This window comes from Mesocricetus auratus, unplaced genomic scaffold (assembly GCF_017639785.1).
Source record: "Mesocricetus auratus isolate SY011 unplaced genomic scaffold, BCM_Maur_2.0 Super-Scaffold_100066, whole genome shotgun sequence".
Taxonomy (NCBI): Eukaryota; Metazoa; Chordata; class Mammalia; order Rodentia; family Cricetidae; genus Mesocricetus; species Mesocricetus auratus.
In genome coordinates, this window is record NW_024429235.1 from 747628 (window position 1) to 819716 (window position 72089).

A 72089-nucleotide genomic window follows, 5' to 3' on the forward strand; every position below is an offset into this window, starting at 1 on the left:
CTAATATATGCGAGTGGTGTGTTTCATTACAAAAGAAAACCAAACCAAAACAATAAAAAACATAGTACCATGGTATTCAGATCATAAAAACAGTATGCCAGACTGACTTTCATAGCAAAAGAAAGGCTCTGGGGGAAGTTTGTTAAATTATTCAGAATGTGGCCATTAACAGAGATATCCAAGATGCATATAAAGAATTGCAATAGAATTATTTCATGAAATAGAAATGAAACATCAACTAGAACTGGCTTGGGGGTGTATACAGAGACTTTTAACTAAGAAGGGAGAGTCACCTTAAAAATGGGTGACAGCATCCTCTGTTCTGGGGTTACTGGTTGAATAAAAAAGAGAAAGCTACCTGAATACCATATCTCTCCCTCTGCTTGCTGACTGTAGATAAACTGTAGCCAGGCCTCATACTTTCCCTCCATGCCCTTCCCACCATAGTATCTTGTACATTCAAACTGTGAAACAAAGTAAACCCCTTTCCTTGAAAAGGGGGGAGTTTTTAAACTTTGCTTGTGGAATTAAATATGTATTGTGTGACTCATCACTACTCAGACTTGCTGGTTCCACAGTCCCTTTCAAGCCTTACAAGGACATCCCAGGAAGGCTTTGGGAGGTAGGGAGCAGGTGGAGTCATGTGAAGTGAGTACAGAGAATTGAAGCATCCCAAGCATCCTGTGTGCTCTGGAACCATACTTAAACACCTCTGGATATACGGAGGAGAAAAGGAGACATCCCAGTTTCATGTTAGTATACAAAACCTATCCCTTTGAAAGTGTCTTCCACATTTCTCTAGCCCTATCAGGTTTTCAAAAACCTTAATAATTCTTCTTTTCTCTTTCTTTCTTGTGTTTCTTTGGTTGGTTGCTTGATTTGTTGGTAGGTTCTATGGTAGTTGCGTGGGTGGTTGTGTGGGTGCGTGGGTTGGTTTTCTGTTTGGTGATGGTGGGTTAGGGTTGAGTTTGTTTGTTTGTTTGCATGGATTTTCTTAAGGTAAGATCTGATACTGTAGCCAAGGCTGACTTGGAACTCACTTTATGTGACACAGGCAAATCTCTGGTATATGATAGTCCTGTTTTGTCTTTACAGTTCTGGTACTCAACCAGCATGACTGGCTGAGTAGCTTTAATATTTAACACCCATGGAAGAGGTAGACCTTGCTATATAATCCTTGACATGTTCACTTATCATTTTTGTCATGTTCATATCATTTCAATTCTGCATTTTCTTTTGGAAACTTGATTATAGGTATTAAATGTTATTAGCCAGGTCTCTTTGTTCTAGAGCATCTATGAGGTATTTGGTTTGGTGCCTATTCATTTGCTGGAAATTTCAGTAATCTTGATTAAATATATTGTTGCTGGATCAGCATTTGTTGATTGTTGCTCTGTTTTTGTGGAAGCTCCTGGTACCAGTGGTACAACTGAAAGTTCTTTTTACCCATTAGGTAATTTCTCAGAGTTGGTGATTAAGTGGCAGTACATCCCAAAGGAAGGAAGAAGAAGCAGTCATTAATTATAATGGCAAGGGATTCTTTTATAAAAGATCACTTTCTTTTTATTTTACTTCTTATTCGTGTTTTTCCTGAAAACATAATTGTGCATCATGTGCATGCAATGTCTGCAAAGACCAGAAGTGGTCACTGAATCCCCTAAGACAGGACATACAGAATGTTGTGAGCTGACACAGGGATGCTAGGGACTGAATTGTTTTTTCCAATGCAGTGCATGATCTTAACCACTGAATTGTCTCTCCAACCCTGACCAGGGATTCTTCATTTGGCAAATTATTAAGATGCTTTCTGGAGAAGGAATAGGACAGACTAAAGCATTCAGACTGTGTCAGCAAGGGGAACAGAGGGATACAGGCCGAGCTGGTCATACTACAGTGTGTTTCCTAACCTCTTTGTTGACAAAGACTTAATCTGAGGAAGCACAGAGGTCAATACAAATAGTAGAGGCCTTGAGAGCCATACCAAAAGATTTATTATCAGTTTGCACAGGCAACACAGACACTGAAGGGTGTCATGCATAGCACAGATTTGTTGATGTTATGCTTCATATGGTGGTGCATTATTCTTAGAGGTATGGCACATATTATGGGGAAGAGTCCCTCGAAGTAGAGAAACCCCTAAGTCAGTGAAGCTGAAAACCAGGTGTGAGTCACTGAAAGTCTGATCCGGAGGTGGTACTCATCACACTGGGTGGTGAAATTCAAGCATGGAGCTCAGAATACAGCATTCACATAAAAACATATAAAAGTAACTGTTCCTTAGAAAGTTAGACTTTGGTAACACTCCTAAATAAGAGCAGCTGAAGGTTGACTGAATATTATTTATGTATGTTCTGAGCATGGACTTGAGGGGGCAGGTATGTTTTTTTCTGAAACAGGGTTTCTCTGTGGTTTTGGAGGCTGTTCTCAAACTAGCTCTTGTAGACCAGGCTGGTCTCGAACTCACAGAGATCTGCCTGCCTCTGCCTCCCTACTGCTGGGATTAAAATTGTGTGCCACCACTGCCTGGCTGAGGTAAGTTATTCTTAAGTGTTATTTTTTCTTGTGTAATAGGGATATATCCCACAAGTACATTGCCTTGTTACTTTCAACAACAGCACATCAAAACAGTAGCAAAATCAGCAACAGTAATAAAATCCATTTCAGGCTTTGCTAGGGCCTAGTGGGTTTGGGTGCAGGCTGCAGGTGCCTGGAGAGCACTGTGTGCTCACTGCACATAGGTAGACAGTTGAGTCACTGGGCTGGGAGTCTCCAATATGCAGGGAAACGTGCAGGCTGGCTGTATTGAGATGAACTGTGAATCTGCCTTCTTTCTTTTCATCACTGGAGAAGATGGACACAAGCAACTCAAGGCCTTTCCCAGAATACTGTCTGTACCACCTGAAGTTATCAGAAGCACTGTCACTAAAAGTGCAGTTGAGAGAGGCCATGGCTCCCTCTTGGACACTGAGGGATTCTGGGTTCTGCTGTACCTTCTGCTGGCTGCTCACCCATGTGCAGAAAGACAAAGGCCAGACAAATAGGACTAGATACATATGGAGTCTAACACTCTAAAATCACTTTTCCATGGGCTTCCCACCCTTAACTAGAGAAGAAAAACATCTGTGTTTCTAACACTATCCTAGAGTAGACAACAATTTCACATATGACACCTTATATCCAGAAGAGATGCCCAAACTCACAATTAAACTGAAGCCACATAACCACTAGTGAAACAATCCAGGATTTCTTCATTCTCTCTTCACTGAGGATCCAGAGTTTAAGCCCAGAAAAAATTAGTTTCACATTTCTAATGTTTCACCTTCAGGAAACTTCAAGATACTGTGCCTCCAAGTAGGAAAATAGAGCTCTTTTCAACACCCTTGTTTTACCAGCAAAACCCTCCCCTCAAACTCTCTCACTCAAAACCACTTCAGAGGTCACCCATGTCTCTGGGAAGAGACTGCCAACTTGTGGATACTGACAGTGACAAAAGATGTTCTAAAAATATGCACCTGTCTTTTTTATTTTTAAACAATCCTATTTTACATGCCAATTCCAGTTCCCTCTCCCTGCTCTCCTCCCACTCTCTCTACCTTCCCCCACCTCATCCCCCATCCATTATTGGAGAGCATGAAGCCTCCCATGGGGAATTAATAAATCTGCCACATATCTTGAGCCAGGACCAAGGTTCTTCGTTCTGTATCTTGTCAAAGCAAGGTATCCATAAGTGATAGGTTCCAAAAAGCCTGTACATGCACTAGGGATAAATACTAGTTCCACTGCTAGTTGCCCCACAAACTGTACAAGCCACCCAGCTGTCACCCACATTCAGAGAGCCTAGTTTGGTCTCATGCAGGTGCCCCAGCTGTTAGTCCAGAGTCAGTGAGCACCCTCTTGCTCTGGTCAGCTGTTTCTGTGAATTTCCCCAACAAGGTCTTAACCCTTTGCTCATATTATCGCTCTTCCCTCTCTACAACTGGGCTCTAGCAGTTAATCCCAGTGCTAAATTGTGGAACTCTGCAATTGCTTCCATCAGTTATTGGATGAAGTCTCTATGATGGCGCTTAAGGTAGTCATCAATCTGATTACAAGGGAAGGACAGTTAAGAGACCTCTCCACTATTGCTTAGATTCTTAGCTGGGGTCATCCTTATGCATTCCTGGGAATTTTCTTAGTGCAAGGTTTCTCGATAATCCCATAATGGCTCCCTCTATTAAGGTATTCTTGTGCCTTGCTCTCCCTCTCTGTCCTTCACCCAACTAAATCCTACTGGTACCTCATGTTCTTCTCCTCCATTCCCCTCCTCCTCTCCCCACTCTCCTATCACCCTCCGACTTCCTGTATGCTCCCAGTTTACTCAGGAGATCTTTCTTTTTTCCCTTTCTGAGGTGGGGGATCTATGAATGTCTCTCTTAGGGACTTCCTAGTTCCCTGGTTTATCTGAAGTTGTATACTGAAGGCTGGTCATCCTTTGTTTTATTTCTATGAGTGAGTACATATCATGTTTGTCTTTCTGTGTCTGGGTTACCTAACTCAGCATGTTTTTTTTTAGTTCCAGTCATTTGCCTGCAAATTTCAAGAGGTCATTTATTTTTATCACTGAGTAGTACTCCATTATGTAAATGTACATTTTCTTTATCCATTCTTCAGGTGAGGAGCATCTAGGTTGCTTCTAGGTTCTTGCTATTACAAATAATGTTGCTATGTACATATTTGAACAAATGTCCTTGTGGTATGAGTGGTATTGCTCTATGGCACTTTTAGGAGATGTAGCCTTGTTGGAAGAAGTAATCACCAAAGAAACATTGTCCTGCAGCAGATAGAAACAAATGCAGAGACCTACAGGCAAACATTATGCACAGAATGAGATACCTTGCAACACTCAGCCAAAAGTGAGATGTGTCCATCACATCTTTCTACTCAGGGATTAGGCAGTAGGATGCAGCAAGACTATTAGAGCCAGAAGGGATGGAGGACACCAAGAAAGCAAGGCCCTCTAAATCAACATGATTAAAGAATATATGAACTCAGAGATACTGAGACAGTATGTACTGGACACTCATGGATGTCCAACAGTTCCTTAGGGTATATATTATGGTTTCCAGTTTATACTTTTTATGGGATTCCTGTATGTACAAACAAGTGGTTCTCTGTTTCTTGTGCCTTGTTTGGGCTTTTTCCTTTGTTTGGTTTGTCTTGTCCAACTCTAACATGTTAGTATAGTTGAATGTTTTTCTGTGCTTTGCCCAGTCCTTCTGGACCAGTTTCTCTGGAACAGACTGAAAGCTTACATTGATGAACATGGATGAAGCAGACATCAAAAAGTTAACTAGGAATGGCATGCGTCTTTTAAAACTTCAAAATGTACCTCCAGTGGCTTCCTGCAGTAAACACTCACCTCCTGATTTTTCCCAAATAACTCCACCAACTGGTAACCAAGCATTCAAATATGTGAGCCTCTCCCATTCAAACCATCATACTTACAAAACAAGGTTCAACTATGACTAAGAAATTACAAGAAAACAAAATAAAGAAAAAGAAAGAAGGAACTTTATGATTTTATTCTGGTAGAGAAAGAGAAACAAACTTGTTAAATGGCAAGGGAAGTTCCTTGTCCCTTAATGCTGTGGAAGGGTGTGCAATAATTGTCTTTTGTTCTTGATCAATTATTATAGTGCAGAAAAATAAAAATAGTCAGCTCTTTTGAATCTTTTGTACAGTACACATTTTATTGTGTTTGCCAATAACGACTACTCTACCACTTCTGAGTTAAGGCATCAGAATACAACCTAGAAGTATAAGGTATTGTCTTAGATAGGGATACAATTGCTAAGATGAAACACCATGATCAAAGGAACTTGGAAAGGAAAGGATATATTTGAATTTTATAGGATTTTCACCACCAGAGAAGAATAAGGACACACAACACAGTGTGAATTGAAACCAGACTGGTTTCAGAGGCACGAACTCAGTGGCCAGAGAACCTGCAGCCTCTTAGCTTGTGTTCAGTCCCCCTGCAGTTTCTGTCACTGGGTCACCCACAGCACAGTAGTACTCAGGCGAGACTGACACTTGAACTGAGGCTTTTTGCAAGTGAAAGGAGTTGGATCCTCTATCATATGTTGCTTCAAAACCTCTGCTGCTTCCCTTCTTGCCAGCTGTAAGGACTTTCATGAGGAGCTGTAGTCTTTCTCCAGGTATTGAACATAACAGAAAAGAGCTGGTACCCTATGCTTGTGATTGAATACGTGCAAATTATTGTCAGGAACTTGCCTTCTGAGATGGTCACTTGGGCTCCTGCTTGAGTCACAGACTCTCCATGTGTCCTTCCTAGAAAGCAAGGAGAGTAAGAATGGGAGATTCAGTTCTGTGTCACCTTGCGGATAACTCTCGCTCTTAGATATAAGGTTAAACTTTCCAGTTTAAATCACTTTCCTTACCGAGTATGAGGAGTATAGCAGTCATGAAGCCTTGGGAAGAGTTCATCTTTAGTGTCATCTAGAAAATGGTCTTGAAGCTTAACATGAAGTGTTAAGTGTCATCCCAGTTATGAAACATTTACAAGACTACAATCACTTTCTGATTTGTGTATTTATGGAACATTGGTTACACTTACAGAAGGAGAAATAATACTTCATTGATCACACATGATTCTTTGCCTCAGTTGTACAAGCAGAATTCCTGTGAGGTCACAGCTCTTCTTGCTCCAGCCATTCTCAGTGAGCTCCAGAAAGGAAATGCTTTGGTGACACAGCCTGCTTCCCATGATAGTCTGTCTCAAATTAGCAGAAAACATGAGGAATGAGAGGCTGCAGACTTGTTTTCTCTCTTCATTTTTTAATTTAAGTTTGATTCACATGTAAATCCCAGATCCCTACCCCTCTTCTCCTCCCCATTGCTCTGCAACAGGTCCCCCAGTCCTCCACCCAATCTCCACTCTGATCCCCAGGGAGGTGAGAAACTCCATGGTGGATATCCAGTAACTGTCATTTCATCCAGGGTAGGGTCTAGGTCCTCCTTCAAGAGCCCAGACTAATAGAGCATCCCTCATTGTGTGATGGGCACTCAAAATCTGTTTGTATGCCAGAGATAAATACTACCCAAGGCCCTGTAGATTACCTAGGCCTCCTCACTGGCCCCCACATTCAGGGGGTCTGGGCCAATCCAATGCTTTCCACACAGCCATGAATCCGGGGTCCAAGAGATCCCCCCTGTTCAGGTCACCTGTTTCTGTGGGTCAGACCAGCCCAGTCTCAACTCCTTTTCCCATCAGTTCTCCCTTTCTGACACTGGATTCCAGGAGATCATTTTGAGGCTGCAGACTTTTATGCAGCCCTTGCAACTGCATAAGATTCCTCATCCAAATTCCCTCTATAAACTTCAAGTGTTCCTCTCCTTACTTGCAGACCCCCATGAAGGAGTGCCTGTCTTTCACTGTTTGAAGTGGTCTCATCTGTTAAGGTCAGACTCTTGTCCCTATCCTGCCTTCTGTCTCTTTACTCTGTGCTCCAAATGTAACAAAGTGGCCAAGAGCTGGAGTATGTATGGCATCCTACTTACCCTTCCGGTTTCTATGGCAACACATTCTGATCATGATCACTTAATAGGAAGAGGATTCATTTGACCTAACACTGCCAGGTTACAGACCATCATAGCATGGAAGTAACAGCAACAGAAGCCTTAGTTAAGTTGTCATATCACATCCACCATCAGGAAGAAAGAGCACAGAATGCTTCCATGCCATGCTGTACTCACTGTCTCCATTTCACTCAGTGGGCAGGACGGCTCTGGAAAAAGTGTCCATGGTCAGGCTGTTTCCCCTTACAGTGATTATCTAAAACTGCCACAGAGGCTCACAGGCCAGCCTAATCCAAATGAGTCCTTATTGAGATTCTCTTCACGGTGATTCTGCCCTGATCAAGTTGACTGACATCACAGGTGGAGAGTGCATCTGAGGCTCTTGAGGAGGTGAGTGCAGCAGTTACACTTCCTAACACAACCTGCAGTCTGAAGCAGGAAGAAGCCCACACGTCTCCCCAGAGTGCACACTACATAGGCATACACTGCAGTCATTGTTTATGTGGAACTGAGATGTATCTTCAAGTCTCCTGGAGACAACCAGTCATTAGAAAACATCAGGGAAGTCTACAAAACAACCATTAGGGAAGCAAGCATTTCTCAGGAATCATTGCATGATTTTAGCCTGCTATGTTACTTTTCCTGGAAGCTGTGAGCAAATGCCTATATACTATAGATAGAGGACCAATGACAGACCAAAGTAGTGATTGCAGAGAAGTCCATCTAGGAGAACTAATAATTTTATTTAGGTTTCTTACAGGAGCATGGATGATCAAAAGTCACTCAGCTATAGTCCTCCCCAGCATCTTACAGGTTTGTGTTCAGCTCCCCCTGCAGCCCCAGACACTGTGCACCCAGAGCACAAAAGTACACAGCCGAGTCACTCAGGTTCACAGAGGCTTTCTTCAGGTGGAAGGAAGAGTCACTCTTCCTAAACTCAGCCTCAAAGCCATTCAAGCCATGAACCATGGGTTCTCCGGAATAATACTTGAGGAGCAACTGGAGGCTGTGACCATGGCGCTGCATGTACCAGAAGAGGTAAGTAGTTCCACCATAGGAATAGTTGCATCTGAGCTCCACTGAGTCTCCTTCGAAGACGGTGACATGGGCATCACCCTGGGACACTGACTGTGCTTGGATGTGTCCTGCAAAATCAATGATAAATCAATAAATGTGATGCAAACTTGATGGAAAAAGAATGTTATTGCTAAAATTCAAGTGAGAAAAACACTTTTTTTGGGTGCATCTACAAATAATAAGGATGTTTTATCACCAAGGAAAAAATGCATCCCCAGAAACAAGATGAGGACAGGAAGCATGGCTGAGCGCTGCGAAGAATACTTCTGCTGCTTTTCTGGAAAATATTGGCACATGAAGTTCTAAGTTCTTGAAGACAAAGGCACTAAGTTGACTATACACCTTCCTTGTTTAGATAAAATTCTAATATAAAATAACACTGCAGAAGTGGTCCTGGTCCTGGGAAGTTTCTAACCTCTTGCTGTCTTTACTTCTTCACTTAACAGATGTTCTAAGAACTCAGACAGATGCATGTAACACCTACAGACACAGAAGTGGCTACTATGTGCAACATTGCCCTCTTGCGGCCAGTGCAGGATAAAGACTGTGAAGCAAATCAATGTGTTCTTTTTGTCTAGAGCAGACCTCATGTTTCTAAGCTAATCTGAACTGTGTTGACTCCTAACCTAATGGAAAATAGGCCATGCAAAGTGGAAGAGTAATTTTCTTTCAAAAAAGAGTTCACATAATAAAACTAGCAAATTTGGAGGCCATTACCATTTGAATATAAAAGCATAAGTTGCAAGCAGCCCTGCTCTCTGAAATAGGCAAAACTAGGAAACTGAATCTTTTTTTTTAATTTATTTTTCAGTTTAAATTTAGATAAGAAACAAGGTTGCTTCACAAGTCAGTTCCAGGTCCCTCTCCCTTTCCCTCCCCTCCCCCCGTGCCCTTCCCCTAATCCCCCCATCATCCCCTCATTTCCCCAGGGAGGGTGAGGCCCTCCATGGGGGTGTCCATAGTTTGTCATTTCATATAGGGCAGGGCCTAGACCCTTCCCCAAGAGTTCAATGTGAGAGTGCACCTCACATTGTTCGGATGGGAGTCCAAAGTCCGTGTGTATACTTGGGATGGGTACTGATCTGCTGCCCAAGGCTCAATAGATTACCTAGGCCTCCTCACTGACACTCACATTCAGGGGGTCTTGATCAGTCCCATGCTGGATTCCCAGGCTGATGCCTGGGATTCAAGAGTTAACCTTTGTCAGGTCAACTGTTTCTGGGGGTTAAACCAGACCAGTCTTAATCCCTTTGATCATCAGTCCTCCCTCTCTGTTATTGGCTTTCTTGAGTTCAGATCTGTGCTTAATCGAGGGAGTCTGCCTCTTCTTCTATCGCGTGGGAGGCCGGGCCTGGCCGCCACGGGGACTGCAGCTCCCCAAACTTTGGCAAGTTGCAGGCTTTGGCAATGCGCGGCGCGGCTGCGGAAGGAGCCGCCCCTCGACGCCGCTGTCCCCTCCAGGTCCCGGCCTGGCCCAGCATCGGCTGGGCTCAAAGTTTGCGGCTGCCCCTGCGCCCCGCGCCCGATGTATGGGTGATATACTGCGGAGGAGGCAGGGTGAGGGACGGCCATATTTGCCAGCGCTGCCCAAGCCGGCGACAACAAAAAGTGCGCGGGCGCCCAGTGGGCGCTCGGACGGGGGGCGGGAACGTGGGGCCGCCCGGCCCGGGCCTCGGCCTTGCCGCTGCTGCCGCTGAGCTCCCGGCCTGGCCCGGCTCTGCCCTTCGCGCCCACCGCCCGCGGGGATGTAGTACAAGCCGAACTTGACCGCGCACATGCCCGCCGCCGCCCTCAACGCCAGAAGTGTCCACTCACCATCACCATCTACTAGCATGGCGACATCCTCCCAATATCGCCAGCTGCTGAGTGACTACGGGCCACCGTCACTAGGCTACACTCAGGGAAACTTAATCTTTAAAGTGTGTTTTATTGAATACAGGAAGCCAGGGGGAAAATCTGCCTTCCAACCATTTTCTCATTAGTATTTTTGTAGAGATCTAGAAGAGCAGAAATCAATTTGAAGTTCAGTTTAATCTTCTGGCCAGATGGTTCTTGAATCTGAGATGTCCTTTCCATTTTCCTCTTTCCCCAGTCTCTCTCTCCCTCTCCCCCATTGCTCCATCACCTCTCTGCCCGCACCCTTGCTTAACTGAGAACAAACAAATCTTTAGCAGCACGAATGCTGGAGATTCCTTCTTACAGAAGAAGTTTACAATGCTCTTGCAACTCATATGTAGAGCCCTCTCACTGTGCCCCAACCACAGCCATTACTTTTGCAGACACACTGAGGTCAAATGCCCTTGCCTGGACTTTATAAGCCTTTGCTGGCAGTGAACATTCAATCAAGGAACATTCCGCTAGCATATAAAGATAATGACTTTGGTGAAATGAAAGAAAAGAAAAAGACACGTGGAAATTAGTAGTCTAAATGTGATTCCTTGCCTTTAAAAATGAAACCAATTCATCAATTTCAAGTAGAATTGTGAAGATTCGGTAACTTTAGATAAGCAGTAATCATAGCAATATGGAGAAAAGACAGAAAAATCCCATCATCACTCAGGTTTGATAATCCTGGAATGACACACCATCAAAAAAAATAGCCTGGAATTTCTGCAGATGGAACTAGGGTGACTAATGGAGGTGCTTATCACACACACACACACACACACACACACACACACACACACACACACACACCTTGAAAGAATAAAAGAAAATTTACATGAAACATGGACTCCTAAGGGGGAGCAGCAATGAAGCACAGCACAGAGAAACAGAAACCACGAGAACTTCTTGACGTAGACACATTTGTTTTAAGTTTTAAGTGGGTGGATGTTGGGTAGGCTAATAAAGGTAGTGTTGGCTGTGATCAATAGCCATGCCATTCTGAAAGAGAAGTTTTTCTTCCCCCTTAAACTTTAAGACACTTGGGGCGAAAAGAAGATTAGATGTTAAGTCAAAACCAGTGGAGCTGTGAGATAGAGGAGTCATTTTACAATGAATAAAGTGTCCCTGGTCCAGAGGAGATGATATTCTCTGTGTATGCACTTAATAAGAGAGTCATAAAATTCATGGAGCAGAAGCTGAGAACATTAAAATAAGGTAAATCTATAATCAGAGTTGTAAAGTACAATGGTCACTTCCTAGTAGCTAATATGACAAGAAAAAAAGTGGCCTAGATTAGAGCAACTGATTCGACCAAATTGACTCCTGTACTGCCATTACACTCGCCAATGCAGTGGATGTTTTATCGGTGGACAAGCAGTGTTCTCTTAGACAGTTCATACAGTCAGAGAGTTCAAAATACAGCAGTGAACCTGTAGGGATTAAAACTACATGATTTATTTGCTGGCCAAAAAATAATGTAGAAGTTACATAGCAAATGGCGATTATTGAAATAAATATGTGAAATGAATTTCTTGAAACAGAAAATTATCTATTATTAATGCAAATTTATTCTTTCCTTATGCTCAGTATTAGCATGGTCTTTAGATATTTCCTACTTTCAGTCTGTATTTGTCAGTAAAAGGTCATTTTTTTAAAGAATGATGTGAGTTTCATGGTGGGGTTATAGAATCACTTTATGGTTCTTCCCTTTTGATTGAAATTCTTTGAGGCTTATATTTCATGTAATTACTTAGGATCTCACTTGATACTTGATTTGCTTTTGAAGGAATTTGTTGTTGCTTTTCCACTTACTCATTATTCTAGTATTCCTTTTTTTCTGATTTTTTGGATTTGTATGATATTCTAATTAAGACAATATTAGTATCAGCAATTTTCATTGTCATTTAAAAAACCAATGCTTTATATATGTATATATATGTATACACACACACACACTTTTCTGTAAGTTGTTGGTCAAGAAGGTCACAAAGGACACTAAAAATTGAAACCCACCCCAATTCTATAGTGTTGAGCTCCATCCACATCACATTGCATTCCTGGGAAGAGGTGAGACAATCTTGAAGAACTCCTCTGAGAATGCATATACAAATGTTCAAGAAAATAACTCATCTTCGACACTCACACAGATACACTTGATATATCAGACACATCTGAAATTGAAATGAAGTTGATTCATAAAATAAAGATCATAGAATTCTTCAGTGTCTTACATTTCAATTTACATAGCATAATTCATGGAGATCCATGACATGTTAGGTCCTGGCCTAGCAAGTTTCTTACTTGGGAAATCACCATATTGCAATGTTACATTGGAACATTGGGAGGTACTGAAAATAGAATATAAACACTAGAATACACTGAAAAAATAGAAGTTAAAACCACTCTACTGCGCAATTGCCCTGATGGCACATTTTCTCAGTCCACTCCTCATAATATTTCTACAGTGCAGTGAGGGACACATGTAGACACAATTTGACTTAGCAGGAAGAAATGTCCTCCCACATGTGTATCAATGCCAAGCTGGGTTCCCAAAGTATATCACAAATTCTCCAGGCCTGAGCATGCAACTTTTTTTTCATTTTGGTTTTACGAGACAGGGTCTTTCTGTATTGTTTGGGAGGCTGTCGATTGATCCAGCCCAACCTCGAACTCCCAGAGGTCCACCTGCCTCTGCCTCCCAAGTGCAGGGATTAAAGGCATGCGCCACCAACAACCGGCTCTTTTCTTTTTCTTTAAGTAGTGCATTGCAGTTTATTTTTTATTTAAATAACACTTTTTAATTTATTTTACATACCAATCCCTCCTCTCCTTCCCTCCCCTGCTTTGCCCCATTTACTCCCCCTTCCTATCCACTTCTCCATCTTCTTTCAGAAAGAGACAGGCTTCCCATAGGCTTGAACAAAGCATGACACATCAAGTTGAGGCAAGTCCCAGCTCCTCAATTTACCTGAATTATCATCTAGGCAGGGCAGATAATCAAGCATGGGAAATAGGTTACCAAAAGCGAGCTAAGCACCAGGGAGAAGTCCTGCTCTCACTGTCAGAAGTCTTACTGAGAGTCCAAGCTACAGGACAGTAACACACATGCAAAGGACCTAGTTCAGCACCATGCAGGCTCCCTGACTGTTGGGCCAGTGTCCATGAGCTCCCTCGAGTTGGAGTCAGCTGTCTCTGAGGGTTCCCCCATCTTGACCTCTTGGTTGTGAGCATTTTTCATTTCAACTTCAAACAAACCTAGGAGAGCAGCATATGTAACAAGGGCCAGTTTTCCTGAATCTTTTCTGTCATGATTTCCACACCAGGAATTTTAGTTCAGTTCATGGATGGATGCTTCTATTAGTCTAGTCTTTTTCATAATTGGATACAAGTACACTGCAGGGCAGCAATGGAGCCAGTGCAAACATCACAAATGTGTTAACTGGACACAAGATGGCAGTGTTTCAGCGAGGCACTACTTCTGCCTTAACAGGGAGCATGCTAGAGACTGATCTCAATAAATACTAAAGATGAATAGATGTAGACATTTTCACAACGTGGTGACCCTGGACTGAATACATACTGCATGGGACTGTAAATCTCATCGGGAATCTGTGACTGTCTGCTCATGGTCAGATAAACACACTGTTTTGCTTAATGATCACAGTAACGAATTACATTTTAAACATGAATCTCATTAATAAGCAGGAAAGAATATTAAGCAAGTTCACACAATCTCAGAAGCAAAAAAAAAGTTGTCCTTCAATGTCATAGCCCTATGTAGTAGTCACACATTTCAGGGCCAATCTGTAGTAAGCCGCATTTGTGGGCCTTCAGTAGGACCCAGCCAACTTGCCAGGTCGTACCTGAGAGGGGGAGTGTTGATTTAAAAACCGTAGGTAAAGATGCTTAAGAAAGGGACTGAGACAAAAGACGGAGTTGGGAGGGTAATCCAGCGAATCCTGGACACCTCACGTTTGTTCTTCAACATTCTCAAAAAGGGGACATGGGAGAAGAATTCTTTATCATAAATAAAGAACAGCAGACTGTCTTTCCTTAACACTCCAAGTATTTGGTAACTACCTTTAGACTCACTTTACCCTTATAATTATCCTTCTTTGTATCGCCATAATTTCCAAGTTATAGCTCATCTGTGTACTGACATCATCCAACCTTTCTTCCTGAATGTTAGCTTAGCAGACTTTCATGGAGATCATGCTCTATCTATATGCAGAGACAACAACTTTAGAGACTCCACCCATGTGCTTTGGCTACACAAATCTAACCCTTCTAGAGTCTTTTTTTCTGTAACTCTCGTGATTCTATGTCTCTGGTTATGACTAAAAGAAACATAAGGGGTAAGAGCCAAGTAAGTGATTTTCATTTCTTGTCACTACATTCAAGTTTGTCACTAAGCTCAAATTTGTGCTCTAAACAAAAGTGAAATGAATACTTTAAATTATGATGGTGTGAGCTATTCACCTTTAGGATTATTTACACGTCTTCTCTATGTTCTGTCTTTTGAGTCAAATACTCAAGACAATATTTGAAGAAAGTTTATTCTAACTTCTGTTTCCAGAGTGATGGAAGGATATTTTACTTGTGAAGAAGTCCTCTGATCCAGACAACAGCTACAGCAGACATAATCACCCACTTGTCTGCATCTGGAGGTGAGCATCTGAGTGGGTCCCTGCAGCAGGTGCCAACTCACAGGGAGCTCATGGATTTTGTTCAGCTTTCCCTGTCACTCCTATGTTCCCGGAGAGCACAGAAATACTTTGCTGAATACTCTCGCTTAATGGGAGGGTAAAGATGATACAGTTGGCTGATTTCTGGAAATAGAATGTCAAATATTCTTTGCATCCCAACCAGAAGTCTGACAAATTAAGGAAAATCTTCTCTCCACTGGGACCTTGCTTATCCCAATAAAAAGTAGGAAGTGGTCTCCCTTGACTCCTATGAACAGTCCAGGGTGGCTGCTTCCCATGCCTGTCTGGAGCCAAAGGATGGACTTGAGTCATTTTCTGGACCACAGTGGATCCATTGGAAACAAGAACACAGTTGACTCTGTAAGACAGCAGACACTGTGACATTTGGGATAAGAAGGACCCAAAGACAAATCCAACCGAAGTCACAGTTTGCTTCTTTTCTCCAGATCATTTTCTGCTAGATCCATGTGAAGCTCTCTATGCTAGGATAAAGGCTTCCTGCTTAATATTCCCTACTGTATGGGGAATCATCTATAGCAGAAAAGGACAAGGCCACAAGCACACACAGCAACCTGGGAGGAAGCATGTGACACATACCCCTCTACACAAATGTGTCTGCTGTGATCAGTCTCTGGTTTCCGTGTTTTAAGTGATTCCCAGGGTATATACATACTCCTTAGGCGGTTTGTATTTTTTTTGTTTTTCTTCATATTTTTGAGATTATGATTTCAAAAATTCCCTCTTCCCTTTCCTCTTTGCAAACACGAACATATACATCTCCCTATCATTTTCAAATTCATGGTTTCTCATTTTATTAATTGCAAACATATGCACATATGAGCCTGTGTATATGTGTGTGCTTATATATGTTCATGCATATATATGCATATGCATATATATTCCTAAATATAATCTGCTCAGTCTATATAAAGCTACTTGCATGTTTGTTTTCTGGGCTGATAATTTAGCATTTGTTAGGACTTAAGGAAAGCCCCAAGCCCACCCACTAAGTTCAAGCTGACAGCCTGGCAGCTCAGAAGGATTGCTGGCAGATCCTTTCTTCCGTACTCAGGAAGTGTGAGAAGGGTTTCTGTCTGCCAGTAAGAGCCACTTTCTATTTCCCTTCCTCTGACTGATGTGGCATCTTAACCTCGGCTTTCATAGAAGAGAGTTAGGTAGCTTTCCACAAGATTTCTCATCAAGGAGATCAAACTCTACAGAAGCCTAAAAAATCTGGCCTCAGTAAGAATACAGGATGGAGAAACCGATTCACTGTGTCACCTTGTCATTTTCCTCACTGGTTCTATGGGTATGAGTCAAATCATTTAACAGTCTTTCCTAGGAGGAACACAGTTGGTTTTAAGAACTGTTAGATTAGCCGGGCCGCGGTGGCACATGCCTTTAATCCCAGCACTCGGGAGGCAGAGACAGGTGGATCTCTATGAGTTCGAGGCTAGGCAGGACCTACAGCCTCCAAAGCAATACAGACAAACCCTGTCTCGTAAAACCAAAAAAAAAAAAAAAGAACTGTTAGCTTAACTGTGTTTACTGTGTTTAGTGTGGTTGGTGATACAGTTGAAGATACAGGATTCCACCATTAGCCGGATCAAGATAAGAATCGATGGGATTGCTAATACTGACAGTAAAGTGCTTAGATCCAGGGACCAGGTAACAGAGACTGACACCAATTATCTGATCTATGCCTCCGTTCTTGCCTTATTTGAGGTTTCCTTTAATTATCCCTGAATGGCAGAAATAGAAATCATGGGTCTCTCCTAAAGTTGAACATAATACTACTTGTTTGAAGTCTTAAGCCTCCTTGGGTCTCCAGAATTGATTCTACTAGAGTCTACTTGTTTTTTCTCATTTGGATACAGAGTTTTCTAAAATACTTAAGTGCTTGTGGTGGACGGAATCGACATGGCCCCATAGACTCTTGTGTGTGAATGCTTGACCATAGGTATTGGCACTCACAGAAGGTGTGTTTTTGTTGGAGGACGTGTGTCACTGTAGAAGTAGGCATTGAGTTTTTTATGCTCAAGCTATTCCCAGTGTGGTACACTGTCTCCTTCTGTTGTCTCCAGCATCATGTCTGATTGCATGCTGCCATGTTTCCCATCATGATGACAGTGACTAAACCTCTGAACTGTAAACTGGCCCCAATGAAATATTCATTTAAAAAGAGTTGCCATAGTCATGGTGTCTGTTCACAGTGACAGAAATCCTAATGAATACCTGGTTCACTTGCTGTCTTAATTCTCTAAAGTTTGATCACTGATCTATGGCTGTTGCCTGTGCAATATTGGCTCCAACCAGAAGTGGAATGGAGAAAGATGGACTGCACTTCTTGAGCCTTGAAGCCTGGGGTTCACCTTAAAGAGTGCACTCTCTTCTTCTCCATAATATAGCTACATGTTGGGCAGCATGTGTAAGAGTACACATTGGAGGGACTTATTGTAATGCCTTGAAGAGGCACATTTAGTTAAACAATTTGTGCATGCCCGCCAAATGGTTCAGGGTCCATAAAGTGTTCATGCTGGTGATAACTGACCTGGATAATGGAAGAGCAAGCATCAGAATAAAGTGAGTCTTCTAGGTCATAGGTCCTGGACACTAGGCAGGTTCCAGCTTCCAGTAGGTCCCCAGTGGTAATTAAGGTTTTTCCCAGTTACAAATATTTTTATTTGATGGAGGGCTGATGGTGTGGCTGGTTCCTAAGCCTGTGTAGTAAGGGGATCACGAGTTCAGGCACAGCCAGCAGTCCTTATCAATTCCCAGCTAGGAGTGTTTAAGCAAAGGTTGAACCTTGTCAAGGGTAAAGAATATAAAAGAATTAATGATTGCATCTCTCCTCTGTTGTCATGAAAAACACTTTCTAGTATCATGAACTCTAATCAGTAGGATTGAAGGCACCCACTCATCTATTTCATATTCAGTAAGAGTTGTATGTGTTGTCTTCAGCAATATTGCCTTGCCATCAGGTTGTGGACAACAACCAATAGTCTTGGCAATAGCCTGAACTTTTTGGGGTTTGATAAGATGTAACCCATTCCTGGAAATGGAAGTTCCACACAGTGGTGAAAGGTATCTTGTTGGGGCATTGTCTCTTCCATTATTTGGTGACTCCACTCATATTTCTTTCATATGTGTATGTATTTTAAGAAAATCCTACCATAGAAGGTTTCCATACAAGCCCTCAAACTGCCCTTAATATAGGTTGTCATTAGTTCACTATATTCCATACCATGACACCACATGACAGAGAAGTAGTGGGGACCACTCTCCCAAGTTCACAATTTCAGGGCGGGCTCACCCACACCTCCACCACCAGAGTTGACTCTATTGAGCTGCCCGGCAAGGTGCATGGCTTGGTCTCCTGTTTGCTCCAGCCAGTGAGGGACAGGAGCAGCTCTCCCCCTCTATGACTTCGGGTCCTGCTCTTCCATCCACCTCAGGCATAAAGGGACCAGGGAAGGCATCTCTTCCTGCTCATTCCACCATATGGCAGATGAGGGGTGGGGCCAGATCTCTTATGTTCTCATTCTCTGGCTGGCACACCTATTCCTCTGTAAACAGAGTTAGCTCCACTGTGCTGACCAAAGAAGTGCATGGGCCCCTTTTCCAAGGGTTGCAGCTGTTAAAGTGAAGGCAGGCTCTCTTTATTGATGGAGGCTGTTGGTTTGGAAGGGAAGGCATCTGTCCCTCACTCTCCCCACCACACTGCAGATGAGGAAGACAGTACCAGCTATGTTTGACTCATGCCCTCAGGGCTGGCTCACCCGAGCTCCTGTCTACAGAGTTAATTCTACTGATCTACCTAGGTGAAGTATAAGACCCTCTCTCCCCAGTGCTTTCGAAAATGAGGGGCAGGGCCAACTTTGTACAGTCCTATCCCTTTCTGCCATTCATGGTATCAAGAAGCAGGAATATCAAAATAGACCGTCACTGCATCAGAGCCAGGAACCCACACTGGTTCCCAGTAGCAACTCAGGCCCAGACATTACCATGGCCATAGGTGGCAATTAAGTCACCCACCTCACCCCACTCCCCACCGCTTTCATCTCTGGAGATATGCCCTTCTCCATGGGACATGAACCATTCTGTGTGTCTCTCTCTCCCATACCACACTATATATTGCTCACTATAATAGTATCCAATTGACTGGTGTCACAAGGTGCTAGGTGGGCGGGCCTGTGTTTTTCCCTTGGAGGCCCACTGCCCCAAGCCTGTGTGTGGGTCTCCTACTCCCACTCAGTCTGACATGGATCTGGGAAGGACCATTTTCCCTCACCATGAAGAGGTCCTAAATGTGTCCAGCTTCCCGGTGCCACTCCTGGTTGGCACAGAGGTGTTTATGGAGTCCTCTCCTGGACATGGAGCTGGAAAGCCAGGGCTGCGTTTGGTTAAGTCCCCCCCTCCACAGCTGAATAGTGTGGAGTGTAGCTGTTGCTCAGGATTTTATTCTTTACACCTAAGGAACTCTCTTCTCTTTGTATACGATATTTTATTTCCATGTTCAGAGCCATTAACATCCTGAAAATATAAGTTTACTCCCAGGAGTGGGGGCTGGATAAATAGTGTGTAGAATGTGGCCAATAGCATAGCACTACTTTGTTTTATAAACATATGTGCTTTTTAATAAAATATAAATTTTAGTAGGAAGAAATGAAAGTGCCAAAATTTGAAGAACAGTTGTGCTCTGAGAGAATCCCTTGGTGTTGTTAAACTGAAGGACACTGGTCTTACCATGTTTTTTGAACTGATGTTAATTAAGGTCAATTGAAATGAGAAACTAAAGGTACTATCTACACAGAATTGTTTCAAATAATTTGAAGATGACAGAGATGAAACCAGAGACCATCTTGGTCTAAAAAAGGGCTATGTTTGAAAAAAAGGTAAGATTTCACTCATCTCATGGCTAGACTATTATAAAGATAATGATATTTCAGAAAAGTGTGTGAACCTGTGCAGTCTCTTTCCATGACACCCAAAACTAGAATCCTGCTGCTCCCTAATGCATCTGTACCTTTGAGAGTCATGAAAGGGAAGATCTGTAGATCTATACCCACGTACAGGCAACTGTCTGGAGCAAAGAATGAGATTGATGGGCATCTCTGTCCTCTGTTTAAATCACAGGTTTATTGTCTATGACACTGCTAGGAAGGACGTTCTGAATATGGGGTAATTACTGGTTTGTGGAAAACAAATGACAAGGAGACATTTGTGCTTCTTCTAAAGCATAGGTCTTGGATATAGATGCCTGGGAGTGCACAGAGGTCTTCAAACTTTGAAGTCATGCTGTGTGGAGAGCTTGCCTTCTTTGGTACTGTTAATTTAAGACTTTCTGTTTTCATCCACAGAAAAAGATATAAGATGATATAAGTTGAAAAGTAATTCATCCTGGCTTTTTCCCAAGATCTTGGCTAAACCAGTATATATCTGTGTTACTACAGTAAAGGTCAGTACTGCCTCCTTCGTGGGATGTCAGGGCTGAGATTCCTATATCTTTTCCTTACAAGACTGTTTAGGAAAATAAAGTCAAAAAATCCCAAATTTGAAACAAATCTCTTCCATTTCCAGTGGACACTTGTCATGAAATGACATAAGCACCATTCCACCCTCTATTGGGTTCTAGACTCTGTCAGGGCTGCAGGTGCGGGCTGCACACTGTGCATCTGTAGTAAAGAAGTATGCTCCAGTATCTTCAGGCTGGGCAGCAGTGATGGACAGGGAGCTGCTCTGTCTGGAGGTGTTCAGGGTCACTCTTAGTCTTCCACACTCTACTCTTTCTCATTTGAGTGTATTAAGGTTAGCATGGCAGGACCTCTGCCCGAGTCCTGTCTGTACCACTGTAGGGCAGCTTTGGCTGTTTTATAACTGTAGTTCACAGTGACGTTTTCACCCACCTGGATGCCCAAGGCCCAAGGATTCTCTTCTTCTTGCAGGCTGTTCACCCCTATGAAAAAAAACACAGGCCAGAGAACAGGACTGAGTGGTTATGTTTTCAAACTACATCTCCAGATTAATAAGAAGACTTCATCTTACATGTTTATGGACTATGAACATTGCTGTACCTGTAGCCCTCACCAGAAACCCAAACTCACTTGTCAGTTGCGGTCCTAGTGTCATCATCAACAATCCCAAGAGTCTATCCATTCCTCCCACTGAAGAACAGGTCACAGGAGATGCATCTCAGGGCCTGACCACCAGTTGGTTGGTTTCTGAGCATCTGCCCTGAAAAATTTTGAAGAAAGTTCAAACTCCTCCCTCCCCACCTCCTTTTTCTTCTCTCCCCAAACATCTCACCTCCACAGTCCTCCCCTGCATCTCTCTGATTTCAAACCCAGGGAATGTGAGGAAGGAGAGCCCGACATCTGGTTGGGGATGGTGTTATTTGCATCAATGAGGGTCTAGAGCACTTCTGAAGTCTCTTTCCCTGGGTTTGCCATGATGCAACCAAGGGTTCCCAGGGCAATTCCAGGTTTTAGCACAACTACCCACTGTGCAGCTGCAGGATGATAGGATGACTCCCACTCCTCATTCTTTTCTTCTGTGGTTATTTCCATTACTTTTGTTCTTCATCCTTTGCCCATATCAGGAGCTCATTGGTTCACTGAGATAATGGTTTATTGTTAGGTGATGTGTCTATTATTTCCAGGGATCTCATTATTCTAGCACCCTCACCTGTGTGCAATATTCCTTTAAAAGTTCCTGTAATGCTGATGTGGATATCATAGACAGTTTTTAGTACATTTGGGATACATCTTTATGTCTTCAGTTTTCAAGGATTATTTTCTAGATACAGTAATCTTGGTTAATAGATTTTTTTCCTTTCATGGTATGAAGCCTGTCATTACAGTCTTTTGGCCTTTATGTTTGTTGTCTAAACTCAGTCCTCTATTGTGACAATAAGCTTATTTTTTTACTATAAACTTGGAATTTTGACAATCAAGGCATGGAGAAAGCTCTGATCTATCCCTTCAGTTTACTATCTGTGTCTCTGGATTGACATGACCCTCAGCATCAGGGGAGCTACTGTTAAAATGGACCAGATACTCGGAATCCACATCCAAAGCAAGAACATGGGCAGAGCTATGCACGGAATGGAAACGTAATTGATGGAGACAGATAACACATCCTCCTAATAAGAGAGCCATGGAATCAGTGTGCCAGTTCCTCAGGAAGATAGGAATCAATCTTACTAAGAACCAGCTATACCACTCGTGGGTACATAACAGAAGAATATTCCATCTTACTATAGAGACACTTGCTCAACCGGGATCTTTGCTGCTGTATTCAAAAGAGTCAGAAACTGGAAGCAACACAGAATAGATAAAGCAAATGTGGCACATTTATACATTGGAGTATTATTCATCCTTTTAATAATTGACACCATGAGATTTTTAGGAATATGGATGGAACAGGAATAATATATACCTGATTGGCGTATCTTAGACTCAGAAAGACATAGATGGTATTATTCTCTTATTGTTTCAGCCAGTTCTCACACTCTGAACACTGATGCTTCTTTAGCCATCACAGGTATCTAATCTTGGAGTATGGTTGAAGCTCAGCAGAGCAATGCAGTGAGAGCTATAACTAAAACAGGTTCTAACTAATGACTTTCTCAATATACATTTGATGACTCCTTTCTCCCGTTTGTAGGTCTGTTTTGTCAGTGTGTTCCAGATATAACATCAAATATCTTGAGAGATTAAGAAAAAGAAGTTATTACACAATCTAAGGGAGATCTCTTAATGTATGAAAATATTTCTCTGTACTGATGCATGATAAAATCAGAACCATTGAGTGAACTTGGGGGAAGCTTCAGTGAGCACCAGGGTAAATATGCTAAGTCAGGGGACCTTTTCAGCACTCAACTTAATAAGTGATAAATGGAGATACTTCTGTTGGCACAAGCCTGTTATCCCAGAACTTGGGATGGTGAAATAGGAAGATCATGAATTTTAGGCCAGCCAAGCCTCCAAAATAAAATCCTGTCTCAAAAATAAATTAATGAAAATAGAGGAAGGCAACAAACGAGACAGTTAACTGAGCAAAGAGACAATGTACAAATGAGAGAAAATCTTGTCAGCTTTATATCTGACAGAAGATTGAACCATTAAACAACAAATCAACAAGAAATGAGCTATAGAATTATAGAGCTATAGAAGAGATACAAATGGCTAGTAAGTTTGTTCATAGCAGCATTATTTGTAATAGCCAGAACCTGGAAGCAACCTAGATGCCCCTCAACTGAAGAGTGGGTGGAGAAAATGTGGTACATTTACACAATGGAGTATTACTCAGCAGAAAAAACAATGGAATCTTAAAATTCGCAGGTAAGTGGATGGCACTAGAAGAAACCATCCTGAGTGAGGTAACCCAGTTACAAAAAGACAAACATGGTATGTACTCACTCATATGTGGTTTCTAGAAAGTCTGGGAAACAGGAAAGAACCTAAAAGATATGCATATATGCATAGTACCCAAGAGAAGAGGGTTGAGACAAGATCCTCTGAATGGCTGGGGAACACGGTGAGGGGTAAGGGGGTGTGGGAGCTGGGAAGAAGAGAGGGGGAGAAGAAAAAGACAGAGTAGGTCATGGGGGAACAGGAAGTTGAATGGGTGGGGGTAGAGGAGGGGGAAGAGGGAATCATAGGTTAGAAGACAGATCAGGCACCAGAGTGACCTCCAGTGATCTAAAGGGATAACACCAATTGGCAAGCTAAGTAATAGTGGAGAGACCACCTCGAATGCCCATTCCTGATAGTGAACTAAATGTCTATAACCATCTGGGAGCCTTCATCCAGTGGCTGATGGAAGCAGAGGCAAACACACAGTTAAACACTGAACTGAACTCAAGGAACCCAGTGGCAGAGAGAGAGGAGTGATGAGTAAATTGGCAAAGAATGGGCTGGGAAAACCAGCAGAGACAGCTGATCTGAACAGGGGAGAGCTCTTGGACCCCAGACGGACAGCGGGGAGGCTAACATGGGACTGATCTGGACCCCCCAAATGTGAGTGTCAGTGAGAAGGCCTGGGCAACCTAAGGGGCCTTGAGCAGTGGATCAGTGTCTATCCCTGGAATACAAACTGTCATTGTGTGCCCATAGCACAACGAGGGATACTCTCTCAGCCTGGACTCTTAGGGGAATGCCTAGACCCTACCTGGAGTGAAATGACAGACTCTAGATATCCCCTATGTGGAAGGAATTGGCAATAGGGTGGGAGGCTGGGGGGGAAGGGGAGTGCGGGAAAAGGGGAGGGAGAGGGAACTGGGATTGACATGTAAAACAAGCTATTTAAAATTAAAATAAAAATGATATAAAAACATTGAACATTCTTATTCCTCAGTGAAATGGGAGTTAAACTAATTTGATACTTCATTTCACCCATTAAAAATATCCATCATCAAGTAATGAAATTACAGCAAATGCTGGCAAAGATGTTGGGAAATAGGGAGACTTCATTCACCCTGTGTGAAGCACAAACTGATGTAACAACTGTGGAAATCAGTATTAAACATTCTCAGAAATGTAAAAGAGGAAGCGTTGTAGGGTCCAGCTATGTAATTCCTGGATACATATCTGAGGCACTCTGTATCCTGCCTCAAAAACAATTGTTCAACCATGTTTATTGCTTCTCTATTCACAATTTCTAGGAAATTAAGTCAGCCTTGATATTCATTAATAAAAGAATGAATGATGAGATTTTGGTGGAGATTTTATATTATATATTTGTAACACTCGAATGATGCATGGTGAACAGTGCCGTGGGGAACTGTGAGGGGCTGCAGGCGAAAAGGCAGAGGACCTTTTAACCACAGGTGCATTTTGCTCACTGGACTGTTTTTGGACAGGATTTCCTGCCTCCTATGTGAAACATTTTATTCAATTTATAAGACATACTTAGGTCTTATAGCTATAACAGAGATGTCAGATCATAGCTATAGAACACACTCTTCAGTGTACCCTCAATATGGATATACCTTCTGCCTTGCTTTCAATATGTACTACATATAATATATAGTATGTGCCAGGAAATTGTGTTTAAATTGGTCTATCCACAGAAGGTTCTAGGAAAGGGCTGCTATGTTGCCATTTAATATATGCTTATTGGCATTTATTTACATGTTTTATTGATCATTTTTGCTCAACATAAACAACCTTCTTTGGATCATTGGTTTCTTTGTTACATCTGTGTATAAAAGTACACTCAAACTTATATAAGTTTGTCTATATCATTAGACTGCAGTCTGCCCAATTATTTCAGGTCCTCAGAATCCATGTCCAAAAGAAAAGATCTGCACGTGCCATTTAGAAAGTCAACAATATATAAACATATATGAAGATTATTCATCAATAAAAAAAATGAAATGATAGATTTTGCATAAAAATGATATTGGAAAATACTTTAGAGAGTTATCCCAGCCTCAGAGACAAACACATGCAAATCTTTAACTTGTGAATTTTATCTGTATGTGACATGAACTACAAGTGTGTGTAGATGTCAGGAAGTTAGACAGCTGCCCACAAGAGGGAAAGGCAGCATTAGAAGGATGAGTGGAAGGGAACAAAGCACATGACCTGGAAGTGGAAGGGGGATTCTGGGAGAAAAGTGGTTTCCTTAAGAATGGGAAATACGGAGATGGCAGAGGGGATTAACATGGGGAAGGGTCAACCAAAAGTAAATATGTATGAAATTGTTCTAGAGAAACCAGCTAGTTGATAAACATGTTTTTCAAAATTAGAAAACAAATACTCTTTTAATTGAAAGATTTTAAAAAGCAAGCAAGCCAGAGTGCTGTAGAGGTGACGGTGGTCTTTATGACATGGCATATGGAGATTCTCATAGTCACGTGCATTTAGTCCAGCTCACCCAGATTGGCACATAAAGTGTGTGTACATTGTTGTACAACCTTCAATGTGAGAGAAGAGTGGAAAATATTCCATCTAAACCAATTGTGTGCCTTTCTCTTTAGGACTGGCCATTTTCCAAATGTCAATTACTTTCCTAATCAATCAAACCCTCTCTACTCTTGCTCTTATTTCCCATTTAACATAGAAAAGAAACAGAGTTTCAACAGACTGTGGTATGTGCTCTATCTAAGACCTTCCTGGGTCCCAGTGGGTTTAGGTGCAGCCTGCAGGTGCCTGGAGAACACTGTGTGCTCACTGCACACAGGTAGACAGCTGAGTCACTGGGCTGCGAGTCTCTGATGTACAGGGATATATGCAGGCTGGCTTTATTGAGGTGAATTGTAAATCTTCCTTCTTCCTTTTCACCATTGGAGATGATGGTCATCAGAGCCTTGGGGCTTTTCCCAGGATACTGTCTGTACCACCAGAAGTAATCAGTATTATGATCGCTGAAAGTGCTGGTGAGAGAGGCCATGGCACCCTCAGGGACACTGAAGGATTCTGAGTTCTGCTGCACCTTCTGCTGACTGCTCACGCCTGTGCAGAAAGACAGAGGTCAGACAAACAGGACTGGATGCATATGGATGCTAACAGCCCAGAAGGGCTTTTCCATGGGCCTCCCACCTGATTTTGTTGCAGCATGAGAACATTGGTATTTCTCCCCTTCATCCTATAACATGTGAATGCAACACCCTCACTTAATGTATTTTCATGTTCCCATAGAAATGGTCAAACTCACCCCTCACTTGAAGCCAGAGCACCACTATCGAAACACTTAAGGGATGCATTATTGTTTTCACTGAATATTCACAATTCAATCATAACAAAAGGACTGGAATTAGGGAGTTCAAATTCTTCTGCTGTAAACTGGATAAAAGAGAAAAAGCCCAAACTATTTATCCAATTAGAAAGAAGGTCCTAGTTTTCACTGCCACATCCAAAGCCCTCCTCCTTCTCTCACTAACCACCCCCAGACACAGATGCAAAAGACCATGGGAGAAACAGCATCTGGATCTCTATGAAGATACTGCCATCATGTGGATTCACATTAGTTCCAAAGAAATAACTTAATCAAAGACTCTTCTTAGGTAAACTATTAAAACAAGCAATAGTATAGTCAGATAAAAGTTTAAGAATTTGTTCACATTTATGTATGAGTATGTTTATGCAAACATTTTTCAGAAAATGGCAACTTATTTTCAGCAAATAAAAGTTATTTCACTAGTCACTTTTCTGTAACAATCAAATAATGGTTTATGTTCTTTATCTATTTTCTGTGTCAGCTCATACAGCCCTCCACTGTTCCTTCATCATCAATATTAAGTTTTCTGTAATTAAAAAGATCTGTTTAAAATAAAATAGCTTTAAATGTGTCTTAACAAACATGGCTCCAGCTCACAGCCTAGCTATGTTTTATTCATGTATCTGTCTATTTATTCATTCATTTCTTTTTGTACATGTTATGCTGTGTTTGTGTTGGTGTTTGTGTGCAGGGGTATGTGAACTCCTCAGTGTTTACATGTGTACTTGTGGATAGGTTAGAGGTCAACATCAGTTGTTTTCTTTGATTACTCTTCACCTTGTTTTATTATTTAAGGCACATTAAAAACAACCCTGATCCCCCAATTAGAAAACAACTGTCCTGAATGTCCCTGCTGCATAAAAAAACCACTACTCTTCTTCCCTGCCCACCCTCTCTCGTACACAGACACAAACACAGCCTCTGGGTCTCTCTGAACCTAGAGCTCAGCATTATAGCCTGGCTTATCAATGGACTCCACGGACTGCACTGGTTAGGTCCTCAACAGTGCTAGGGCTACACAAGTGGGTACAGTTCTGGATAGTATTGTGTTCTGGGTATCCAGACACAGTTCTTCATGCTGGTGATTGAGCCATCTCTCCAGGCTCTTTTTTATTACTTGTACTAACTATAAAAAATACTGTGCTTATTGTAACATTTTAATACACAATTCACTTCCCATTTCCATCTTTTTCAATCATTTGTGGACAGCTGAGATAATTCCATATTTGGTTAATGTGAACAGTACCAAAACAGCATGATGTGCACATATCCTTATTGTGAACTGAGTTTGATTCCTTAAGATGCACAGCTAGGTGTGGTAAGGCTGGGTTATGTGGAATTTGTATTTTTAGGGGATTATCAGCAATGAAACTCTATACTGATTTATGTAATGGTTTCACAAATTTATATTCTGATCAACTACCTCCAAGAGTTCACTTCTCACCATGTCTACAAACATCACTGCCTTTTGTTTTCTTTATGATAGCCATTATTTTGGGGCTAAGATGGATCCTCAGCATAGATTTTATTCGATCAGCTCTTTCTTCAGCAAGGTGATAATAAAAGTGCTTGCAATTCTCCATACACCAGTAACAAACATCCATGGCAGGGAAGCCAGTGATCACCTAGGGAGCATTATGTTCCATTCCTGAGACAAACAGAGAAGACAACATCCTAGAAAGACAAGATAGAGCTGTGGTAAAAGCAAAAGCATAAGCTTTATTCACTGGAATGGGCCGGTACTCAAGGCTAATCAGCTAATTGGTCTTTGGCTATGGAGCTTTATTAGGCTTATGTGTCTTCTCTCCACTGTGAGTCCTGTTCAGGTACCCGACCCCTTGCCTTCCCACCAGTTCAACTCAAGGTGTCTTCTGGGAACAAGAAGTTGACATCTCATGAAGTTTACTTTTGCATTCCCTTCTGTCTATACTCCTCTAATTCTTTCTCAGCCACACCCCTCAGAGATCAGCCACAACTGTTGCCAAAAATGGGGCCTAGATTGCTCTAGAAACTAAACCTGTCCCTCCCATATCATGCACTGAAAGTTCTTTCTTTTGACAACACTTGGCAAAAATTTTGAAGCACTTAGGAAACTCCTGGCCCTGAAATACCTACTGAAGATTTATTCATCAACAAACCAGTGCATCTCACAGTTATGGAGTCTTTCTACATGATTGGTTTCTGTATACTCTGGGCGATGGGCATTTGTGGATGATCTTTCTCAGCGTTTTTGTTGGTGCTGCATACAGAGGCTCCTGATGGTTGTAAGCAGATTTCCTATCCTCCATGTTGTTGAACTCATTGATAATTTGAAGAAAATATCTGGTAGAATTTTTGGGATGTCTTATATGTACTATGACATCACTTGATAATAATTTGATATATTTTTCCTATTTGTATCCCTTTGATATGCATCACCTATAGTGTTGCTCATTATGGCTACTCTCTGGACAAAGAACTACAACTAAGGAGGGGGGATTGTGGGGGAGTGTGGGAGGATGGGTGGGAGAGGGAACTGGGTTTGACATGTGAAGCAAGCTATTTAAAATTAAAGTAATAAAAAGTTTAAAAAACAAATCCTCTTCCTAAAGAGAAATTCATTTTATAACTTCTGTAAATCTAGACATCCCTGACTAACCTATCAGCCTTGTAGGGAGAACAGTCTAGAGTAGTGAGTGTCTCATAATAGACTCAGCTCACTTACAAATGTCCAATTGCCAACTTTCCTTAAACTTAGACTTCTTCAGTTGCTTTCTCCTCCTCCATTTCCTCACCGAATTTCTTGGCATGCATTTTCTCTCATATTTCTGTGTATGGGTATTAAGGACTATTCTTGGGCAGTGCTTGCAAAATTAGGGTTCAACTCTGCATGGCTGAAGTACTGAAAACATTCTGAAAAAGAAAAGAGAAATCTCTAACTTTGGAAGAAGGAGGTGCTGAAAGGAGAGACTCCTGGAAAGGAAACCCCAGCTTTGGTCTGTTCAGGGAGAATGAATGAGCAAGGAGTGAAAGGCTGTGCCCTGTGACATCAGCAGTCCCATCTGGAAATTCTATTGTGTCCTGGAGATCTCTTGGAATCCCATGATGTCACTTGTGTTGTAGCAACACTGGCTGCCCTTAGGACAGTTGTTCATTGCCTGTAAGGTCACTTATAGAAATGTTTTCAAGACTGCGAAGTATATTTGGGAGGAGGAATGGACAACATGGAGAGACCAGAGTGAGGAAGAAGGAAGCAGGCCCTAGGTCTCACTGGAAAACATGGTTCTGGGGAAGACACCGTGAGTTCAAGGAAGGGACTGGGGGCACTCTGTGTGTGACAGCCTTGAGCCTTCCAGGGATAAGGCTCAGGAACTGGGAGCTTCTGGGAAGCAACAGACCTATCCTGCTTCTCTGGTTTCCTAAAGGATTCACCCACATCAAGGATTCATGAAAATTGTTTAGACAGAGTCAGGAATTGACAAGACTCTAGTGTTTGTGCTGGGGATCCTCTGTTTTCATGGTGAGGGGAGAATGAGGCACAGGGGAGTCAATGAGATTTCAATACCTTCGCTGTACTTTGCCTCCACTGGAGCCCGATAGGTTGACTGACAATGATTAAAGGGAAAGAAGTGAGCCTTGGCAAAGGTTGAGTTTGTTATGCTTTACATCACTGCCACTAGCAGGGCTCAGCTACAAAGTGCAGCTGTCTTCCAGTGGCCCCTAAGGTTTCCATCTTTCCAGGTATGGTGGCACAAAGGTCTCCAGTTCAGCTGAGAGCTATTAGAGCCCATGAACAAGGTCAGAGACTGCCCCTTACTTCAAGCTCTGGGTATCCTGGGCTATTAGTAAGGATGGGTTCTGAGTCAGGGGACTATGTTCTGCCACTGTGTGGCTTCTCCATTAACATGAGAGTCTGAAGCATCAAGTAATTTATGAGGTCATCCCTATTCTACCTGAGTGAATGTGACCGTAGCAATTAGCTCCAGGCTTCTTAAAGCACATGACTGAAGGCTCTAAACCCAAGGTACATTCTCTGTGCCTGTGAATAAGATTTAGGAGTCTGTCCCCTGGGTCACCTGGTGCAGGGATACAGAAGAAAGCAGGTAACTGTTGAGACACCCCCTCCCTATAGAAACAACTGGCATCCACAGAGGTGAAGACACAATTCTGGTCTTTCAGAACCTGCTAGGGTACAGTGTCATCTATCAGTCACTTCCTGAGCATCCTTCATTGTGTCAGATTGGCCTGAGTTGAGGTAGTCTGTAGGAAGGTGCTGTCATTTGACTTCTAGAATTGGGTATTACTGAGATACCTAACCTTGTCTAACATGGTTGTCAGTGTGATGTAATATAGGAATGGATTTATTTTACCCAACATTACTCATTTGCTTTGTGGTTCATCAAGCACATGTTGCAAGCCCTATCCTGACCTCTGGAGACTTTTCTATCCAGGCAGAGCATGGTGCTAACCCTTCATTTCAGCACTGCCAGGAAATTCAAAAGTGTAAACTTGGGCTCTGCAAAAGGTCTAGCACAAAGGACTCTCCTTTTGTGCGTTTATCCTAACCTCCTCATGCTCCAGTGAATATTTTAATTTAAGCTGGCTGTGTCCCAATTCCTGAGGACATGGACATTGTACCAGGTGATTCCTGATCAAGGAATTTGTCTTTTGTGAAGCTCTAGAATCTCTAGGTAAAGAACTATGGCAGTGACACACTCTATATGATCCCCATGACTACGACAAATTCAATTTTCTGAAAATGCCTTTGCATGAGTCTCTGTGGACTCTCCATAGCAAATCACCTTTCCTCAAATTTGAGTGCAGGAATGGACATCAATCTCCATGGGAGTTTTAGCTCTTGTGTTTTGGGCTCACCTGGGAGCCCCAGTGATTAGTGTCTCTAGTCTGACCTGTCACAAGTTGGTCACATATTTGATAACTTATGAGGGTTGGAATGTGTTCTGCTTAACTTTGGGGGTAATTTTCATCAATTATGGAATTTATCTTGTTCTCACAGGACAACTACAGTCCCCGCCACAACAATATATTGTACCAGCCATGTGGATTCTCTGCATTGTGCTTGTCATCTTTAGGGGACTGAAATCTCCTGTCCACATTCCCGAATTATTTACCTAGAAATATTTATTTCTCTTGTTATTGATTAGAGATCTCTACAAGGGGCTGAAACATATCCTGGGATGTTTTTGGAAGTGAGTCTTCAACTTGCATATATGAAGTTGTGAATATATTCTTATGAAGCACAGAGAGAGGCCTCTGGCTTTATAATGAGGACATAGTGAAGGTCTTCCATTATGTATCTATGGAAGTTCCTGGGTAGGGCAGTATTACTTCCAGTGAATTGCAGAATCTAGTTATTAGGTAGGTGAGGAGTTCTGGTGACACTAACTGTCCCTTCTCTGGACAATTCTATTTTATTTTGGAGAGCACTTGGTGTTCCCTGTGATATCACCAGTATTCAGGGAACACCAAGTGACTGTGGGATATGCTTAAAGTGTCTTTCGACATGTTTGCAAGTCTGAACGGAGATAATTGAGAACATGTGAAGTCCAGAGAGGCAGAAGGAAGCTGACCTTTGGTCTCAGTGTAAAACATGATTAAATAGATGGTTCTGGGAAAAGTATAGTGAGTCCTGGTCAGGAGATGGGTAGCTTCCTGGAGCAGGTGGAGCTTGAGCTAGGCCTTACAGTTGTGGGGCTTAGCATCTTGGAAGGAATGGGCTTAACCTGCTTTTATCTGGTTTTCCTCAGAGCAGGCCCTCAGTAAATATTTCTGATAGTTAGTGTGATAGAGACATGAACTGTCAAACCTGCAGCTGCTTTTCTGGGAGATCCTCACTCTACATTTGAGTGAGAGAAGGAAGGAATCCTCACTCGACTTTTGAGTGAGAAGGAAGGCCAGCAGAAGCAAAGGGGTGACTAATAAGGCATCTCTCTCAGGCTGTGGTGTTCATCCTATTGAATTCCTTCAGTTTACATGGGAATTGATTCTAATAAGGAGCGATGGAAACTCCCCTGGCCATGCACCAATACCTCAGATGAGTTTGTTCTGTACAAATGTGATGAGAACTTGATGCTGCTAAGCTCTAGGGACAACAGCACTTACCTGCATCATATTAGAAAAGAGATGACACTCCTTCAAATCTACACAGCTGGACTAGCTTTTTGTCTTCCAGGAACAGGGGACTAAGTCTCTGAATGAGGCACATGACTAGTCATGGTGTTTGAAGTGAGAGGTTTACCTCATGGACAACAGTGTGAGCATAGCTGCCCTGTCCTCTTTGGAGTTCACTGGGTCCCTAGCATTTACTCTTCTTTGGGCTTCTTCTTGGTACTCAGCATAGACTCTCCTGGCCCTATGCCATTCAAATATTCCAGTTCACTTGTATTTATCTGCCTGCAGGGACTACTGAGGAGGCACCATCCCAACTCTCTACTTTCACAAAGCAGGACAAGCAGATGGAGAAGCTGGAGGAACTTACCATTAAGCTACAGAGTATAAAAAATGAGCAAATTGAGATGAGTGCATTCCTGGAAAGCTATACCAAGATAGATTTTTATAACAGGTAGTCATTACTCTCAGTTCTCTGACCCCACAGTGTCAAGTCAAGATTTCCTGAGTTCAAGAGGCTAACGATTCAGGGTGGCCTGGTGCATAAACTAATTTTCCTGTACACATGAGAGGTAGAACTTGGAACCTGGGTAGTCACGAGATATGGGCACAGGATCCTCTGGTTCCTCCAAATGAAAAGCAGAACCTGTGACTTGAATCACAGTCTGGGGATCAGGACAGCAATGTTGACATTCATTGAAACAGGCCTTGACTGGTGCTGCTTGAGGGACACACTCGGTGAGCCTTTGTGCTTGACGAGAAGGCGAATGAGTGCTAAAAGCTCCTGGCAGCACCAGGATGTGGCTGGTAACATTCATAAATCTCAGTTTGTGGTTGGAAGGCCTGAAGCTCATCACTGCTACACTCTGGTTTCTTCTTTATATTATAAGAAAGTGACACAACCCTGCATTTCATGGACATCCTGATTGTATGTGGGAGCAGAGTAGAAGGCCTGTGCAAGTGTGTGTGTGTGTGTGTGTGTGTGTGTGTGTGTGTGTACATTGGTATGTGTGTGTGTAAGTGTGTGTTTTCTGCATCTAAGGTTTTGCCATTCTCACAGTTTCCATGGAATGCATGTGTTGTGGCCACTTTGATCCGCATATCTCTTGGCCACTGTGCTCACATTGGTGGAACATTGCAATCCCCTGTAGAGTTTATAAAACTACCCTGAATTTGGGACTCCTTCCTGGAAATACTGATAGTGTGCTCTGTTCCTCTGTGTAGCAATAGGCACACAGGAATGAGAATCCCTCTTCTAAAGACAGGAGAAATGTCATGAGGTGTCTCTGTTGAGCAAAGATATGTGGTAGAGATTCCAGGGAACATCTTAGAGAGATAATCTATAGAACAAGCACACAAAGGGTGCCCATATGGGCCTCGATAACTCCCTTCAGACACCCTGCCTCTTCTAGCCTGGGGAGAGGATAGAAAATATATTAAGCACTAGGAGGCCCCAGTGAATCAGTGCCAGTCTGTGGAGTCCACTAGGCTGAGGTAGTCCAGGACAGCCTGATTTCATATGATCCATGAGGTTCATGGGATTCTTTTCTCCTGGGGCCATGCCCTATCCCAGGCTGAAATCTTTTGAGATGATGAAAAAGGTGCATAAGCAGGTAATGTGTGACCTTCAGAGATTTCCCTTGGAGATCAGTGATAACTTGAACAAGTGCAAGCAGCTGATTGAGGAGAACAACAAATGCTACAGGTAAGAGCCAGATTAAGTTTATGAATGGCTGATTCTGCTCTCTTTGTCTTTGACTCAAAGTGGAGGCTCTGGTTCTAGCCTGTCTGCCTCATAGCATCTGTCGCCTTGTTGCCCTTGGACCTGTACCTCTTGGACTGTTTTTACTAAGTGTGAAAAGACACTGAGTCCCTCCCAGAAATATCCTACATAGGAGCCTATACATAAAAAATGTTTTACACCATGAAGGGGGTGTCAGGATGCCCAGGGAATCTCAGGCTCTGACAGGGGATTCACAGTGTTGATACCATGTAACCGACAGACAGAATTTATTCTGGTTGGGATTTTTGCCCTCCCCAAGAGAGAATTAGCCCTCTATCTGGTGATGCTTTCCGAATACTATGAACAGGTAAACAAAGATGTGGGCTTCATCCTGTTCTCAGGGATGCAGTAAAGCTCTTGGTGCCAGGGTTTTCAGAAGTACTTTAAATTTTCTGGAATTTGGTTGTTTTCTTGATTTGACCTTCTCCCGAGTGATGCTGGCTTTACTACTGTCAGTTTTGTCTCGGAACCTGGGAATTTTAAGGGGTGGTGATACTTGGAGTTTGGGATGGCAAATGGAGCCTATTTGGGACTTACCATTTTTTGGATGTTGGTTCAGTTTCCTCCACAGAATTGGCCTACCAGATTTGACTCAGTTGAAAAACAATGTCCATGCGTTGAAACTGGAGAATGAAAAGCTGTTGGAGGAGCAGATTGCACTGCAAGAGACCTGTGAGGAGGTGAAGAAGCTCCTTAAGGAGGTGCAGGAGAAGATCTGTGACCCCTGTGCTGAGCAGCATAAGGTAGGCTGAGTCAGTGGGGCACACAGCACATCCGTCCAACCATAAAAGAGTCTCTCATGAATCAATGCACCTACTCAATTTGACATCTACCAAATACCATGCAATTGTTCATTTCTGTGATCATTCACAAGTCTCTCTGGAGAGATATACTCTTGCAAGAAATTGATTGGCAAGGAAATTCTCCTGCTCTGATGGAACTCTCAGTACAGTCAGTCACATATCGCATGTCATTGTATAAGCAGGGTCTCTATGCAGGGAGCTAGGTAGGGAACAGCCCAGGGACTTCATGGATGAGGTCAGGGCCTGTGCCTCATTTGCTTTGCAGTTGTTACCTAAGATCACAGGTAGGAAGCAGTTTGGAAGAACTGGATCCTAGTGTCAATGCCAAATGAATGGTTCTCACTGTCAACTTTGGGGTGTGATCTACTTCTTTTTTCCTACATCCCAATGTGTTCTCTTCCCTTTGCTCAACTCTTGGTTAACACTGACAGAGGTCAGAGTACCATCTTTTCCACCCTGTTTTCTGTGGCTGGTGCTGGATATTTCTCACTTCCTGGAGCTTCCAGTCTGGAGCTAACTGGATGACCATAAAGGTGGGAAAATTTGACTGGCTGAATGTTGGGGTGACAGATTTGAGGCTTAAAGAGAACACTGTCTCCAATCATTTCACAATAGTTTGCCGAAGCTATGTGCTCCCCCGGGAATTACTGCTCCCCTAGGGATGGATGGCAGTTCTGTGGGTCTCACTGAAACACCTGATGTGCATAGGCTAAATTCAGTTGTTCATTAAGCATGATGACCTCCTCATTTCTTTCTGCTCCATTATTGTTTATGTAGTCTTGGTGTGATGTTTGCATGCATATGTAGATGTGTGCAATGTGTGTGTGTGTGTGTTTTTTTCCAGGCCAGATAATGATCTATGATACTGTGCTCCTCTTTCCCTTATTCCCTTGAGCCCAGGTCTCTCAGGGAACCTGAAATCTGAGGTAATTGTAGCCTCGTAGAAAGAGTTTGGCAGTGAGAGAATCTCAGGTGTTGAAGACTCATTAGAGGATATAGAGTCGTCAACCAAAGAAAATCTCAAAACCAACAAATCCTTAACACAAAATATCCAGGAAATATGGGACACCATGAAGAAGCCAAACCTTAGAATAATAGGTATAGAAGAAGGTGAAGAATTTCAACTTAAAGGTACAGAAAACATATTCAACAAAATCATAGAAGAAAACTTCCCTAACCTAAAGAAAGATATGCCTATGAAAGTACAAGAATCTTACAGAACACCAAATAGGCTTGACCAGAAAAAGAAGTCACCTCACCATATAATAATCAAAACATCAAACCTACAGAGTAAAGAGAAAATATTAAGAGCAGCTAAAGAAAAAGCCAAGTAACATACAAAGGCAGACCTATACGAATTACACCTGACTTCTCAATGGAAACGATGAAAGCCAGAACATCCTGGTCAGATGTCCTACAAACACTAAGGGAACAAGGATGCCAGCCCAGACTACTATATCCAGCAAAGCTCTCAATTACCATAGATGGAGAAAACAAAATATTCCATGACAAAGCCAGATTTAAACAATACGTATCCATGAATCCAGCTTTACAGAAAATGCTAGAAGGAAAACCTAGAGCCAAGGAAGATAACTAGATTCACAAAGACACAGGCAATATATAATCACACTTTACAAAACACCAAAAGAAAAAGGGAAGAGAAACTACACAAAATAACTTCGCTAACAATAAATCAAGCGCAAACAAGGATCACCAATCAATGGTCATTAATATCCCTCAATGTCCACGGCCTCAACTTGCCTATAAAAAGACACAGACTAGCAGAATGGATACGAAGACAGAACCCTTCCTTCTGCAGCATACAAGAAACACATCTCAACACCAAAGACCGACGTTATCTCAGAGTAATGGGCTGGGAAAAGATCTTCCAATCAAACGGCCCCAAGAAACAAGCAGGCGTAGCAATCCTAATATCTAACAAATTAGACTTCAAATTAAAATCAATCAAAAGAGATGAAGAAGGGCACTTCATATTCATCAAAGGAAAAATACATCAAGACGAAGTCTCGATTTTAAACATCTACGCCCCAAATACAAAGGCAACTACATTCGTGAAAGAAACATTACTAAAGCTCAAAATGCACATAAAATCTCACACACTAATAGTAGGAGACTTCAACACTCCGCTCTCACCCCTAGACAGGACCTCCAGACAGAAACTTAACAAAGAAACAAAAGAATTAATAGAAGTTATGACCCAACTGGGTTTAACAGACATCTATAGAACACTCCACCCAAATACAAAGGGATATACCTTCTTCTCGGCACCACATGGAACCTTCTCTAAAATTGACCACATAATAGGAAACGTAGCAAATCTCCACAGATACAAAAAAATGGAATAACCCCCTGCATCTTATCAGACCACCATGCATTAACATTAGAATTCAACAATAACACAAATCGCAGAAACCCTACAAACTCATGGAGATTGAACAATGCACAATTGCACCATCCCTGGGTAAAGGAACAAATAAAAAAAGAAATTAAAGACTTCCTCGATTTCAATGAGAATGAAGACACAACATACCCAAACTTATGGGACACTTTGAAAGCAGTGCTGAGAGGAAAGTTTATAGCACTAAGTGCCCACATGAAAAAACTGGAGAACAGTCATACTAGAGAATTAATAGCACAGCTGAATGTTCTAGAACAAAAAGAAGCAAACTCCCCCAGGAGGAGCAGACGCCAGGAAGTAATCAAATTGAGGGCTGAAATCAATCAAGTAGAAACCAGGAAAACACTGAGAAGAATCAATGAAACAAAGAGTTGGTTCTTCGAGAAAATCAACAAAATAGACAAACCTCTGTCCAAACTAACCACAAGACAGAGAGAGAACATGCTAATGAACAAAATCAGGGATGAAAAAGGGGACATAACAACGGACTCTGAGGAAATCAAGAGAATCATCAGGGCATACTTTGAAAATCTGTACTCCACAAAATTTGAAAATTTAAAGGAAATGGACAGTTTCCTGGATAGATATCACTTGCCAAAACTAAATCAAGAACAGATAAATAATCTAAACAGACCTATAACCCCTAATGAAATAGAAGCAGTCATCAAAAGTCTCCCAAACAAAAAAAGCCCAGGCACAGATGGCTTCAGTGCAGAATTCTACCAGAAATTCAAAGAAGAGCTCATTCCAATACTCGTCAAAGTATTCCACACAATAGAAGCAGGAGGCTCACTGCCAAACTCTTTCTACGAGGCTACAATTACCTTGATACCCAAGCCACACAAAGACACATCTATGAAAGAGAACTATAGACCAATTTCCCTCATGAACATTGATGCAAAAATACTCAATAAAATACTTGCAAAGCGGATTCAAGAACACATCAGAAAAATCATCCACCATGATCAAGTAGGCTTCATTCCAGGAATGCAGGGATGGTTCAACATTAGAAAATCTATCAATGTAATCCACCATATTAACAATCTGCGAAAGAAAAACCACATGATCATCTCACTAGATGCTGAAAAAGCCTTTGACAAAATCCAGCACCCCTTCATGATAAAGGTCCTAGAGAGATCAGGGATAACAGAAACATACCTGAATATAATAAAAGCAATATACAGTAAACCAACAGCTAACATCAACCTAAATGGAGAGAAACTCAAAGCAATTCCTCTAAAATCAGGAACAAGACAAGGCTGTCCACTCTCTCCATATCTCTTCAATATTGTACTTGAAGTTCTAGCTACAGCAATAAGACAACAAAAGGAGATAAAGGGGATACAAATAGGAAAAGAAGAAGTCAAACTTTCACTATTTGCAGATGATATGATAGTTTACATAAGTGACCCAAAAAACTCCGCATGGTTACTCCTAGAGCTGATAAACACCTTCAGCAATGTGGCAGGATACAAGGTAAACTCAAAAAAATCAGTGGCCCTAGTATATACAGAAGATGAAGTGACTGAGAAAGAAATTAGAGAAACATCACCTTTTACAATAGCCAAAAACAGCATCAAATATCTGGGGATAATGTTAACCAAGGAAGTGAAGGAACTGTATATCAAGAACTTTGTGTCTTTGAAGAAAGAAATCAAAGAAGATACCAGAAAATGGAAAGATCTCCCATGCTCTTGGATTGGTAGGATCAACATAATAAAAATGGCAATCTTGCCAAAAGCAGTCTACAGATTCAATGCAATCCATATCAAAATTCCATCACAATTCTTCAAGGACCTGGAAAGAACATTAATCAACTTTATATGGAAAAACAAAAGGCGCAGGATAGCCAAAACATCCCTATACAATAGAGGAACTTCAGGAGGCATCACCATACCTGACTTCAAGCTCTATTATAGAGCTATAGTCCTGAAAACAGCTTGGTATTGGCACAAAAATAGGCAGGTAGACCAATGGAACCGAATCGAAAGCCCTAATTTTAACCCACACACCTATGAACACCTGATTTTTGGCAAAGAAGCTAAAACTGTACAGTGGAAAAAAGAAAGCATCTTCAACAAATGGTGCTGGCATAACTGGGTACTGGTATGCAGAAGACTGCAGATAGATCCATGTTTATCGCCTTGTACAAAACTTAAGTCCAAATGGATCAAAGATCTCAACATACATCCAGCCACACTGAAACTTTTAGAAGAGAAAGTGGGAGATACTCTTCAACGAGTTGGTACAGGAGACCACTTCCTAAACATAACACCAGTGGCACAGGCACTGAGATCGACAATTAACAAATGGGACCTTCTGAAACTAAAAAGCTTCTGTAAGGCAAAGGACACAGTCAAAAAGACAAAAAGGTAGGCCACAGAATGGGAAAAGATATTCACTAACCCTACATCTGACAGAGGGCTAATCTCCAAAATTTACAAAGAACTCAAGAAACAAGTCTCCAAAACACCAAAGGATCCACTTGAAAGGTGGGGTTCAGAGCTAAATAGAGAATTCTCAGTAGAGGAGGCTAAAATGGCCAAGAGACACTTAAGAAAGTGCTCAACATCCTTAGCCATCAGGGAAATGTAAATCAAAACAACTCTGAGATACCATCTTACTCCTGTCAGAATGGCTAGAATCAAAAACACCGAAGACAATTTATGCTGGAGAGGATGTGGAGAGAGAGGAACACTCCTCCACTGCTGGTGGGAATGCCGACTCATACAGCCTCTTTGGAAATTAGTATGGAGATTCCTCAGGAAAATGGGAATTAGTCTACCACTAGACCCAGCAATTCCACTCTTAGGCATTTATCCAAATGAGGCAGGTTCATACAACAAGGGCATCTGCTCCACTATGCTCATAGCAGCATTGTTTGTAATAGCCAGAACCTGGAAGCAACCTAGATGCCCCTCAACTGAAGAGTGGATAGAGAAAATGTGGTACATTTACACAATGGAGTATTACTCAGCAGAAAAAAACAATGGAATCTTGAAATTCGCAGGGAAATGGATAGCACTGGAAGAAACCATCCTGAGTGAGGTAACCCAGTCGCAAAAAGACAAACATGGTATGTACTCACTCATATATGGATTTTAGATATGGATCAGGATAGTGCCAGTCTGCACTTCCACAGATAGAGAGTCTGGGAAACAGGAAAGAACCTAAAAGATATGCATATATGCATAGTACCCAAGAGAAGAGGATGGAGACAAGATCCTCTGAATGGATAGGGAACACGGCGAGGGAGGGGGGAGTGGGACCTGGGAAGAATAGAGGGGGTAAAGAGGAAGGGAGTTGGTCATGGGGGAACAGGAAGTTGAGGGGTGGGGGTAGAATAGGGGGAAGAGGGAATCATAGGATCGAAGACAGATCAGGCGCCAGAGTGACCTCGAGTGATCTAAAGGTATAACATCAATTGGCAAGCTAAGCAATAGTGGAGGGACCACCTCGAATGCCCATTCCTGATAATGAACTTGATGTCTATAACCATCCGGGAGCCTTCATCCTGTGACTGATGGAAGCAGAGGCAAACACACAACTAATCACTGAACTGAACCCAAGGAACCCAGTGACAGAGAGGAGTGATGAGCAAATTGGCAAAGAATGAGCTGGCAAAACCAGCAGAGACAGCTGATCTGAACAGGGGAGTGCTCTTGGACCCCAGACCGACAGTGGGGAGGCCAGCATGGGACTGATCTGGACCCCCAAATGTGAGTGTCAGTGAGAAGGCCTGGGCAACCTATGGGGCCCTGAGCTGTGGATCAGTGTCTATCCCTGGTATACAAACTGTCTTCATGTGCCTATAGCACAAAGAGAGATGCTCTCTCAGCCTGGACTCGTAGGGGAGTGCCTTGACCCTACCAAGAGTAAAATGACAGACTCTAGATATCCCCTATGTGGAAGGATTTGGCAATAGGGTGGGAGGGGGGGGGAAGGGGAGTGTGGGAAGAGGGGAGGGAGAGGGAACTGGGATTGACATGTAAAACAAGCTATTTAAAATTAAAATAAAAAATGATAAAAAAAATCACCTTACAGGGAAAAATGCTATTTTTCACTCCTGGTTGTAGAGATTTTCTAGAATGCTTAGGTCATTTCTTTTGGACCTGAAGTGAGGCAGTCTGTGCTGAAAGCTGCTCCTCTTGGAGGAAGTTGCTCACCTTGGTGGAAAGTGGAATGCAGTGAATAAGATGAGTGGCCTGATCCACCACCATCCAGTGCTCTTGTGATGGGGAACATCCCTACACTGCACATTCTGGGAACATCCTAAGCAGGGTTGGCTAACAGGTCAGGAACCCAGATGTCCACCTGTCTGTGCATTAGGTTTACCGGCTAGACATTTCAATGACTGCGCTGTCTATCTCTCATGCCCACTGTGTCATCCAACAAAAGTTTACCTTCTTCTCAATAGTATACCTGATAATTGCTCCTTACATCAGCATTAACTGGTAAACCAAACATGTGACTGCATTACAGTGTGCTTGTATGTGTGCCTAGATGTTCTTGTGTGTGCTCATGAGTTTATGTGTATGCTTATGGGCGAGCAACCCTCCACTGAGAACAAAAACTTCTAATGAACAGGAAGAAGAAAGCCTGGATGAAAGACCAAAGAACCTGATGAAGCAGAAACAGTTGATCACCCAGCACAGGGATTTGGCAGAAAAGATGGAGCATCCTTTCAGTGTCTTAGAGAAGATGTCAGAGCCCAAGTCAGAAGGAGTCCTTAAAACCATGTAGGTAACCTAAACCTGGATCTCTGTCATCTATCTGCTTGGCTCTCAGCCCCAGAGAGGGAAGAACACCTTAGGGTATTGTGCTGGCCCAGTCTACAGGAACTTCTCCAAGAAATACTGTGTTTGAGCCTTAAAGTTTCTGGGGATAGTTTACCCCTATTTTCTTCTGATCTCTCTGGTATCTTCTCAGAACTTTGTCCCCTGTGTGTCCCCAAAACTCTCACTATTATCATCCTGAACCTGTCTAAGGAGTTTTAGATATAGAGGACAGTGTGTGTTCCTGTCAATTTATTTTCCTCCTAGAACATCACCTTTAGAGATAGTTTCCTACCTTTGGGCAGATCTGCATGCAGCTCACTCCTGCTGACTACAGGCTCTCTTACAGTATGCATCCCTTTCCTGTGAAAGGATTTTTCTTGTTATAAGAACAGATATGGGTTGGGAGTTGAACCCTGACTCATTTTTTTGTTGTAAAAATAATTATAAACTTAAGGGCTTTCATTTTTATAGGCTCCCTAAAAATTCTACACTAAGTTTCTGAGGGTGCTCACATTCTCCTATTGTCTAATCAAGGTCATTCATGTCTAGCCTGAACTATACTCATACTTTGCTACTCTGATATTTTCTTTCTAACATAATGTATCTAGACAACTGGAGATATGGACTGTGTTTTCATGCTCAGCACAGTGTAGTTAGCACTTCATTATCTAGCAGATTTTAAAAAGCTGAAAAAATATTCAGGCCAGGTACATTCTGACCCTTCTCTCTTGGGGAAATCAGGGAATGCCCTTAGTTGAAATATAATGCTGGGTGTCCAGCTGAACATGGCTGGTTCAGACTGAATAGCTGACAGGGCAAGTCCACACCACGCCTGTTCTGTAACTGCTTTCCTGCTCTAGGTCAGGAAATCTCCAGTGTGAGTTGGAACCAGTCTCAGCCCAGGAAGAGAGCCTCCTGCAGAAAGAGCTGTTACAGCAGGAACACTGAGTCTCACAGGCAAGTGAGCCACCATTACCTCCCATCCACAGCAAACATAGCATTGCTGGGGGAATAGGGGACTTGTTCTTGGCTTCCAGTGTGAATATGCCCTCATTTTTCATAACCTGTGGAGAAACTAGGCTGGTTGTGAGTCTGATTGTCTTTCCTCCTCAATAGCATATTTTTAGATAACCGAGAAGGCCAAGGAAGCCACAGACATTCTATGTCCTCAAATCAAGGCCGGCTCAGAAGAAGACATCCTCTTATAGCTGTAAAATCACCAGTGAGCCAAATACCAGCTGAACTGCAGGTGATCCAGCCCCAAGAAGTACTCATTGGTCTGTTGACTCAATACTCCCATGGAAATGAAACCATCAAAAAGGAGCTTGATATGCAGAAGACCTGAGAGAATAATTCCTGGGAACCCTGGCTTTCAACAGATTGTGTAGTACAACACCATGGAGGGTATACATGGCTATACTAGCTTTCAAATTTTTTTCCATCTGGTGACTGATTTCCTACCATGATTCCAAGGCCAGCACAGGCTGTAGGTCTGTGTTGCTAAATCTGTACCAAGAGACTGTTGTTTAGCTTAGTTTATTTTGTTTTTCGGTTGGGGTTTATTTGTTTTGGTTTTATTAGTATCTTTGTTTTGGTTTCAATTTTTCCATTTATTTGTTCTTCATTTTTTTGTTATTGTTGTTTTTGTAATTTGCTAATTCTACTCACTGTTTATATTGACTGTTCCTTTTATTCTGTATTTAGTAAACTGACCTTATTTTTATGAACATAAACTTATTTGCAGCACTCGTCACTTGGAATCAATTAATTGGTGAAATGTTTTCTCTCTCTGTATAGTAGCTCCAAACCTCCTGTAACCCCAGAACTCTTGTGTGCCCAGTTCTTGTACACAGCAAGTTCCCAGTCAGCGAGGGCTATCCAAGTCTTTGAATGTGGATGGTGTTGCCAACTTTCTGGATATCCATTGCATGATTGAAAAAGTATCCATACTGTGCCTTATAGTCATTATTTAGCTAACTCTATAACATAGCATTCTGTATATACATCACTTGAAATATCATGTGCAACCAATTAATGAGAAACACACGAGTGTGACTATAAAGCCACTCAGGAAATGAGAACATTTACTAAGGGAGTATGAAATAAATCCATGGCCTGCTTGCTGCCTGGGGACATGATGATTTTCCAGGTTTGGTTACTGCCAAGGACCTTGTGTTGTATATGGCCCTGACACAGCTGTGGGTATCCCTGTTGATATACTTTATTCCTTTTACTAGTGAGGGCCTTGCAGCAACCTGCAGTCAGGATCACACCTTTGACCATGTTGGTGTTAAAGGGACATGCCTCCATAGGGGTCATGTGTGTCTTAGAAGCTTGTACTGCCACCTAGGGCAGGTACTGTTGCTGAAGGCCAAGTGTGAATTCATAGCAATACTACATCCTTGTTATTGGTTGTTACCTCAGACCCTGTTGCCATCAAAGACATTGTAGAAGACTGGAATCTGGGCCACCACTGGGGACATGGTGCTGTTAGAACCTCACATATCTGAGTGACCTGTGCTGCCATCAATGGCCATGAGACATCCAAACCTGGGCTGCAGCCTAGGATCTTGTGTGGGTCCATGTTGCAAAGACAGCTGGGATCTATGTTCATGTTCACAATCTGTGTATCCACTTAGGACCACAAAGATGTAGGTATGGGTCTGGGCCATCACCTAGGACCATGTTCATATCCAAGGACTATGCTTCTGCTGAGGTCATACAGATCTGAGTAAGCAGTGATGCCACCAGGAATTCTGGTGTCCTCCAGGCCTAAGCTACTGTCAAAGGCTCTGTCTGGACCTGTGACCCTGCCAAGCCTCAGTTATATTGATGTCAGTGGTTTCTGCTACCACTGTAACAGGATAGGTTAATACAGAGTTAATCCTACCATTTACCATCTACAACAGTAGTGAGAACAGGACCTGGAATTCCTCAATTGTAACACTCACGAGAGTGAGTCCTGCTCCTTTTCAGCACAGTAGAACTGAATTTGTTAGCAGAAGTTCAGGTGAGCTGGTCTGAGGGTGTGAGAGCAGAAGAGCTGAGTCCATCCTCATTCTACCTTGTGTTGGCAAGGGTGAGGAAAAGATGGCTGCCCCATCAGAGCATATGTCACCTTCCACTGGTGGGAGAGTTGGCCTCTGGGGCATGGTAGCAAAACATTTGGGTCAGGCTCTTACCAGCTGCAGCAATGGGTATAGTGGGTCAGTCACCTTACTGGGGAAAACAGTAGAGTTGTCCCTTAGGGTCCAAATGTGCTAAGTCAGATGCAAGTGCATGAGAGCAGAATAATTGGCCTTTCTCCATTCTGCCTGCTACATTGAGTGAACTATTTGGAGCAGTGATGGATAGCTTTCCTGAGTGGTTAGATGAGGAAAGATTGTGGGATAACCACAGCCTCTACCCACGCCCAGAACCAGTCCTAAGTTATCCTTCCATAACATAATCTTCATCTATGAAATGCATGACCATGTGAACTACCTGATCTGCAGATCCAAAGCTGCAGGATCTCCATGACACAAGGCATCTGTAGGATATCCAAGAAGAGGGTAAGTGAAGGTCCATTATCTACAGTGTAGAGAAGCCAGAGGCATGGAAGACTTGCAAGAAAAGATGTATGGAGTGAAGCATACACTGTGTGACTCACTAGTCCACACTGCAGCCTCCTCACCAAGATTTTGTTTGTTTGCTTTTAATTGTGTGAAATGGTATGCTACTGAAAGCAATCTAAAGTTTCAATAATACCACTGTGGAAATACCAGTAGTATTATTCACAGGGATATAAAAGCAATAGTAACACTGAAATCACAAAATAGCCAGAATAGTCAAAGCTAATTCTAATTAGAAATGGTAAGGCAGGATATACCACAGTTGTTTATATTAATTACAGAACAGCATCATTGGAGCCAACGACATTTTCCTCTAATGAAATAGACACATAGACGGATGGAATTATACTTGAGGACTCAGCAAGCAATACAACTACATCACATGCAATGGTGAATAGACACTTTCAGCAAATTGAGCTGGCAAAATAGAGATCTGTATGTAGTAGAATAAAACTATTCCTTTCTCATGCTGACAAAAACAATTAAAAATTGATCAAATAGTCCAATGCAAATACTTAAACACTAATGATGTTAGAGAAGGAAGTGAAACCACTTTAAGAATATACCAGGAATTTATATTGTTGTTGCATTGTATCCACATAATGCTTTTTTGGTAGAATATCCATTTTTTACAAAATTGATTCATGTGATTCATGAACAAAATTTCAAGACTATTTTTCATAGACATACAAGAAAAAACCCTAAAAATGTAGGAGGAAGAAAGGACCAAAGAAGACCAAATCACACCTAAATAACAAGAATGCTGAGGGAGGAATCACCATTATGGATTTCAAAATATACAACAAAACCATAATGATTAAAACAGCATGATAATGATTTAAAAGTAGACATAGTCTCAGTGGAGATTCCAGGGTAAGGGGAGTCATGGAGAGAAGCTGGAGAGGCCATTAATGAATGTTCAGCACCAATAACATTGGGGACTCAAACATATTGAAATATAAGGACCATGGGACAACCACCAAGGACAGAGGAATCAGCTTAAGACTACAAGAGAATCTGTGTGTGCTGTGGATGGCAAACCTGTAGAAGTAGAGATGTCAAAGCCCTTTGGAGTCCAGAAAATCATGAGTGAGTTCCAAACATCAGACAATGTCTTATTCACTCCAATGAGTTGAGTTTTAGCTTTATCTGATTGTAGCAATTTCATGCTTTTTCAAGTTTTTTAACTTCTTTAATTGTATGAGAATCCATCATTAAGAGACTTTTGATACTTTGAGGGACCTGGAACTTTTAAAGTCTGAATTTTTTAAATAGTGGAAAATTTTAAGTGCTCCGATGTTTTATATTGTGATATTAAGGTGAGTTCCTAGGAGTCAACAAGATAGAAAAAGTTACAGTTTAATAGTTATCTGGTTATGTGTCAAATTGACAAGTGTCCAACTTGAGATGAGTAAAGTCACTTGTGAAGAAGAAACTCAACTGAGTAATCCTCTTAATCATACTGACCTCTAGGCATGTCTGTGGAGCATATTCTTGATTAGTGATTTATGTGAGCTGCCACAGTCCTTTGTAGGTCGTGACTCCCTTGGACAGGTGGTCACTGGGTATATAAGAAAGTAAGCTGAATCAGGGCAATAAGTGCTAGTTCTCCATGATCTCTCTGCCGTAATCCCTGCCTCTAGATTCCTATCTTAGATTCCCTCAGTAATACACTAGACAGGCGGAAAATGGAATAAATCCTTTCATTGCTAACTGGACTTTTGATTTAGTATTTTATCACAGAACAGGGACACAAACTAGGATAAAATGGTGATATTTATACCCACAGACCATTGATGATGTCAGCCTTGGTGAAATAAGCCTGTTTTTGTAGTAGACAGTATTCAATGCAGAAATTCGTTTCTAGTCAATGAACTGAGATAGAAACTGTGAGTGTCTAACCTTAAATAGTATATCTTTATCAACACCTCCTGCTCCATGTCATGACTCGGGAAAATTAAACAAGAGGAGGCAAAAAGAATATAAGAGCCATAGGATGAGAAGGTCTGCTGTGTAATTCTACATTCTGGAGAATAGCAACCTATAAATTCATAGCATATGTGGTTACATACATGGAACTTACTTGAGACAATGCCAGTCAAATTTCTGACTTAGGTGGAGTTATGCACAGTATACCCTGCTCTAAGCAGTGTAGGCTCCACTATATCTATCATAATTTGATGGCTGCTGAAGGTGTAGATGGAACTAGAAAAGATAATCCTGAGTGAGGTAACCCAGACCAAGAAACACAAACAACATATGTACACATTTATAAGTAGATATTAGCCATTGTGTCCATTTGAGTGAAGCTGGCCAATATAGTCTCATAGCAAGTGGCAATAACTAGGAGTTGTGGCTTTGTTGGAGTAGATGTGGTCATGTTGGAGGAAGTGTGTCACTGTGGAAGCAGGCAATGACTTCCATCCTATCCTGTCAGAAAATCAACAGATTCCTTGGTTTCTAAGAATTTGACCTGAGTTTTGTTGCTGTTTTTCAGGATGATACATAAAACCCACTGAGAGAGGCACACAGCTCTCCCTCACAGGGCCCCTCCCCTCAGCCTCCTGGTTAGTGTGCAGCTTTCCCGGCATCTCCCTCACTGTGTCACTCAGAGCACAGTGGTACAGGGCAGAGTCTGACAGCTGCACTGAGGACTTCTGCAGGTGGAAGGAGCTGCTGCTCTTATGGAGAGTGGAGTGGAGCCCTTGCTCCTCTGTCCTCTTGTTGTCTGTGGAGCTCTTCAGAAGTAACTGAGGGGCTTTGTTGAGATATTGCACATACCAAAAATTGTAGGAGCTGAATCAGTAGTCTGATAGGTGCAGTTCAGCGTCACAGGTGAACCCTCTGTGACAGTAACCAGGCCTTCTCTCTGGGTTACTGAATCTCTATTGACCTTTCCTGAAGATAAATAATGAATAAATAAATGTGGAGGAATCACGTTGCTACCTGAGGAAGAATGTAAAGACTCCCACAGCTGTGAGAAAATGACGTCATCAACACTCAGGTAAATGTAACTCACCGAGCATCAAGAGGAGCAGCAGAACTGGGCAGGTGACAGGAAGCATGTTCACAGAAGACAATGACACTTGGTTCTTGAGTTCACCACACTCACAGGACAAGTCTCCTCAGGACCTTCCTGAAACTCCTCACTCATAAACAAGGACCTCCATCTGCACAGTGAAGCCACCACCTGATGAGACATTAACCACATCTGAAGAGTCATCGCCCTCTGCTGGTTTCCCTTTAAATGGCACCACAGATGTTTGCACAGCACATTGTGAATAAACTTGAAACCTCACCCAAAGGAGGTAGGTCTCATGTTCACAGTGGATGTCTAAAATCACCAGCGTTACTGAATTGTACGTGTCCTATGGTATTTAGTGTGATAAATACACATAAAATTATATATTAATATGTTTTTCATTTTATTAGTTCTTAGGGAATGTTATGCAATGAATTTTGATTATATACACCTGCCACCTAAACTCCTGCCAGATCCATTCACTCTTCCCTACCAATCTAGTTCCCCTGCTCCTTTAAAATAAACACATCAAGGTCTTCACAGCCTGTATATTCTTGGATGTGTGGCCTTCAGTGGAGGGTATTCTATGCACCAAGGGCTGCACCAATAAAGAATATGAATCCTCCCAAAAGCTACCAACAGCCCATAACTGCTTGGCTAAGGGTGGGAATACCTACCTTCCCTCTGCTTGCTGGAATTGTGTCTGGCCTGATCATTTACAAGTCTTCTGTATGCTGTAGACCACTGGGAGTTCATGTGTGCAGCTGTCCTGCTGTGTTCAGAAAATTCTGTCTCCTTGTTCTCATCCCCTGCCTCTGGTTCTTCCATCCTTTCTGCTCCTCTTTCTCAGTGACCTTGGGAGGAGGGTGTGTGATGGAAATGTCCCACCTGAGGGTTATTGTGCTACAGCCTCAACTTCCCTGAAGTACAGTGCTGCGCTATGGACAGGAAATGACAAAATTGTATTTCCAGTTTTAGAAAATTTTTAAAAAATGGAGAATATTCACTTAAATGTTTGGAGTGAGTTGAAGTTAACTTTCTTTTTTGTGTCTTTAATGTCTATACTAAAGTTGGCCTTTGAAAACTAACAACTGGCAAATGTTGCACAGGAAGGCCTGTGACACAGAATGTGGATGGGGCTCCAGACCGTGTGACAGGTTTTAGGACAGTCTGAAGCGCCTAGGGAGCAGTGTGCACAGAGAGTCCATGGCGGAGTCCCCAGGCTTGGTGTCTGTGATGTAAAACTGTCAGTCTTCGGTCCTGCTTTCTCTCCATAGTTGATCGAATGTTAATAATGAGCTTAGGATCCTCTCCAAGTCATTTCTTACACCAAGAGAAGTAGGATGAGGCACTGTCTGTGGAAGTGCAGTTGATGACAGCACTGGCTCCCTCCTGGACTCTCAGGGTGGAAGGACGCTGCTCCACCTGCTCTCCTTGGATCGTCCCTATGAAGAATGATAGAGAAAAAAGGAAAATTGTTGTTAGATCATCACTACCCAGGATTTCTTTTATTCACAGTAACTAGAGAAAATCTGAATTAAATAGAGTTTATCCTAGATGTCTCAGAAATGCCCACTGAGAATTCTATGTTCCTAAAATCTTAACTCACCATCCAGCTGCAGCCATAGAAACATGAATAAAATTGGTACATATGTCTTTATTGTTCTTCACAATTAAATTAAGATCCAGTGTTGATCATGACGTCTAGTAGGTCAGTTAAAGCTACCAGGGTGTTGTTCTTTGTCAGTAACAATGCTACCTCTAGAGTCATCTACTCAGCACTGAGGAAAAGACATGGAGACAGATACTTAGACCAGAGTTTGTCCTTGAGAGCTATGGTATCCTAGTAACAGCTTTTTCTGTCTCTCGTGGGCTTTTGGTTGCAAAATGACAATGTTCTTTCCATTACAGTGAGATATTGTTGACAATACAGATATGATGTTTTTATGCATGTATCTTACTTTCCAGAGTCACAAATACACATAGGAACTACTGTTAGGAAAGCTTTCAAAAGTCATTTGATCCTGAGGATGGCACCATCCATGTCACTCACTCCCACAGCATCTAGACTGAATTACTGATAGAAGAACAGTGGTGGAATCTCTAGAGAGTCTGCCAAACCTTGCAACAAACCCAACTTTCCTCCTTCCTGTGGACCCTCCCAGCACCACCTCACCCCATGTCTAACCCATTTCCTTTCCTTTGTCTCAATTGTGAAATTTTACAAACACTGCCTAACTGGTAACTCAGTGTATGTATAACCTTGGAAAGTAGCTAGGGCATCTTCACTGTCCTTCTTGTCCTCCACTACAGCTCCCCTGGTACCATCTCCTGTAATAGACAACTTCAGAGTCCTGTCCTCTCACTCCTCCTGCATTCACTGAGGATTCATCTGAACACCCAGTCCTATATGGAATGTCCCCATCAAACTTCTCCCCTCAAGGTTTAGAGAATATTACAGAAGAGGAAGTAGAAAGACTCTACAAGCCATTGGGGATTGTGGCAGTAAGGAAATAATGTCCTCCAGACACAATAAGACTGGCTCACATATGAACTCATAGAGATGGTGACAACAATCTCAGGGCCTGCACAGGTGCTATACCAATGGGATCCCAGTGCTGAGAGGTGAAGTGAACATGATCCCTCATCCCTAACCAAGATGCCACCTTCAATTGAAAAACCTCTCCTGAAGGAAAACTTAGTTTTTGCCAACAGCATTTCACTGGTATACAAACCACACTTAAGGACCAACCTCATACCCAACTATAGATGGTTAACTGAAATGAACTCAATTTTATTTTTAGAGATTTTTTATCTCATAATTTTTAATCTGGGAATTATTTAATATATTAGTTGCTTGCTTATATGTTATGATTTCTAATTTTGTGTTTTTATTAATTTTTGTGTATGCATATGCATTTGTGTTTGGGTGAATTTATATGTGCTTCTCCTTTTAATTTTCTGTTTCTTCATTCAATTCTTGTTTGTTTGTTTACTCACTTTTTTGTTTTCTGAAAAGATGGAGGCATGTTAAGTTAGATAGGAGTGGATGTGGGCACAATCTAGAAGAAGATGTGGGAAGTGAAGCAGTGATCACAATATATTACATGGAAAAAAACCCTGTAGACAGTGTTCTGCCTCATGTATGCCTGCACGATAGAAAAGGACACAGATCTCATTATAGATGGTTATGCATCACCATGTGTTTGCTGGGAATTGAACTCAGGACCTCTGGAAAAGAAGCTAGTGCTCTTAACTTCTGAACCATCTCCAGCCCCAAAATCTATTTTCACCAGAAAGGAAGAGAATAGCGATGGATCAGTCTGAGTCTTTCTTCCTTCATGTAGTCTAGGTTTGGAGCTCTTGTTTCTTATTATAGACTGAATGGGTCATGAACTGTCCACATCCAACATGCAGAGCTGAAAATGGTTGATTTTCCATGAGGTGACTGCTGCTGCAGGAATAAGATGGAGACAAAATGCTTAGGAGGAAATGTGGAAGCAGGGTGTCCTTCTATTCATGTTCATTTATCATCTATTTGTTTTTAAATTATTTTCATTTCATGTGCATTGGTGTTTGTGCCTGCATGCATGCTGTATGTTGGTGGTGGATCCCCTGGAACCGGAGTCACAGATAGTTGTGAGCTGCCATGTGGGTGCTTGGAATTGAACCCATGTCCTCTAGAAGAGCAGCCAGTGCTCTTAACTACTGAGCCATCTCCCAAATTCCTCATCTAATCAGTTTTTAATGCAATTTTGAACATTGTTGCTGCCTTGTGATGGAATTGGATGAGAGACTTCTATGAACTTTTCTACCTTGAATTCTCTTATGCTACTGAACACAGAAAACACTTAAAGAGAGCAGTGTGAGGCATAGAGTGATAAGGGACTGGGGAGAAACTGTCTCATAGTATGGAAACCTAAGGCCATTCACATTCTTGGTCATCTAACATGCCTGCCATTTCTCTGAAAGATACAATCCCATGTGGTTTGCATACCTCCCATAATATAAACAAATTGATAGTAATTCATGTGGAGATTAAATTTATAGCCAAAGAAATAAAATAAAGTGAGCTTTTCTAAATATAGTGACCATACATGGAGTCATACAGTGGTGGACTGGATAGCTGAAGCAGTTGTTTGCAGGGTGTTCCTTTAGGATGAGCTGTTTTATCATTACATCTAAAACAGCTTTCTTGTAAGAAACTCACTCCTGACAACTTAAACGATCTGAAAATGGTAGAGTTTGCTAACATGTGAAATAAAAGTCACATTGACAGCCCCATCTTGATGGCTTACTGGAGTGAGTTCCCTTTTCCCAGAGGTATCTGAAAGGCTAAAATTCTCAATAGAAGTAGTGATAAAGTGATGTGACATGTTCTGTACACTGCTAATGTGTGATGCTTTGGTTGGTTGATGAATAAAGCTGTTTTGGCCTATGGTCAAGTAGAATAGAGCAGGAGGGAAATCCACAGAAAGATATGAAACACTGAAGGTGGAGTCAAGTTGATACCATGTAGCCACAGGAAACAAGATGCCCGGTAACAAGTCAGGAGCTTGGTGGTAAACTATAGAATAACAGAAATGGGTTAATTTAATTGTGAGAGCTAGTCAGTAATATTTCTTAGCCATTGACCGAGCAAGTATAATTAAGCCTCAAAATAATTATTTCATAAGCAGCTACAGTGACCAGTGGGTGTGAGAGAAAGTGGTTCAATGGGACCAGAAAAGACAGAATAAAACTTCCAAGTACAATGAAATTTATGGATCTGAGTAAAATAGAAAACTTTTCTCTCTCCAAATGTAGAAAAAGTGGACTTTTTTATTATAAAACACAACACAATTAGTACCACGGTAAAATTAGCTTATAAATTGAAAAGTAGTTGTTGTAATTTATATAAAAATATCAGGCCTGGCATCACCTAGCACCCCGTGTGCTTTGGCTTATTCAATAAGAGTTGCTGGAATCCTGAGTGTGTAAGAATGGCTCTAGGAAGAGGTTGGCTATGACTGAACCAGGAGTGGTGGCTGCTGTAGGGTTGGACTCTAACTGGTTGCAAGGGATGGTCGAGGAGAGAAAGACAGTGAAAGAATTCAAGATTTCACCCAGTAGAAACTATAAAAGAGTAGTCTACGTTGATCCAGATGCCTGGTCACTGCAAAAAGAATTGTCAGGTAATTCATTGATCACCACAGTGAAGGTGGAAGTAAAGGAACTAAAAGGGTGAAGAAAATGTGAAACATCTACTCAGAATTACTCTGTCACTGATGGAGGTGACAGCTCAAGAAGGAGAGCTGGCTTTGGAGAAGTTGAACAGCCTGGAGAAGGACAAGGAAATTTTGAAAATCTACTAAAGATAAAAGGAATGAGACTGAAAAATGAACTGAGATGGCAGCAGATGTGATACTCAGTTTATGTGATAAAGTTCACCAACTTGAGAAAAGACAGTTAAAGAGTGTGGAAAAAGACTTGGATAAAGAAGAAATGTTATGAACAATTGGCTCTTTGAAATGGAGAGAATGAAAATGGAAACAACAAATTAAGAAGAGTGAATGAACAGCTTTGTCAGGGCATTACTGACAATCAGAAACAAACGGATTCACAGAAAGAATCATGTTGATCAGGCAGAGAAGAAAGTGACAACCTATCACAGTTGTCTGTAAATAAATAAATAATGTGAAATTGGTGAGCATCTGGATGGAATTCAGGCCTTGACAGAAGCTGATAGGAAAATTAGAGGTGAGAACCAAAAATTAGCAATAAAATCTAGATTCCAGTGCCTGGGGATTCCCTGGGGATGGCCAAAGAGTTTCTCATCCCGGTGGTAGCCAAGCACCCCAGATCCCAGGTCTTCTCTTCCACCAAAGGGACCAGAGGACCAGGTAGTAGACTAAACACCCCAAACTCCTGGTCTTCTTCTCAACCCATGGGACCAGAACGAGGACGAAGAATAGAAGAACTACCAGAGGAGTATTGGACTTGCTTGCACCCACTGAAAGGGAACTCTGGTCCCCTAACCACCAGACCAGGAAGGGGCTCTTTCTGCACCCACTAGAAGAAGAGATGGGAAAGAGACAATACAAAAACACACACAGCAACAGAAAAACAAATAGGACACTGCCAGATTGTAGAGACTCCACAACAGCAAGACTCTAACATTCCAATGCAAATGAAGCAGAAGAGAATCACCTTAAAAACAACTTAATGAAAATAATAGAGGCACTAAAAGAGGACATAGGAAAATCCCTCAAAGAAATGGACTAAAAAACAAACCAAAAATGCAAGAAATGGAAGAAAAAACAAACAAAAAATGCAAGAAATGGAAGAAAGAACAAACCAAAAAAATTCATAAAATGAAAAAGAAGATGAAAGATAAACTGAAAATTGCAAGAATCAATTCAAAAAGTGCAAGAGTTGAAAACTGAAATACAGAAAATAAAAAAAACCACAATCTGAAGAAAGGCTGGGAATAGAAAAGCTGGGCAAATGGTCAGGTACTACAGATACAAGCATTACCAACAGAATAAAAGAGATGGTAGAGAGAGAATCTAAGGTGTTGAAGATACCCTAGGAGAAATGGATTCATCAACCAAAGAAAGTCTTATGTCCAACATATCCTTAACATAAAACATCCAGGAAATATAGGACACCATGCAAAGACCAAACCTAAGAAAAATAGTTATAGAAGAAGGTGAAGAAAACCACCTCAATGGGACAGAAAACATATTCAACAAAATCATAGAAGAAAACTTTCCCAACCTAAAGAAAGACATTCCAATGAAGGTACAAGAAGCTTACAGAACACCAAATAGAGTGGATCACAAAAAAGTCCCCTCACCACATAATAATCAGGACCGCAAATATACAGAATAAAGAAAGAATATTAAGAGCAGCTAAGCAAAAAGGCCAAGGAACATATAAAGGCAAACCTATCAGAATTACACCTTACTTCTCCATGGAAACTCTGAAAGTCAGAAGGTCCTGGATAGATATTCTACCAACACTAAGAGACCATGGATGCCAGCCCAGACTACTATACACGGCAAAGCTCTCAATCACTATAGATGGAGAAAACAAGACATTCCATGACAAAACTAGATTCAAGCAATACATATTCACTCACCCAGCTGTACAGAAAGTTCTGGAAGGAAAACTCCAACCCAAGGAAGTTAACTAAAACTAGAAAAACATAAACATTAGATGATCACATTTTACCAACAGCCAAAAGAAAAAAGGGGTGGAATTCCACAAATAATTCCACCACCATCAACCATTCCAAATCAAAGAAGACTGAGCAATCAATGGTCATTAATATCTCTCAATATTAATGGTCTCAACTCACCCATAAAAAGACACAGGGTAACTGAATGGATTCGAAGACACAACATATCCTTCTGCTGCATACAAGAAATACACATCACCCTTAAAGACAGACATTATTTGAGAGCTAAAGGTTGGGAAAAGATTTTCCAATCAAATGGATCCAAGAAACAAGTGGGGGTTGCAATCCTAATATCTAACAAATTAGACATTAAAATAAAATCAATCAAAAGAGATGAAGGAGGCCATTACATACTCATCACAGGCGAAATCCACCAAGATGAAGTTTCAATTCTGAAAATCTATGCTCCAAATGCAAAGGCATCCACATTCATAAAAGAAACATTACTAAACCGTAAATCATATATAAGGCACCAAACACTTATAGTGGGAGACTTGAACACCCCACTCTCACCACTAGGCAGGAATACCAGACAAATTTATCAAAGAAGCAAAGGGTCTAATAGAACTAATGACCCAATTGGGACTAACAGACATCTATAGAACATTCCATCCACAAAAAAAGAATATACCTTCTTCTCATCACCTCATGGATACTTCTCAAAAATCAACCACATACTTGCCAACATATCAAACCTCAGCCACTACAAAAAAAATTGGAATGACTCCATGCATCTTATCAGACCACCATGTGGTAAAATTAGAATTCAACAAGACAAATTGCAGAAACCCTACAAATTCATGGAAATTGAATGATGCACAACTGCACCATTCCTGAGTCAAAGAAGAAATAAAAAGAAATTAAAGACTTCCTAGAATTCAATGACAATGAAGACACAACGTACCTAAACCAATGGGACGCTTTGAAAGCCGTACTATGGGGGAAGTTCATAGCATTAAATGCCCACATGAAGAAACTGGAGAATAGTTATACTAGAGAATTAACAGCGCAACTGAAAGCTCTAGAACACAAAGAAGCAAACTCCCACAGGAGGAGTAGACATCGGAAATAATCAAACTGAGCGCTGAAATCAATAAATTAGAAACTAGAAAAACAATACAAAGAATCAACGCAAGGAAGAGTAAGTTCTTTCAGAAAATCAACAAGATAGACAAACCTTTGTCCAAACTTACCAAACTGCAGAGTGTGAACATGCAAATTAACAAAATCAGAAATGAAAAGGGGGACATAACAACACACTCTGAGGAAATTCAGAGAATCATCTGGTCATATTTTGAAAACCTGTACTCCACAAAATTTGAAAATTTAAAGGAAATGGACGACTTCCTAGATAGCTATCACTTGCCAAAATTAAATCAAGAACAGATAAGCAATTTAAATTGACCTGTAACCCCTATGGAAATACAAACAGTCATCAAAAGTCTCCCAACCAAAAAAGCACAGGTTCAGATGGCCTCAGTGCAGAATTCTACCAGAAATTCAAAGAACAGCTTACTCTGGTTCTTCTCAAAGTATTCCATGCAATAGAAGCAGAAGGGTCATTGCCAAACTCTTTTTATGAGGCTTCAATAACCTTGATCCCCAAGCCACACAGAAACACAACTAAGAAATAGAATTTCAGATCAATATCCGTCATGAACATTGATGCAAAAATACTCAATAAAATACTGGCAAACCGGATCCAAGAACACATCAAAACAATCATTCAACACAATCAAGTAGGTTTCATCCCAGGGATACAGGGATGGTTCAGCATATGAAAATCCATCAATGTAATCCACCATATAAACAAGTTGAAAGACAAAAATCACATGATCATCTCACTAGATGCAGAAAAATCCTTTGACAAAATCTAACACCCCTTCATGATAAAGGTCTTGAAAAGATTTGGGATAACAGGACCATACCTAAACATAATAAAAGCTATATATAGCAAAGCAACAGCCAACATCATATTTAATGGACAGAAACTCAACACAATTCCACTTAAATCAGGAACAAGCCAAGGTTGTCCACTCTCTCCATACCTGTTCAATATTGTACTTGAAGTTCTAGTCAGAGCCATAAAACAACAAATGGATAATCAAGGGGATACAAATTGGAAAGGAAGAGGTCAAACTTTCACTATTTGAAGATGATATGATAGTTTACATAAATGCCCCAAAGACGTTTACCATGGAACTCTTACGGCTGATTAACACCTTCAGCAAAGTGGCAGGCTACAAGATCAACTCAAGAAAATCAGTAGCCCTACTATATACAGATGATAAAATGACTAAGAAAGAAATCAGAGAAACATCACCCTCTATAATTGCCACAAACAGCATAAAATACCTTGGGGTAACACTAAGGAAACAAGTGAAAGACCTGTATCACAAGAACATTGAGTCTTTAAAGAAAGAAATTAAAGAAGCCCTCAGAAAATGGAAAGATCCCCATGCTCTTGGATAGGTAGCATCAATGTAATAAAAATGGCAATCCTGCCAAAAGCAATCTACAGATTCAATGCAATCCCCATTAAAGTACCAGCACAATTCTTTACAGACCTTGAAAGAACAATAATCAATTTTGTATGGAAAAATAAATGACCCAAGATAGGCAAAACAACCTTACTCAAGAAAGCAACATCTCGAGGCATCACCATCCCTGACCTCAAGCTTTATTATAGAGCTGTAGTCCTGAAAACAGTTTGGTATTGGCACAAAAATAGACAGGTAGACCAATGGAATCGAATTGAACACACTGATATTGACCCATACATGTATGAACATCTGATCTTCGACAAAGAAGCTAAAAATATACAATGGAAAAAAAGCATCTTTAACAAATGGTGCTGGCATAACTGGATGCTGGCATATAGAAGAATGCGGATCGATCCATGTTTATCGCCATGCACAAAACTTAAGTCAAAGTGGACCAAAGACCTCAACATAAATGCAGCCACACTGAACCCCTTAGAAGAGATAGTGAGTGGTATCCTTGAATGAATTGGTACATGAGACCGCTTCCTGAACATAACACCAGCAGCACAGACAGTGATATCAACAATTAATAAATGGGACATCCTGAAACTGAGAAACATCTGTAAGGCAAAAGACACAGTCAGCAAGACAAAAAGGCAGCCCACAGAATGGGAAAAATATTCACTAACTCCACATCTGACAGATGGCTGATCTCCAAAATTTTCAAAGAAGTCAAGAAGCAAGTCTCCAAAACACCAAAGGATCCAATTAAAAAGTGGGCTACAGAACTAATAGAGAATTCTCAATAGAGGATTCTAAAATGCCTGAGAGGCACTTGAGAAAGTGTTCAACATCCTCAACCATCAGTGAAATGCAAATCAAATCAACTCTGAAATACCATCTTACTCTTGTCGGAATGCCTAAAATCAAAAACACCAAGGACAATTTATGCTGGAGAGGTTGTGGTGAAAAGGGCACACTCCTCCACTGCTGGTGTGAGTGCCAACTTGTACAGCCACTTTGGAAATCAGTATGGATATTCCTCAGAAAAATGGGAATAAACCTACCACAAGACCCAGCAACTCTACTCTTAGGCGTATATCCAAAAGATGTCCATTCATACAACCAGGATGTCTGTTCCACTATGTTCATAGCAGCATTATTTGTAGTAGCCAGAACTTGGAAGCAACCTAGATGCTCCTCAAGCAAAGAGTGTATAGAGAAAATGTGGTACAGTTACACAATGTAGAAAAAAAATCAATGGAATCCTGAGATTTGCACGCAAATGGATGGCACTAGAAGAAACCATCCTGAGTGAGGTAATGCAGTCACAAAAAGAGAAGCATGGCATGTACTCTCTCATATATAGTTTTTAGACATAGATTCGGGTAGTGCCATCCCATAATTCCATGGACAGAGAGTCTGGGAAATAGAACCTTCATTTAGTGGCTGATGGAAGCAGAGGCAGACTCCCATGCCTAAGCACTGAGCTGAACTCAAGAAATCCAGTGACAGAGAGGGAAGACTGATGACCAAAGTGGTTAAGACTGGGATGGTTTAACCCCCAGAAACAGCTGACTTCACAAGGGTTAACTCTTGAATCCCAGGCTGATGCATGAGAATCAAGCATGGGACTGATCAAGACCCCCTGAATGTGGGTGTCAGTGAAGAGCCCTAGGTAATCTACTGAATTACCTAGTAGATCAGTAGTAGTAGTAGTATTTATCCTGGGTATACAAATGGACTTTGGGCTCCCCTTCAACACTCTCATCCTGGACTCTTGGGGAGGGTCTAGGCCCTGCCCTGGATAAAATGACAGACTTTGGACAACCCCATGGAGGGCCTTTCCCTCCCTCGGTAAATGAGGGGATATTGGGGTGGCTGGTAGGAGGGCATGGGAGGAGAGGAGGGAAAGAGAGAGGGACCTGGAATTGACATGTAAAGCAACCTTATTTCTAATTTAAATTTAAAAATAAAAATAAAATATTAAAAACAATAAAATCTACAACAGTCAGTACAGGAAATGGAGAAGATGACTGATGACTATAACATGATATAAGCTATTGTGCATCAGACAGATACTACTGTGGACCAGATTTTGAAAGAGAACAGTCATTGGCAATTCAAATTTCAGAGCTCAGAAACCTTCTAAAAGCCTGGGATGAAGAGGATGACCCAGTCATGATGGCTGTCCATGCAAGCACAGAAGAATGCAAGGTGCTTTTCTCAATTCTCAAAACTCTTTCATGTTTTATATTTTGATATATCCTAAATTTTTATTTTATTTTCAGGATTTAAAACAGAAAATAACATTTATATTGATGTTTAAAAACATTATTTTTTCTTTCTAGAATACATCTAAAACTACACCTAGAGTCTTCAAGCTCATTTCTTTATTAAACAAATACTTTCAAGTTCAATTATTCAGGAATGAGATTAGGAAAAATATCTATCAGGATCAGTTTGAAAGTGCTTTTCAGATTCCCCTCTTTTGGTGCCTAATTACCATATTCTAATCTCACCTAATTCCTCACCAAACACTATTAAGAGTCTAGGATTATGATGGTTGCTATTTTTGAACCCTCTAGATGACTGAATTAGTGATTCTTATTGTAGTAGCTGTCACTCGTCCTGTAACTACTTCTAGCCATGCTCACATAGATCTTAAAGACAATTTGGAATTGTTTATTATTTGGGAAGCTCAGATAATCTATATTTGAAACAAATGTAGTTGCAATGGGGGTGGAGCTGAGAATGAATCACAATGGGTCAGTTAATTTGTGATGCTCTAGAAAGTAAATGTTTTAGCTCATCCAGTTGCTGTTTAACCACTCTGCTGCTGTTTCCCAGTGAAAACGCAATGGACAGACAGTTCATGAATGAATGCACGTGGCTGCTTTCCAGTTCCTTACATGGACATGTGGCATGCCAGAGCTTTTCAGCTGTGGAAAATAATCTGCCAACCCTTGGTAAACAGCAGTTGTTTGGATCATTGTTAATTATTGTATATTGAATTATCTGAATTGGATGACATTTAGGAGATTTCCAGGTTTTCTTTTGAAAGCAGTGTTTTAATGAGAAGTTTGGCATGTGTATTATATTGCAGATAAGTAAATATTTTGGTAGAAACAATTGCTAGATTTACTGTAATTTAAATAACAAATATATCTCTCTATTTTGTTGTTTCCAAAAATAAAGTGTAGATTTTAGTCATGTGCCTGTTGTTTCTGAGCTTTTATCATTCTACAAGTCAGTATCACATCAATTTAAGAGTAAACTTCTACTGTGATATTATTCTGCTTCCTCATACCTTCTTGTAATTGTTGGAGGTATGATAAATTCACAGCTGCGCAAACACTGCTGCACAGTCTCCCTGTGGCAAGGCTGCAGAGTGCTATAGAGCTCCTTGGAGTTGATTGTTGACTTGAACCTCCCATTTTCCTTGTTCCTGAGGCCAGATAAAACAGACTGATGAGGCTGCCCAGAGGATTTTGTCGGAACCACTGCTCTCTCCTCATCCTGGTAGAAAAATTGCATGCCATCGTAGAACTGGTTCACTTATGGAAACTCGGGGCTGGAGGATTCTGCTCCACCTGCATCCCTTTCACTCCTGCTCAGAGAAAGGAAAACAAAACAAAACAAAACAAAACATGTGACTGGCCATCATTCGGCAGTTTCCACCGTGTCTGACATCCCAGGAGACAACCATGAGGAGATTTGGATCACCTAATTCTGCCCATTCTCACTGTCAGCAGTGGATCACCGCTATCTCATCTGAGAGAGCCACAACTCACAGCAAACCTGCAGGCACAGCAGCCCCAGCAGAGCTCCCAGGCTCCTCCTCATGGATCCTGTCAAACTGCTGAGTTTTCTTTACCCAGCTCCAGCTTAAAAGTAGCAGGCTCTCCCTCATTCACCATGCACCAATAAAATCTGAGCTCTTTCATCTTGTTGGAAAGCAACACCCACAGCAGCCCAGTGAGGTTTTAGAGTAACTGCCCCAGAGCTGTGGATGAAAATCCTGCAGGGACAGCAGGCCATGCCACCTAAAGCTTGAAACTGAAGAGAATAATTTGTTTGTTTGCTTGTTTTAACAGTTGAATTACAAAATATTTGAGGGAAAATGTGAGAAGGAGGAAATGATATATCAGGAAAGAAGCATGGTCTTTATACATTGGAGCATAGAAGGAAAGGGTAAGCCATTTCTCAATTTCCATAATTTGACAGAAATTGTAAATCTGTTGTATCAAAAGTCTTTGATGAAGTGCAATGTCTGCTGAGAACTAAATACAGTTTTTTTAAATCAGGAGGTCAAAACCAAAGGAATGTTTCCAAAGAAATTTCCACATGTTAAAACAACAGGCTATGCAAACAACATTCACCCTGAGTGAGTTTCTACCTCAGTCTTCCTTCTCCAGTGCTTCCCCAGCACCTGCAGACCCACACACTAATGGTCAAGTTCAGTGTTGTTCTCTACATTTTCTTCTTCTGTTTTTGTGCCTTATTACTTCTCCTTCTGTCTTGTTCCTACTAGTCTGAGAGGAGATAATCAAAAGTTTGGCTATCTCAGGCATTGGAATAATACCAGGATCAGTGAACTCTGGAGATTTCATCATAATATTTTTTTAAATGGGAATAGAGTTAGATGTTTTCTATTAAGCTTCAGAACTCATATTGACCAGGAATATTCAATTTCCTTATTTCTCCTCAAGGAATCATCCTCATAGTGGGAATCCAGGTTCCTCAAATTTTATAGTTCCACAGAATATCAAAGCTAACAACCAGGAATAAGCTTTGATATCTGAGACAGACAGCCTCACACGCTCTCTGGTGTTTTTAACTGCCCAAAACCGTTAGTCACTTCAGAAAGTCATTTCCAGGAAGTCTGAAGTGCCCTCTAATAAATCATCAAAAGGTGACTTCAGGCCTTCACACAAAAGCAACTTACTTCACCTTTACTTTGTTATGGAGAAAATGCAAGATGCTCAGAAAACATGGCAGTCCAAAGAGAGTGGCAGTTAAAAGTGAACCTCTTAAAAGTGATACATAATGGAGACTAAACCTCTAAATAAGCTGATATTTCTTATCACCTGTTATTTAATAGACTTTTATAGTTTAGTTCAAAATAAATCAAAAAGCATTGACTAAAGTTTTACTGAAAATGAGTGGCACGAACACATGAAAGGAAGGAGACACTTGTTTACAATCTAATGAAGAAGATTAAAATACAGGGATCCAAATAAAACAAACAGGACCAGAATGTCCAATTTAATGGAAATAATGGAAAATAATAGGTATGAGGCTTTTATGACTTTATTGGCATTTATTTAAAAATCCCCAAGAATATGAACTAACACAATAAAATAAATTTTCATCAAGGCTAAATTACCCTAATGATTCCCTCATCTGTTCTGGCCATTTCATCATTTGAATATTATGCTACCAATAGCATTGCTATAGATTTACAATCATGAGCAAAATTTTGTGGAATGATAGAAAATTTATAGGAATCTATTTACAGAAATTTTTCATAGAAAGTGATATATTGAATGCATACCTATTAGTAAGACATGACTGTCTAGACAAGACCTGACCAAGTACAACAACAGTAGACATGCCAAAGTGGATGGACAAGGACCACACATCATCCCTAATCTCTCTCTCTCTCTCTCTCTCTCTCTCTCTCTCTCTCTCTCTCTCTCTCTCTCCCCACACACACACACACACAAATCCTACAGGCAAGTAAAGATCTCTGAGTGTCATAGAAATAGTATCCTCCAAAAAATAGGGCAACAGTTAGTTATCCAATACCATACATAAAAATAACATACATAAAATAACATACATAAAAATAACATTGTATCGGCTAGGAAAGCTATATTTAGGAATATATATGTATATATACATACACATGTACAATATGTACATATAAACATATACTTTTTATTTTCAAAAGGAAGTGAATTTGAAGAAGAGAAAACTATGGGTAATATGTAAGGGTTTGAAGGGTGAAAAGGGGAAGGAATAAATGATGTAATTATACTATAATCTCAAAAACCCAAAAGTAATAAAAATAATGTAAACTGTACTAATAAATCTTGTGGGCCTTCTTACATTAGCACACACAGGGCATACTGCACTCTTGTATCAACATCCACTGATTAGTACAGGCACTGCTGTTTATATGATGGGATCCATCCAGCGCATCACCCCATCTGCTTAAGGTTCCTCTTTTTATTCACATGAACATTTCTCTCTAGAGCAGAGAAAATGGTGAGGCAAATGGACAGTCCCTTAGGACAGGGGAATCATGCTCTCATATGATATGATGGCTTTGTTTTTTATTAGTTATTTGTGAATTGTAGCTGTAGTTTATCAGCTGTCTTTAGGAACTCTAAAATTACTACTTTGTGTATAGATCATGTACAGTATCGGTAACCAGCCACTGAGATGATGCTGAAAAGAGAATATTGGGAAAGGGAAAAGTATAAGTGAAGAAATAAAAAATAGAATTTCTTAGAACAACCCTGTAGTACAAAAAAGAACAGCATGATACATGGGGAAATGTACAGTACTGAGTCAATTTTATGTATATACAGACATCTAACCTATGAGTGATTATGATAAAGACAGAAAGGTACATTGTATTTTCTGAAGTGGTTAAAACAAAAGCCCAACTATCTGTCAAAGGAACGGAAGATGGGAATACAATGAAGGAAATAAAAAAGCCAAGAACAGGCTCAACTGAGAAGGGTCTCGATGAGGGATTGTGTAGATCAAGGGTGGACAAGTCTGTGGAGGACTTTCTTGGTTGATATGTAAAGGCCCTACCTTGTAGTGGCATCTTACCTTGCCAGTGAACTTGTGGTGGTGGCCACACTATTTGGGCATGGTTTCCGGAAGACTTGACCCATTGTAATGTCAAGGCAGAGCTAGCCTGTGCTCTATTGGGTTGTGGAGAGCATCATAAGGGCAGAGACTGTATCTTCTGGAGCAGGAAGACCATGGCTATTACTTACTCTTATCTGTGTAAATAGTTCCCTAATAAATACCTACTTGTCATTTGTCTTGACTCTAGTAGACTCATTTAAATACTGCCTTCCCTGCCTGGAAGTGGGTGGCAACACTCCTGGTCTGGGGACTTCAACTGTAGAAAAAGGTAGCCGAGTCATTCGCATTCTCACATTAAATTCTCTTCATCCTAATGTTCATGGTGATGAGATCATCTGTTTTAGTTCTAGCTGTCTTACTCCCCAGCTGTGATGGTTGATAACTTGGAATTTAAGTTATGACAAATCCTTTCTGCTCAAGGTGCTTCTTGTCAAGGTATTTTGTCTCAGTGACAGAAAATATAATAGATAGACACTGGTGCCAAGGAAGTGGGGTTATTACAGTAGTAGACATAACCATACGGCTTTTACATCTCTTGACTATTTTAAAAACATTTGGTATATTTTACTAGAAAAGTTATTAGATGCAGGAAGCAAATTTTATGGCCATTCTAGTGGGAACATGGAGTAGTAGAGGCCTAGATCCTTTAGTTTCAGAGAGGAACAAGAATTCTATTGGGTGCCATTTAAACTGGCATTGGCTGCAGGGAAGGAGGGGAACAACTGACTTGCCAGTTTCTGCTCTGTCATGCTAATACAAAGCCTGCTCATTCAAGTGCATGTGCAAATGCCCACACACTGGTAGACATTCTCTTTCATGAAGAAACTGGTGGGGAACATAGACAATAATGACATAAGAGGTATAATCTGCTATCTCCTCTTGAATACTCAAATTTAAACCAAAACCAACATAATGCTATCCATTAGCATGCGTAAATATAAGTTTTCTTTTAATCTTTTCACAGATGCTGAAAGATCACATCTTTCCCCACAGTGTGAAGCAGAGAGAGGCAACTGGAAGTGCAGTGAGGCTATCACTCTCAAAGCCCAGCCCAGGAACCAACTTCCTCAGCAAGGCTACACTGCCTTAATGTCCTCTGTGGACCAAGTGTTCAATAAGGAGGATATGAGGAACATTCTCATGCAAACTAACACAGACCTATAATAACATAATTAATATTCAGATTGGAACCATATCCTATATTTTTGCCAGAATGCCAGAATTATACAATAAAAAGCTGAACAAATTTTTAAGTGTTTTATTCTAGAACACCATTTTATTCCTCAATGACTTTTTCAATTTTTCTTTATTTTTGAAAACACCTAACATATACACAATGAAATATCATATTAACCCCCAGGTTCTCACATCCAATCCTCGCACTTACGTAACTGTAAATAAAGTTATTTAGTTTCTAACTTTCTCAAGATATTTTTGAAGACTTTTGCAGTTCTGTTTTATTAGTGCATTCCAAACATGACATCCAAATATCTTGAGAGCCTAAGGAAAAAGAAGTTATTACTAACTCCAAGGGAGATCTGTAAATGTATGAAAACATTTTCATGTATTGATGCATGATAAGAATCATAACCATTAAATGAACTTGGGGGAACCTTCAGAGAGCATGAGGGTGACTATCCTAAGTGATGGGACCTTTTTAGCATGTAAACTTTTATACAAAGATATACAATATAAAGCAATAAATGGAGGTACTTATGATGGCACAAGCCTTTAATCACAGATCTCAGGATAGTGAAAAGTGAAAATCATTAACTTTAGGTCAACGTAGGATCCAAAATAAAATCCTGTTCAAAAATAATTGAACTAATGGAAATAAATACATGAACATTCTTGGTCATCAGTGAACGGAAGTTAATCTAATCTGATACTTCATCTCACCACATTCAGAATAGCTATTTCAAGTAATCAGATGACAGCAAATGCTGTTGAAGATGTTGGGAAATAGGGAGTATTCATTCACCCTGGTGGAGAACAAACTGAAGTAACAACCATTGAAATCGGTGAAAAGCATTCTCAGAAATCTCAAAGAGGAAGTGTTGTAGGGTCCAGCTATGTAAAATCCCTGATTATATACTAAAGGTCTCTGTATCGTACTACAGAGATAGTTGTTCAGCCATGTTTGTTCCTGCTCTATTCAAAATATCTAGGAAATGAAGACAGTCTGGATGTTCTATAAAAGAATGAATAATGTAGTTGAATTGATTTTACTCTTTGGGTCCTACTACCCAGCTCCAAATAAATACATGGAGACATTCTTACTTATGAATGCCTGGCCTTCCCTTGGTTTATTTCTAGCCAGCTTTTCTTAACTTACATTATCCCATCTACCTTTTGCTTCTGGCTTTTACCTTTCTGTATTCCATATATCTTCCTTTCCTTCTTACTCCGTGGCTTGTTGTGTGATTGAGTGGTGAGCTTCTGGCACCCTCCTCCCTCTTCTTTCTTCTACTTATTCTCTCTGCCTGGCAGCCCTGCGTATTTTTCTCTCCTGGCTAGCTATTGGCCATTCAGCTCTTTATTAGACCAAACAGGTGTTTAAGATAGGCCAATAACACAGATTTACAGAGTTAAACAAGTACAAAATAAGAGAATGCAACACATCTTTGCATCATTAAATAAACATTCCAAAGCATAACAGAATGTAACACTACTTCATCTAATATTTCACAACAGGATAGTGTGTATACATATATATGTGTGTATATGTGTGTGCATATATTAGGAAAACATTCAAAAGAATGATTCATGTTAGACAATGCCCTGAGGAACTGTGAGAGAGGCTCCAGGAAGAAGGAATAGGGCCTTTTACCTCAAGTGAATGTAGCTCACTAAATTGTACTTGAATGTGAATTTAAGCCTCCTGTGTGAAATATTTATAATCAATTTGTGAGACATGTTTACATCTTACAGGTATACCTTGAGTATCAGATCACAGCTATAGAGCCCAATCTGCTCAGTGTACCCTGACTCTGGATATGACCCTCTGTCTTGCTTTCCTGCTCTCAGATACAATCTGTAGTTTGTGTTTAAATTGATCTGTCCTCAAAATGTTAGGAAAAGGATGCTATGTTAATATTTAATATGAGCTTATTGGCATTTATTTACATGTTTTCCTGAATTCAAACAACCTTCTTTAGATCATTACTTTCCTTGTTACATATGTGTATAAAATTACTCTGAAATTGAAGTAAGGTTGTCTACATCATCAGACCATAGTCCACCCCATTCTTTCAGGTCCTCAGATACCAGGGCCAATAGACAGCCTCTGCATGGTTCAGTCAAAAATTCAACTATGTATACATATATGAATAATATACATCAATAAAGAAAAATTAAATGTTAGAATTTATAAGAAAATAGACGAAGCTGGAACAAACTGTAATAACTGAGTTATCCCAACCTCAGAAAGACAGTAACATGCAAATCTTTGCCTGTACATCCCCCAGTGAAGCAGAAAGGGACATTCACCTGAAAAAATGGGGAGCATGGGGGGAAGGGAAGTGGGAAGGAGAAAGAGGAGGCATGAGGAGAATGTGAGGGATCAGGAAGATTGAGTGGGTACAGGAATAGAGGAAAGCAAGTAAAGAGACACACCAATACAGGGAGTGACTATAGGTTTAAAGGGAAATCTGGCACTAGGAAATTTCACAGAGATCCACAAGGATGACCCAAAGTAGAACCCTAAGTAATAGTGGTGAGGCTTCCTTAAATGCCCTTCCTCTAAAATGAGAATGATGATTACATTAAATGCCATCCTACAGTCTTCATCCAATAGCTGATGGAAGCAGAAGCAGAGAGAGAGCCACAGCTAAGCCCTGAGCCAAACTCCTGGAATCCAGTTTCATAGAGAGAGGAGTGATGAACAAAGAGGTCAACACCAATCTGGGAAACCCAGTTAACCTGAGCAAGTGGGAACTCATGGTCCCCAGTCTAACAGATGGGGAACCAACATAGGACCAAACCAGGCCCTCTGAATGTAGGTATCAGATAGGAGCATTGATCAGTCTATGGGTCCTCTCTCAGTGGAACCACAATGTATCCCTAGTGCACAAAAGGACTTCAGGTGCCCATGGAGGGATACTCTCTTAGCCTAGATACACAGGGGAGGTCCTAGGTCCTGTCCCTAAATGACTTACCAGATTTTGATGATCCCTCAAGGAAGGACTCACCCTCTCTGGGAAGTGGATGGGTTGGAGGGGGTCAGTAGAGGGAACTGGGATTGATATGTAAAATAAGACTGTTTCTAATTTAAATAAAATCTATTTAAAGAAGAGTTCAGTATGTATTTTTAAAAAACATGTGCTCCAGGTTTAGGCTGGATAGTGAGGTGAGCATGCTTGTGCACCCTCAACACTTGTTGCCTTCTTTCTCAGCAATAATGTGTCTCACACATAGGCAGTCACCTGCACTGAAAAATAACCTAGGAAATGTCTGCCTGGAAATCTCAATGAATTTCTTTCATATGGTATAATTCTAACCATTGTCACTCCAGACATTCTCATACAAATGCATCTTCAAGTTTGGAGATGCCGTGGACAGACTGTTTATCTTTGCCAGAGGCTACAAAGGCCTGGAATGCTTCATTCGATTTTGTGCCAGGAGCACACTTGTGTCTAAACAGAATTTTACTTTTGTTAGACCAGGAGAGATGCTGCTGTGTTCAATACCTAAACTCTAAATAAAACCTAGAAAACTTGTTTATTTGCCTAATTTTTTATACTCCTTTCTTGAATGAAGTCTTGTTGTTTGGGATTGATCTGTGAAAGTTCTAGTTCTTTTCTCTCACCTTTCTCATTCTGACACAGACCCGCTCTCCATTACTCCCCTTTCTTCGGTCTTCTTTCCTCTCAATGTTGTTTTACCCCCTCTCTCCATTTCTAACATAGTCATCAATCCATGTGCACCTTGGGAATATCTATGACAGCACTGAACTGGGTCCACATAGAAGTAAGCCAGGAAGCAACTGTCCTCCAGAGGTCTATGAGACCAACAGGGCTAGCAGAGTAAAGATCTGCTGGAGGTAAGAGGAAGTTTGAATGACTGAGGACAAAAGTATATGAAAAAGGTGTGACAGTTGAGCTGATAGGTATGGTCTCTGGGCATACAGATGGCACACAGTTTGCTAGACTATTCACCACTTCTCCTCCCAGCCTTCTGGGCAGATATCATTTATTTCCTTGAAGGAACAACCCAGTATTTTTTTTACCTACAGGTTCCCCTAATTATATATGTGAGCACAAGGATCTCTTTGCCTTCTACAATGTCCCATAATGGGCTTTGAGACCTTGCAGAAGCGGGTGACTAAATACCTTTTCCTACTCAAGAGATGTAAATCACCATCCACAAAACATGGTTTGATCATGCCCATTTTACCATCAACAAATGCAAAGTGAACAGAATGAGGGAAAGATGCTCATACTCAAACTGCTTTTTTCCAAGAGTACATCGTCCATGACAATACTAAAAATACTCATTTCTCAGTAAATATGAAACTATAAGAAGGAAGTAATCATAGTGTCACATGCTTATAATCCCAGAAGGGATTCAGATTTAGGAGGCTGAGGCAAGAGAATGTGAGCTGAAGGCTTGCCTGAGACATACAGGGAGAATTTGACTCAAAAAATCTATAGGAGGAGAGACAAGAATGAAGATAGTAAGCAAAGTGACCTTAGGAATTGTCCAAACAAAAAAATGACATTAAACTTGAAGAACAGTTTAGTAAGATACACACACCCCAGTAAGAGACTTCCAAAAATGTATAAGACTGGATTAACAGTTCTCATGGCAGAGCAGGAGGATAACTGATAGAGACACAGCACTTTCCTGCATCGCTGTGAATATGAATCAAAGCAGCAAGTGTGTGCCTGCCAGGTGAGGGGAGCAACATTCAGAAGTGTGGAAGTCCCAAAGTAAGCAACAGAGCCAGATGAAATCCAACACAATTAAACTTTAAATTTCTAAAAGAAAGTGAGGATC

General features: G+C 41.1%; 1 protein-coding gene and 1 gene segment (V, D, J or C); one reads left to right on the plus strand and one right to left on the minus strand.

The window, feature by feature from the left end:
* Nucleotides 1–8385: 8385 nt before the first annotated feature.
* LOC121136332 lies at nucleotides 8386–8897 on the minus strand. The segment is given in 2 exon segments: nucleotides 8386–8723; nucleotides 8852–8897. Coding segments are annotated over 2 exon segments (384 nt in total).
* Nucleotides 8898–16810: 7913 nt separating this feature from the next.
* LOC110343802 lies at nucleotides 16811–43814 on the plus strand. Of its 4 annotated transcripts, none has more exons than XM_040736721.1 (6): nucleotides 16811–16916; nucleotides 33372–33534; nucleotides 34654–34785; nucleotides 35423–35606; nucleotides 42673–42824; nucleotides 43724–43814. In XM_040736721.1, the coding sequence occupies exons 2-6, from the start codon at nucleotides 33428–33430 to the stop codon at nucleotides 43809–43811; spliced, it is 663 nt and encodes a 220-aa protein (XP_040592655.1). In that variant the 5' UTR covers nucleotides 16811–16916; nucleotides 33372–33427; the 3' UTR covers nucleotides 43812–43814. The 4 variants fall into 4 exon arrangements, with proteins under 4 accessions (XP_040592655.1, XP_040592653.1, XP_040592654.1 ...); XM_040736719.1 differs by lacking the exon at nucleotides 16811–16916 and adding an exon at nucleotides 30081–30250; XM_040736722.1 differs by lacking the exon at nucleotides 16811–16916 and adding an exon at nucleotides 30129–30215.
* The last annotated feature ends 28275 nt before the right edge of the window (nucleotides 43815–72089 follow it).

Excerpts from the sequence above, each read along its gene's own strand:
- LOC110343802 (XM_040736719.1), top strand. The coding sequence starts at position 30,130 with ATGTTTTCAAGACTGCGAAGTATATTTGGGAGGAGGAATGGACAACAT. Across the intron at positions 35,607-42,672 it reads CCTGTGCTGAGCAGCATAAG|GAAGAAGAAAGCCTGGATGA; the intron begins GTAGGCTGAGTC and ends TCTAATGAACAG. Across the intron at positions 42,825-43,723 it reads GAAGGAGTCCTTAAAACCAT|GTCAGGAAATCTCCAGTGTG; the intron begins GTAGGTAACCTA and ends TTCCTGCTCTAG.